At 39.0% G+C, this 72,089-nt stretch overlaps 1 protein-coding gene across 3 annotated transcripts; it reads right to left on the bottom strand.

Annotated features, from left to right (window-relative positions):
- Positions 1 to 12,687: 12,687 nt before the first annotated feature.
- LOC106095071 (phospholipase B1, membrane-associated) lies at positions 12,688 to 61,440 on the bottom strand. 3 transcript variants are annotated; one of them, XM_059371021.1, is made up of 7 exons: positions 61,289 to 61,440; positions 61,044 to 61,096; positions 14,168 to 14,368; positions 13,759 to 14,099; positions 13,245 to 13,698; positions 13,051 to 13,177; positions 12,688 to 12,942 (listed from the first exon to the last, which is right to left on the bottom strand). In XM_059371021.1, exons 3-7 carry the CDS (start codon positions 14,357 to 14,359, stop codon positions 12,794 to 12,796), a joined length of 1,263 nt encoding a protein of 420 aa, XP_059227004.1. In that variant the 5' UTR covers positions 14,360 to 14,368; positions 61,044 to 61,096; positions 61,289 to 61,440; the 3' UTR covers positions 12,688 to 12,793. The 3 variants fall into 3 exon arrangements, with proteins under 3 accessions (XP_059227004.1, XP_059227003.1, XP_013117767.2); XM_059371020.1 differs by having other exon boundaries at positions 61,044 to 61,440; XM_013262313.2 differs by lacking the exons at positions 61,044 to 61,096; positions 61,289 to 61,440 and having other exon boundaries at positions 14,168 to 14,422.
- Between the last annotated feature and the right edge of the window lie 10,649 nt (positions 61,441 to 72,089).

The following is a 72,089-nucleotide window of genomic DNA, read 5'->3' as shown; positions in this document are numbered from 1 at the left end:
TTTAGCAGGCAGCCTGCTGGTCTGAAATTGCAAGCATAGCAGTAAAATTAGCAACTGACAGTCAGCAGGCAGTGTCTGCTATTATCAGATCAGATTTTTTTTCTATGAGTGTGCTGATGGTCATTCTCATTCACTCAAACGCTATCGTGACATTGCAAAGACGTTTTTTCTGAGAGACTTCCTCAAATGCAACGACAGTACTGGGGACACAAAAAATCCTCCACGCAGATATTTGAGTTTGGATGCGCAGGATTAGTTGTTGGCACACAAATGGGCCCTTAAATGTGTGCGGACAAGTGGTTCTCTGTGGTATGAATATATTGTAGTTGGGAGCGCATTGGATAAACGTTAACCTCTTCTAAGGTTTCCCTTTCTCGTATTTTTCTCCAACACTTCCTTCTTCTGCCGTATCACAGTGAGCAAAACATGGTCTCCGATTTCAATAAAAATGTATGCATGGCAGTATTTTTATTTCGCAATATCCTTGTCTTAGATACATCTAAGCAGGAAAGAAGCCGACAACTGTCTCCTCAATAATTTGAATAATTCAAAGCGTTCGAATGTTCTTCTCAATTAATATGCCAGCTAAATATTTGATACCTTATAAATTATGTACTTATCTTCTATCTTGATCAAAAACAAGGTGCAATCGATTTAATAAGACATTTAATAGCACATCGATAGATGCAAATCCATTTGAATAGAAGAAAACTAATTAGAATGCTAGTAAATCATCCCACATACAAATGTACATTTAATAACCCGGTCTACATGAACAAGCTATTAATTTGCACGTGATTGATATATAAATTAGTGACTTGTGTAGCACATATCGTATATATTGGGTTGCCCAAAAAGTAATTGCGGATTTTTTAAAAGAAAGTAAATGCATTTTTAATAAAACTTAGAATGAACTTTAATCAAATATACTTTTTTTACACTTTTTTTCTAAAGCAAGCTAAAAGAAACAGCTGATAACTGACAGAAGAAAGAATGCAATTACAGAGTCACAAGCTGTGAAAAAATTTGTCAACGCCGACTATATGAAAAATCCGCAATTACTTTTTGGGCAACCCAATACATTATGACATTATGCCATAGAGTTATTTTTATTTGCATTTACTGAATTCAATTGAGTTTGAGACAACTTTTTGTTGAGTATTGGATAAACCCATATATGTTTTTTTTTTATTTTTGCTGAGTCAAACGCCAGCACGTGAATGAGCAAAATCCATATTCAGTATATTTAAAGAAATTATCAAAGCTTTCTCTTAAAATTTGTTCAGATTCAAAATAAAGTCACATAAATACCAAAAATGAAAGCTGCATAATCGCAGGGCTTTGTTAAAAAATATTGACCAAGGTTAGGTTGAAAAGAGGACGTGGATACTAATCCGCCCTATGCCACTATGGACATACACCTTAGCCAGTAATCGGCTTGTTATGCGCTCTAAAGCGTGCTAAGTTCGGCCGGGCCGAACCCTATATACCCTCCACCATGGATCGCATTTGTCAATTTCTTTTCCCGGTATCTCTTCTTCGGCAAAAAAAGGTTATAAGAAAAGGTTTGCTCTGCTATTACAGCGATATGAAGATATGGTCCGGTTTGGACCACAATTAAATTATATGTTGGAGAACTGTGTAAAATGTCAGCCAATTCGAATAAGAATTGCGCCCTTTGGGGGCTCAAGAAGTAAAATAGAGAGATCGATTTATATGGGAGCTGTATCGGGCTATAGACCGATTCAGACCATAATAAACACGTATGTTGATGGTCATGAGGGAATTCGTCGTACAAAATTTCAGGCAAATCGGATAATAATTGCGACTTCTAGAGACTCAAGAAGTCAAGATCCCAGATCGGTTGATATGGCTGCTATATCAGGTTATGAACCGATTTGACACAGTTGTTGAAAGCAAGAATAAAATACGTCATGCAAAATTTCAGCCAAATTGGATAAGAATTGCGCCCTCTAGAGGCTCAAGAAGTCAAGACCCAAGATCGATTTATATGGCAGCTATATCAGGTTATACACCGATTTGAACCATACTTGGCACAGTTATTTGATATCATAAAAAAATACTACGTGCAAAATTTCATTCTAATCGGATAAGAATTGCGCACTCTAGAGGCTCAAGAAGTCAAGACCCAAGATCGGTTTATATGGCAGCTATATCAGGTTATACACCGACTTGAAACATACTTGGCACAGTTGCTGGATATCATAATAAAACACGTTGTGCAAAATTTCATTCCAATCGGATAAGAATTGCGCACTCTGGAGGCTCAAGAAGTCAAGACCCAAGATCGGTTTATGTGGCAGCTATATCAGGTTATACACCGATTTGAACCATACTTGGCACAGTTATTGGATATCATAATAAAACACGTCGTGCAAAATTTCATTTCAATAGGATAAGAATTGCCACTCTGGAGGCTCAAGAAGTCAAGACCCATGATCGGTTTATATGACAGCTATATCAGGTTATAAACCGATTTGAAACATACTTGGCACAGTTGCTGGATATCATAATAAAATACTACGTGCAAAATTTCATTCCAATCGGATAAGAATTGCGCACTCTAGAGGCTCAAGAAGTCAAGACCCAAGATCGGTTTATATGGCAGCTATATCAGGTTATAAACCGATTTGAAACATACTTGGCACAGTTGCTGGATATCATAATAAAACACGTTGTGCAAAATTTCATTCCAATCGGATAAGAATTGCGCACTCTGGAGGCTCAAGAAGTCAAGACCCAAGATCGGTTTATATGGCAGCTATATCAGGTTATACACCGATTTGAACCATACTTGGCACAGTTGTTGGATATCATAAAAAAACACGTTGTGCAAAAATTCATTCCAATAGGATAAGAATTGCCACTCTGGAGGCTCAAGAAGTCAAGACCCAAGATCGGTTTATATGGCAGCTATATCAGGTTATGAACCGACTTGAACCATACTTGGCACAGTTGTTGGATATCATAACAAAATACGTCGTGCAAAATTCCATTACAATCGGATTAGAATTGCGCACTCTGGAGGCTCAAGAAGTCAAGACCCAAGATCGGTTTATATGGCAGCTATATCAGGTTATACACCGATTTGAACCATACTTGGCACAGTTGTTGGATATCATAACAAAACACGTCGTGCAAAATTTCATTCCAATCGGATAAGAATTGCGCACTCTAGAGGCTCAAGAAGTTAAGACCCTAGATCGGTTTATATGACAGCTATATCAAAACATGGACCGATAGGCCCATTTACAATACCAACCGACCTATACTAATAAAAAGTATTTGTGCAAAATTTCAAGCGGCTAGCTTTACTCCTTCGGAAGTTAGCGTGCTTTCGACAGACAGACGGACGGACGGACGGACGAACATGGCTGTATCGACATAAAATGTCGCGACGATCAAGAATATATATACTTTATGGGGTCTCAGACGAATATTACGAGTAGTTACAAACAGAATGACGAAATGAGTATACCTCCCATCCTATGGTGAAGGGTATAAAAAGGAAATTTTAATTTAGGAACTCCGTGCTACTTACGAAGTCCTTAATTGTTGACCATACCATTCCCCCAAGCTGGTTCATGTCTGGTTTTGTGGCCCCGCCTAAGTACCGGTGTCTTTTAGCTGCGAAAGCCGGGCAATGACATCTATCCCCCAAATTTATCTGCTATCACTTGTTGCACCGATGTTGCAAAAGTGAGCTCGTAGTGCTATGTGTCCCGTTATGATACCAAAAGCTATACTCATCACTTTTTATACCCTCCACCATAGGATGGGGGTATACTAATTTCGTCATTCTGTTTGTAACACCTCGAAATATGCGTCTAAGACCCCATAAAGTTTATATATTCTTGATCGTCATGTCATTTTAAGTCGATCTAGCCATGTCCGTCCGTCTGTCCGTCCGTCCATCTGTCTGTCGAAAGCACGCTAACTTTCGAAAGAATAAAGCAGCCGCTTGAAATTTTGCACAAATACTTTTTATTAGTGTAAGTCGGTTGGTATTGTAAATGGGCTAAATCGGTCCATGTTTTGATAAAGCTGCCATATAAACCAATCTTGGGTCTTGACTTCTTGAGCCTCTAGAGGGCACAATTCTCGTCCGATTTAGCTTAAATTTTGCACGTAGTGTTTTGGTAGCACTTCCAACTGCTACGCTATGTATGTATATTCTTATCCGATTTTACTGAAATTCTGCACGTAGTGTTTTGGAATCACTTCCAACAACTGTGTTAAGTATGATTTAAATCGGTCCATAATCTGGTATAGCTTTCATATAAACCGATCTTGGGTATTGATTTCTTGACCCAATAGAGAGCACAATTCTCGTCCGATTTTACTGAAATTTTGCACGTAGTGTTTTGGAATCACTTCCAACAACTGTGTTAAGTATGATTTAAATCGGCCCATAATCTGGTATAGCTGTCCTATAAACCGATCTTGTATCTTGACTTCTTGAGCCAATAGAGCGCGCTATTCTCATCCGATTTGGCCGAAATTTGGCATGGGGTATTTTGTTATGACTTCCTATAACTGTGCTAAGTATGGCGTAAATCGGTAAAGAACTTGATATAGCTGCCATATAAACCGATCTGGGATCTTGACTTCTTGATCCTCTAGAGGGCGTAATTCTCATTCTATTTGGCTGAAATTTTGTACAACGGCTTCTCTCATGCCCTTCAATATACGTGCCTAAAATGTTCTGAATCGATCAATAGCTTGATACCGCTCCTATATAAACCTCCCGATTTTGCTTCTTGAGCCTCTACAAGGCGCAATTCTTATCCGAATGAACTGAAATATTACACAATGACTTACACAATGTTCAGCATTCATTTATGGTCCGAATCGGACTGTAACTTGATATAGCTCCAATAGCATAACAGTTCTTATTCAATATTCTTTGTTTGTCTAAAATGAGATACCGCGCATAGAACTCGACAACTGCGATCAATGGTGGAGGACGTATAAGATTCGGCCCCGTCGAACTTAGCATGCTCTTACTTGTTTTTACTTCCCTTCAGTAATAGCCTCGTCGTCTCACAATCGCCGTCCTACCGACTGTTTTGATGTTCCCACGCCCTTTACTCGGACTGCGTCGACCCAAAAGGTTTCGTGTTAAACAAGATTATTGACGGCAGTCCTCTGGCCTTCACCGCCAAATCTTCTGCCGTTTAATTCCCCCTTACTTCGTTATGGCCCGGCACCCAAACGATGCGGATTTTCCCATCCTCAGGGAAGGCATTAATCTCCTTCTAAAACTGCAAGACTGCTCGTGACCTTAACGTCCTGGACGTTATTGCCCTTAAGCCCATTTTACTGTCCATAAAGATGTTCACACTCGACGTCCTCGTGTTAGCACCACACCATCTCACGCATTCCGTGATCGCCCGTATCTCCGCCCGCAGGACCATTGTTGTAGCAGTTTGTTGTGTTCTATCTTTCGTCTGTTTGATTCTGTTGAGTGTCCAGATCCAGGAACTCTGCGACTAAGATGGTGTGCTTTCAGAGGGATCTGGGCCTGAGTCGAGTGAGTCTGGCTGGGCAGTTAAAAAGGTGACGTGTGTCGTGTGGTCCCTGGCCGCAATTGGGGCATACATCTTGCACGTCGGCATCAACCCTTTCTCCGTAGGAATTTAGGCGGCTGCATCGGCCGGAACGTAATTGAGCCAGAACCACCTCAATCCATTCTCCCATTGCCGCAGTGGCTGCCTCACACTTAATATGTATGTCAATAGGTCGGATATCTAGAATAGTCGACAGCGCCCTAGTGGTCGTGGTCCATGTCGCTCCGCTTATGCCAAGACAACATGTTCTCTGAACCTGTTGTATGATCCTTATATTGTACTTTATCTCCATAGCAGTCCAATAAACTACTGAGGCGTAAGTAAGTATTGGTCTAATCACGCTCCTGTAGAGCCAGTGGACTATCCTCGGGTTCATGCCCCATTTCGAGCTTACGACCCGTCTACATAGTGCCCAACATCTGTGAGCGCTCCTAGCTGAGACACTTCCAATTATGTTTCCTATCCAAGATCACTCCTAAGTATTTGACCTTGTCAGATATCGAAATTGTTCTATTGAGGAACCGTGATGCTTCAAATTGGTTCACCTTTGTCTTCCTCGTGAACAGACATATTTCAGTCTTCTCTGGGTTAACATTGAGACCCCTGGGTATAGCCCAGTCATATGCCATATGCAAGACCTTTTCGGCCCTCTTGCATAGCTGGTTCGGATCCTTACCCCTAAGAAGTATTATAACATCGTCTGCATAGCAGACGGGTTCAAATACCTCCTCAGCCAGCATCCGTATTAGTTTATTTATGGTGGTCACCCAAAGTAGTGGCGCGCCCCTCGTGGCGTGCCCTGCGCCAATTTCTCCCTTATATTTATGTGATGGAGCCCGCAATTTATCCACCTGTTCCTTAGCATATGGTTTATCCAGTCTCTAAGGACCCGGTCCACCCGGTACTGGTCTAAGGATTAAATCAATATGTCGGTCCGCACATTGTTAAACGCCCCTCGATGTCAATGCATACCGCCAATGTGTACGTCTTAGCATCGAAGGATTCTTCTATTTTATGCACAACCTCGTGCAGGGAAGTCTCCACTGACCTTCCCTTGACATAGGCATGCTGTTTGTATTTGATCAGTTCGCTGGATGTCCTACTCTTTATCATGGTCTCCACAAATCGTTCCATGGTTTTGAGTAGAAAGGACGTAAAGCTTATAGGTTTATAGGCTTTTGGTGTCGCATAACTTGCCTTGCCGGGCTTGGGTATAAACCACACTTGCCTCCTGTCAGGATTTCGGAGTACATGCAAGTCCTAGGCACGCTGTGAAAATAGTGGCCAGATGAGGCGCTAAATAGTCGGCCACCTTTTGTAGTGTGTATTAATGGGCATAGTTATTGAAAATCTAAACAAAAGGTGATGTGGAGAATATTAGCCTTATTTTAGCCAAATGAGATGAGAACTACGGTTTATAGGACAGCTATATCAGGTTATAGGCCGATTTAAACCATATTTGGCACAGTTGTTGGAAGTCAAAATTTTAGCCAAATCGGATAAGAAGTATGCCCTCTAGAAGCTCAAGTTGTCTAATCGCGAGATTGGATAGCGAGCTTTCGACAGATAGACGAACGGACGGACCTGCAACACACGTGGCAATCAGGGTCTGAATCGGTACATAACCTGATGTAGCTCCTTATAAATCAATCTCCCGATTATACTTTCTGAGGCTCTAGAGGGCGTAATTATTATCCGATTTGTTTAAAATTTCGCACAATGGCATCTACTATGGTCTCCAACACCCAAGCCAAGTATGGCGCTAACCGACTGCTAATAACATAGCAATCCTTTTCCATTATCCCTTGATTGCATATAAAGAGATACCGGACAAAGAACTTTACAAATGCGATCCATGGTGAAGGGTATATATGATTAGGCTCGGCCGATCTTCGCACGCTTTTACTTGGTTTTTCTTCTTGGCGGTTTAGCTAGATGTCGATTTGCTCATCAATATTCAAGAGATATGTTGTTTTATTCAGTGAATGGTTTTTGAACTAAAGGGGGATTTTTAAGAGCTTTAGGAAAGTCTTTAAAAAAACACATAAAATTCAGAAAAATGCATGGAATCTTTATTTGAATTATTTGGCCGGTATCTCACAAAATACATGCTTCTATGTTGTCTTCTAATGCGTCAATTTTAACGGGCTTGTCTGATTAGACATGAGCTTAAACATAGCCCCACAAAAAATAGTCTAAAAGCGTTAAATCACACGATCTAAGCGGCCAATTGACCACTCCCGAACGTGAAATAAAATGTTCTCCAAACTCGCCTGTCAATAAGTCCATTGTTACGGGTGCTGTGTGACATGCGACATCGTCTTTTTGAAACCACATGTCATGCAAGTCAAACTCTTGCATTTTGAACAAAAACAAGTAAAAAGGCGTTAAGTTCGGCCGGGCCGAACTTTGGATACCCACCACCTCGGGTATATATGTGAACAACCTTTCGTCAAAATCCAGTGAAAAATGCATACCTTATGCCCCATAGCAGCTATACAGACATATCAAACGATTTAGACCAAATGCTTATAAGTACAAGTCATTGTTCAACCGAGAGATCTGTCTATATGGCAGCTATATCCAAATCTGGTTCGATCTGAGCCAAATTGAAGGCCAACATCGAAGAGCCCAACACACCTCACTGTCCCAAATTTCGGCGACATCGGACAATAAATGTGCTTTTTAGGGGCCCAAAACCTTAAATCGAGAGATCGTCTATATGGCAGCTATATCCAAATTTGGACCGATCTGGGCCAAATTGACGGAGGATGTCGAAGGGTCCTACGTAACTCACTGTCCCATATTTCAGCAAAATCGAATAATAAATGTGGCTTTTATGGGCTTAAGACCTTAAATCGGAGGATCGGTCTATATGGCAGCTATATCCAAATTTGAACCTATCTGGGCCAAAATGACGAAAGATGTCGAAGGGCTCAACACAACTCACTGTCCTAAATTTCAGCAAAATCGAATAATAAATGTGGCTTTTATGGGCTTAAGACCTTATATCGGAGGATCGGTCTATATGGCAGCTATATCCAAATTTGGACCGATCTGGGCCAAATTGACTGAGGATGTCAAAGGGTCTAACACAACTCGCTGTCCAAAATTTCAGCAAAGTCGGATAATAAATCTGGCTTTTATGGGCCTAAGACCCTAAATCGGAGGATCGTTCTATATGGCAGCTATATGCAAATCTGGACCGATCTGGGCCAAAATGACGGAGGATGTCGAAGGGCCTAACACAACTCGCTATCCCAAATTTCAGCAAAATCGGATAATAAATGCGGCTTTAATGGGCCTAAGACCCTAAATCGGAGGATCGGTCTATATGGCAGCTATATCCAAATTTGGACCTATCTGGGCCAAATTGACGGAGGATGTCGAAGGGCCCAACGTAACTCACTATCCCACATTTCAGCAAAATCGGATAATAAATGTGGCTTTAATGGGCCTAAGACCCTAAATCTGAGGATCGGTCTATATGGCAGCTATATCCAAATCTGGACCGATCTGGGCCAAATTGACGAAAGATGTCGAATGGTCCTACACAACTCAATGTCCCAAATTTCAGCAAAATCGGATAATAAATGCGGTTTTAATGGGCCTAAGACCCTAAATCTGAGGATCGGTCTATATGGCAGCTATATCCAAATCTGGACCGATCAGGGCCAAATTGACGAAGGATGTCGAATGGTCCTACACAACTCACTTTCCCAAATTTCAGCAAAATCGGATAATAAATGTGGCTTTAATGGGCCTAAGACCCTAAATCGGAGGATCGGTCTATATGACAGCTATATCCAAATCTGGACCGATCTAGGCCAAATTGACGAAGGATGTCGAATGGTTCTACACAACTCACTGACCCAAATTTCAGCAAAATGGGATAATAAATGCGGCTTTAATGGGCCTAAGACCCTAAATCAGAGGATCGGTCTATATGGCAGCTATATCCAAATTTGGACCGATCTGAGCCAAATTAACGAAGGATGTCGAAGGGCCTAACGCAACTCACTGTCCCAAATTTCAGCAAAATCGGATAATAAATGAGGCTATTATGGGCCTAAGACCCTAAATCGGCGGATCGGTCTATATGGAGGCTATATCTAGATATAGTCCGATATAGCCCATCTTCGTACTTAACCTGCTTATGGACAAAAAAAGAGTCTGTGCAAAATTTCAGCTTAATATCTCTTTTTTTAAAGGCTGTAGCGTGATTTCAACAGACAGACGGACAGACGGATGGACATGTCTAGATCGTCTTAGATTTTTACGCTGATCAAGAGTATATATATACTTTATAGGGTCGGAAATGGATATTTCGATGTGTTGCAAACGGAATGACAAAATGAATATACCCCCATCCTTCGGTGGTGGGTATAAAAAATGTTGTGTTGTGTTGTTGATTCGCATCATCTTTGAAGAAGTACGGTCCAATGATGCCACCAGCCCATAAATCGCACCAAACTGTGACTCTTTCTAAATGCACTGGTAGCTCTTTCAATGCTTCTGGCTGATCTTAACTCCAAAACCGACAATTCTTCTTATTTGCGTATCCATTGAGCCACAAAGAGCTTCGTCTCTAAAATGGAAGAAGCGCGCAATGAACTTTCTTAACAGAGCACGCATTTTGATAATAAAATTCAATAATTTGCAAGGATTGATCGTTTGTAAAACGATTCATGGTTAAATTATAGGCCAAACTGAAGAGGTGCGACAGTGAAACAATACGCGAAACTCGCATGAGCTGTTTAAGCCGGTGTTGCCAAAAATCACCCTTTATGAACTTACCTCAATTATCACATTGTTAGCTGCTTAAGCACATTGGAGTAAAATTATTGTTTTTATACCCTCCACCATAAGATGGGGGGTATACTAATTTCGTCATTCTGTTTGTAACTACTCGAAATATTCGTCTGAGACCCCATAAAGTATATATATTCCTGATCGTCGCGTCATTTTATGTCGATCTAGCCATGTCCGTCCGTCTGTCCGTCCGTCCGTCTGTGCGTCCGTCCGTCCGTTCGTCTGTCTGTCGAAAGCACGCTATCTTCCGAAGGAGTAAAGCTAGCCGCTTGAAATTTTGCACAAATACTTCTTATTAGTGTAGGTCGGTTTGTATTGTAAATGGGCCATATCGGTCTATGTTTTGATATAGCTGCCATATACACCGATCTTGGGTCTTGACTTCTTGAGCCTCTAGAGTGCGCAGTTCTTACCCGATTGGAATGAAATTTCGCATGACGTGTTTTGTTATGATATCCAACAACTGTGCCAAGTATAGTTCAAATCGGTAAATAACCTGATATAGCTGCCATATAAACCGATCTTGGGTCTTGAATTCTTGAGCCTCTAGAGTGCGCAATTCTTATCCGCTTGGAATGAAATTTTGCACGACGTATTTTGTTATGATATACAATAACTGTGCCAAGTATGGTTCAAACCGGTTCATAACCTGATATAGCTGCCATATAAACCGATCTTGGGTCTTGACTTCTTGAACCTCTAGAGTGCGCAATTCTTATCCGATTGGAATGAAATTTTGCACGACGTGTTTTGTTATGATATCCAACAACTGTGCCAAGTATTGTTGAAATCGGTTAATAACCTGATATAGCTGCCATATAAACCGATCTTGGGTCTTGATTTCTTGAGCCTCTAGAGTGCGCAATTCTTATCCGATTGGAATGAAATTTTGCACGACGTGTTTTGCTATGATATCCAATAACTGTGCCAAGTATGGTTCAAATCGGTTCATAACCTGATATAGCTGCCATATAAACCAATTTTGGGTCTTTACTTCTTCAGCCTCTAGAGTGCGCAATTCTTATCCGATTTGAATGCATTTTCGCACGAAGTGTTTTGTTATGATATCCAACAACTGTGCCAAGTATGGTTCAAATCGGTTCATAACCTGATATAGCTGTCATATAAACAGATCTGGGGACTTGACTTCTTGAGCTTCTAGAGGGCGCAATTCCTATCCGATTTGGTTGAAAATTTTCATGAAATATTTTATTTTTACTTTCAACAACTGTGTCAAATAAAGTTCAAATCAGTTCATAACCAGATATAGCTGCCATATAAACCGATCTGGGATCTTGACTTCTTGAGCCTCTAGAGGTCGCAATTATTATCCGATTTGCCTGAAATTTTGTACGACGGATTTCTCATGACCATCAACATACGTGTTTATTATGGTCTGAATCGGTCTATAGCCCGATACAGCTCCCATATAAATCAATCTCTCTTTTTTACTTCTTGAGCCCCCAAAGGGCGCAATTCTTATTCGAATTGGCTGAAATTTTATACCAGACCATATCTTGATATCGCTCTAATAGCAGAGCAAATCTTTTCTTATATCCTGTTTTGCCTAAGAAGAGATGCCGGGAAAGAACTCGACAAATGTGATCCATGGTGGAGGGTATATAAGATTCGGCCCGGCCGAACTTAGCACGCTTTTACTTGTTTTTTTTTTGCATTTCAGTTTCTTGGGTAGAATGCCTTAAATAAGAATTCCAAATCTTTCTGTTATATGTATAAAAAATTAATTATTCTGTACATTCAGTGAAATCACGTTAATAGCTTTTCTAAGGAAATACCTAAGATTTTGTTGCATGTTTAAATACATTTCCATAAATTAAAACTAATTGACGCTACTCATCTACACAATTTAGCCATTCAAGTTAATTGAAATAATTGCCCAAGACGCTTCTATCACTTGCTATTCAACGAATGCTGTTAACATTGACTAACTTATATGGTATTTAATAGAACCACACTCATTTGTTCTAATAGACCTATACGAGCAGTTGTAACATTTTTCTACAAATATTTACAGTAAACTTCATTGTTACTTCATGGTTACTGAATATTATATATCTATGTATCGTTAGACAACAAGGTTTTGTGTAGATCAGGCAATGGAAATGAAATTTTAAGGCACATCACAGTCGTCAAGTTAAGTTTTTTTATACTCATCACCAGTCACTCTGTATTCCATCATCAATCGAAATCCTTAGATCAAGGAAAATTTTTCAATTTCAGTATCTTTTTGTTCACTTTATATAAATAATTAATTTTCAAAGGATTTAAATACTTAAATTTATTTTCATTACTTTTAGTACAATATAAATAAATGTATCACAGTTTAGAAAAAAGTATTAAAAAGTTGTAAATGGCAATGATGAAAAAAGTTAAACTTTAAAATCGCTACGACTATTGACTCGAGTCATAATATAGGGATGCTCTTCAGTGGGGCAGAGGAAATTGGTGTAGATGTCTTTGGAAAATGCAGACTTATTGTGGGGCATTTCAAATAAATTGTTCCAATAACTATGGGCACCTGTTAAAAAAGCAACAAAAAAAAAACATTATAATATTAAAATAAAATTTTTATATATTACAAATAAAAAATGTTACAAAGAAATATATATATTTTTTTTTTACTTACAAGCTGCATGAGCCTTTTGACTGACATGGAAGCAATCCTCGGAAGTATAAGTAGTATCGGTATTGCCATTGGGCAAGGTGGGAAAAATAAATTTCTTGGTGAAATGTTGTACGTTAATGGTGAAAGTCTAGAAGAGTTAAAAAAAAAAAATCTTATCAAATTATTCCTTAAGACTTTCCGGCTATCTTCCTTACCTCTGTATTGAATTCATCTCTTTGGGCTATTTCAATGTCTCGTTGAGCCCATTTATCCATTAATTTGCCCATGTACTCATGCTGCTTTCTACTCTTATTAATTATACAAGGACACTCAAAGGGCAGTGTTAAGGCACATTGTGGCGGCAAACCTTTCAGTTTAGTTAGCAGCAAAAGATTCGGAGCTGGCACAACATTAACCATAAGCCTTGGTATATTGTCCCTCAAGAAGCGAAAGGTTTTCACCATATTTTGTTCATGATAATCAATGGCCTTCATTGGATCCGGCAGATAACAGACATCAGAACAAAAATCATTATTGCCAATCAATAGACTTAGAAATTTCCAATGATGTGTCATATTCACTTTGGCATCATGTGTCATGCGCTTGTATAATACTTTGGCCATATAGGGCATATCACGAGACATTGCACCCAATTCGGCAACATTGAATCTAAATAGAAGTTTCATAAGCAACAACGACTTTTGATGTAATGTCATATGAAATACTAACTTGGAAGACCGATCTCTGCCTAAACCATCTTTTAATGCATAGCCATATAGATTGGGATTATATTCCTTCAATAGATTGGGTAATGTCAGATACTGCCGCCAATTACTTTGGCCCCCAATGGACCAAGACATGCCACGATTCTCCTGAAATGTATGTAGCACATTGTTGGCTACGATACCATTGCCTGCAGTCAACGAGTCTCCCATTCCGGCTATTATATCAATGTCACCAGGTCTCAAACGATGTACTGAGGTTGGAGGTTCCGGACTGCGTTTGCCTGGGCCATTTAAATCACAAAAATCCTTTGCTATTCTGGAGCGTTTCATCGAACTTTGAGATTTCTGTAATGAAAGCATTTTACAATGAGAACATTTTTGAGAAATTTTTTAATAATGGTCTGTCTGCTAACCCCTCTTCTTTGATGTAATGCCACATTTCTGGCATCATCTCCAGATCGTCCTGTCACATCAAGAAAAATTACACGCAATGATCTCACCAAATCGCCTAAAGTATCATCAAGGGCAGTGCGTTGAATCTGTATATTGTTCTGGCAAAATACCAGGGGTAACAAGAGAATCGTAGAAAGATTCCGCAAAAACATGATTTTTAGCTAAAATATCAAAAAAAAAAAAACAAATTGAATTTATTTTTGGTATGAATTGGAAATGTACAAAATTATAGGTCAGGAGCAGTGTTGCCACCCAAGAAAATTATTTTCCATTGAAATTTAAACAAGTAAGAAGGCGTTAAGTTCGGCCGGGCCGAACTTTGGATACCCACCACCTCGGGTATATATGTGAACCACATTTCGTCAAAATCCAGTGAAAAATGCATACCTTAAGCCCCATAGCAGCTCTATAGATATCATCCGATTTAGACCAAATGCTTATAAATACAAGTCATTGTTCAACCGAGAGATCGGTCTATATGGCAGCTATATCCAAATCTGGACCGATCTGAGCCAAATTGAAGACAAATATCGAAGGGCCCAACACAAGTCATTGTCCCAAATTTCGGCGAAATCGGACAATAAATGCGCTTTTTATGAGCCCAAAACTTTAAATCGAGAGATCGGTCTATATGGCAGCTATATCCAAATCTGAACCGATCAGGGCCAAATAGAAGAAAGATATCGAAGGGCCTAAGGCAAATCACTGTCCCAAATTTCAGCAAAATCGGATAATAAATGTGGCTTTTATGGACCTAAGACCATAAATCGGAGGATCGGTCTATATGGCAGCTATATCCAAATTTAGACCGATCTGGGCCAAATTGACGAAGGATTTCGAAGGGCTCAACGCAACTCACTGTCCCAAATTTCAGCAAAATCGGATAATAAATGTGGCTTTTATGGGCCTAAGACCATAAATCGGAGTATCGGTCTATATGGCAGCTATATCCAAATTTGGACCGATCTGAACCAAATTGACGAGGGATGTCGAAGGGCTCAACGCAACTCACTGTCCCAAATTTCAGCAAAATCGAATAATAAATGTGGCTTTTATGGACCTAAGACCATAAATCGGAGGATCGGTCTATATGGCAGCTATATCCAAATTTAGAACGATCTGGGCCAAATTGACGAAGGATGTCGAAGGGCTTAACGCAACTCACTGTCCCAAGTTTCAGCAAAATCGGATAATAAATGTGGCTTTTATGGGCCTAAGACCATAAATCGGAGGATCGGTCTATATGGCAGCTATATCCAAATCTGAACCGATCTGGGCCAAATTGACGAAGAATGTTGAAGGGCCTAACACAACTCACTGTGCCAAATTTCATCCAAATCGGATATAAAGTGTGGCTTTTATGGGCCTAAGACCCTAAATCTGAGGATCGGTCTATATGGCAGCTATATCCAAATTTGGACCGATCTGAGCCAAATTGACGAAGGATGTCGAAGGGCCCAACGCAACTCACTGTCGCAAATTTCAGCAAAATCGGATAATAAATGTGGCTTTTATGGGCCTAAGACCCTAAATCGGCGGATCGGTCTATATGGGGGCTATATCAAGATATAGTCCGATATAGCCCATCTTCGAACTTAACCTGCTTATGGACAAAAAAAGAATCTGTGCAAAATTTCAGCTCAATATCTCAATTTTTAAAGACTGTAGCGTGATTTCAACAGACAGACGGACAGACGGACAGACGGACAGACGGACGGACATGTCTAGATCGTCTTAGATTTTCACGCTGATCAAGATTATATATACTTTATAGGGTCGGAAATGGATATTTCGATGTGTTGCAAACGGAATGACAAAATGAATATACCCCCATCCTTCGGTGGTGGGTATAAAAAGCAACCAAAACCTACCAACTCCATTTTGTCATTCTATTTTCAACACATCAAATTATACATTTTCAGCCCAACAAAGTATATCTGCCAAATCGTCGTTATATGCATAGACGATCAAAACATGTCCTCCGTCTGTTTGTGCAAATCACTCTACAAAAATTTAAGTTTTTAGAATCCATAGAAGGTTCATCCAGAGATCAGGTTATATGGGAGCTATATCAGGTTTGAAGAAAAGAAAAGAATCTCTCCGGACCATTCAATACCAAACGAGGTTTCAGACAAGGAGACAGTTTATCGTGTGATCTCTTTAATATCCTGCTGGAGAAGATTATACGAAATGCAGATGTGAATAGATATGACACACTAATCACAAGAGAACTCATGCTACTCGCCTATGCCGACGATATCGGTGTCGAAAGTAGTAACTGCAGTCTTTGAAAGAATCGAAGGAAAATCATTGAAAATGAGTTTGGCAGTAAATGGAGATAAAATTAATGGATGGTATTAAATCCCTAAACGCCTTGTATAACCGATCAGATAAAGAAAATGGAGAGAGTTGGGAAACACAACTTTGAGATAGTCAGCAACTTTATCTACCTCGGCACCACCGTAACCGAAACGAATGACACCTAGCTAAGAATAATACTGGTAAACTGATGCTACTTTGGATTAAGTAGGCAGTTTAAAACTAGGCCACCTTTTGACAGACGAAAGCAGACGAGGCAGTGCTTGGAGTGTTTGAGAGAAAGATTCTTCGTAAAATATGTGGACCAGTTTGCTTTAATAGAGAATATAATAGATGTCGTATCACCCACGAGCTGTATGACGACGATAGTATAGTTTCACGTATCAAAATAGGTGATGTTGTTAGAATGGATGAAAAAGCTCCAGCAAAGAAGTCTCTTGAGGGAAAACACTGTGGTACACGTAAACCGGGCCGACCAAAAGCCAGATGGAAAGATCTAGTGGTGGAGATACCTCGAAACTTGGTGTCATGGATAATAGAAAGAGTGCAAAAGATCGAAGTGCTTGGAAGGCTATTCTGAGTTCGGCTAATGGGATAAACGTTCTGTCATGGCCAATTAAAATAAAAAAAAAATACAAGTAAAAGCATGCTAAGTTCGGCCGGGCCGAATCTTATATACCCTCCACCATGGATCGCATTTGTCGAGTTCTTTTCCCGGCATCTCTTCTTAGGCAAAAAAGGGTATAAAAAAAGATTTGCTCTGCTATTAGAGCGATATCAAGATAGGGTCCTGTTTGGACCACAATCAAATTATATGTTAAAGACCTGTGTAAAATGCCAGCCAATTCGAATAAGAATTGCGCCCTTTGGGGGCTCAAGAAGTACAATAGAGAGATCGATTTATATGGGAGCTGTATCGGGCTATAGACCGATATAGACCATAATAAACATGTATGTTGATGGTCAAGATAGGATCCGTCGTACAAAATTTCAGGCAAATCGGATAATAATTGCGACCTCTAGAGGCTTAAGAAGTCAAGACCCAAGATCGGTTTATATGGCAGCTATATCAGGTTATGAAACGATTTGAACCTTCTTTGACACAGTTGTTGAAAGTAAGAATAAAAAAATACTTCATGCAAAATTTCAGCCAAATCGGATAAGAATTGCGCCCTCTAGAAGCTCAAGAAGTCAAGTCCCCAGATCTGTTTACATCACAGCTTCATCAGGTTGAGAACCGATTTGAACCATACTTGGCACAGTTGTTGGATATCATAACAAAATACTTCGTGCAAAAATTCATTCTTTAAAATCGGATAAGAACTGCGCCCTCTAGGGGCTCAAGAAGTCAAGACCCAAGATCGGTTTATATGACAACTATATCAGGTTATGGACCGATTTGAACCATACTTGGCACAGTTGTTGGATATCATAACAAAATACTACGTGCAAATTTCATTCAAATCGTATAAGAATTGCGCACACTAGAGGCTCAAGAAATCAAGACACAAGATCGGTTTATATGGCAGCTATATCAGGTTATGAACCGATTTGAACCATTCTTGGCACAGTTGTTGGATATGATAACAAAACACGTCGTGCAAAAATTCATTCAAATCGGATAAGAATTGCGCCCTCTAGAGACTCAAGAAGTCAAGACCCAAGATCGGTTTATATATCAAAACATGGGCCGATATGGCCCATTTACAATCCCAACCGACCTACACTAATAAAAAGTTTTTGGGCAAAATTTCAAGCGGCTAGCTTTATTTCATCGAAAATTAGCGTGCTTTCGACAGACAGACAGGCGGACGGACAGACGGATGGACATGGCTAGATCGACATAAAATGTCACGACGATTAAGAATATATATACTTTATAGGGTCTCAGACGAATATTTCGAGTAGTTACAAACAGAATGACGAAATTAGTATACCCCCATCCTTCGGTGGAGGGTATAAAAAACTTATCAGGTTGTAGACCAATTTGGATCATTCAGACCACAGCTGTTGTAACAGAACACTACATGCTAAGTTTCAGCCACATCGGGTAACAACTGCGCGCCTCAAGATGTCAAATAAAAAGATTGGTTTATCTGGAAGCTAAATCAGGTTATAGACAGATTTGTGCCGTAATTGAAGTCATAACCAAACACCATGTGCAAAATTTTAGTCACATCAGGCCAATATTGTGGCTTTCAGGAGCTCAATCACTGCAATGAGGTAGTTCTATATGGGAGCTATATCAGATTATATACCGATATAGACCATACAGGGCACGAGCATTGGATATCGTAACAGAACAATACGTTCAGATTTTCCGCCCAATCAGATAGCAATTCAGTCTTGGTGTGTAAGAATGAGATTAACGCCTTCTCTGAGGATGGCACGACCGACATTGTTTGGGCAACGAAGGCGTACACGAATTAGCCGTAGGGGGCAGAATACTACCATCAGTAATCTAGGTGAATGTGAAACCTATCGAAATATCGATATAAGGCCGCATAAAGTACTACTTATTCTTTATTCCCAGGACATTTTAAGTCCATCTAGCCAAGTCCGTCCGTTTGTCTGTCTGCCTGTCGAAATCATGGTAACTTTCGAGCTAGGCGCTTAAAATTTTGCACAACTACGTTCTATTAGTAAAGGTCGGTTGGGTCGGTTGGTTCATGCTTTCATATAGCTTCCATATAAACCCATCTCCCGTTTATATTTCTTGAGCCTCTAGAGGGCGCAATTCTTATTCGATTTGACTGAAATTCTGTCTTAATCGGTCTGAGACCTAATATAGCTCTCATATAAGCCGATCCCCCGATTGCACTTCTTGATCGCCTGTCTGATTTGGCTGACATTTTGCACAGCGATTTCTGCTATGACCTTCAAAATACGTGAAAAATAGCCATAACCTGATATGGATCCCATATAAACTGATCTCCCGATATAACTTCTTAAACATCTATAGGCCTAAATTTTTATCGAATTGGCTAATGACCATGGTCTTCAACATCCAAGCCAAGTATGGCTCGAATCGGTCCAACCTGATATAGCTCCAATTGCATAACAATTTTTATACCCACCACCATAGGATGGGAGTATACTAATCTAGTCATTCCGTTTGTAACACCACGAAATATTGATGTGGGACCCCATAAAGTACATATATTCTGGATCGTCACTACATTCTGAGTCGATTTGGCCAATTCTATCCGTCCGTCTGTTAAAATCACGATAGCGGTCGAACGCGTGAAATTTTGCACAGCTACTTGGTAATGTAGGTCGTTGGGGATTGCAAATGGACCATATCGGTTCATATACACCGAACCCCCAATTTGACTTCTTGAGCCTTATTGACATTGTCATAAATTTCTGGATGCCATAGTGGGTGGGAAAAGCATTAGCCGGAAGTCGATTCCACATACGAACGGTTCGGGCCAAATAAGAATTCTCTCTGTCTCTCTGCATTGTCCGATCCGATGGCCAATTAATAACAAATAGGTGTGAGTTCCTGAAATGTCTAGTATTGCTGACAAACAACCATACATCAGGAATACGATGACGAATATCAGATGAACACACACCATGAAAGTATCGATAGAACAGCGCCAAACAACCCACATTGCGACGATGCTCAAGGGAGGTAATGGAGTTGGATACCCTACTGTCCCCACTCAACGCCATCGCTCTCCTCTGTACACGGTCCAGTAGCTCCAGGGATGATTTTGAAGCTCCAGCCCATACATGTGAGTTGTACTCCATTTTTAGCTTTATGAAAGTGGTATAGATGTTAAGAAGATCAGAGGGAGCGAAGTAATTCTTACACCGTTTAAGGAAGCCTAAGCACTTTGTATTTTCATGTCCAGAACATTAAGAGCTTCTGGTTGCTCAACATCTATACCGTTGATAGACAGAAATGATCGTAATGAGTCAGCGAATCGTTTGTGTGACAACAAACAGCACTGAGTCTTCCCACTCAGAAATGTCCAGCAAATCCTGAAAGAGTGTATCGTCCTACTAGGCCTATGGTCGATTGATCTTTGATGAAAATAAGAAAAATAGAAGGAGAAAGAACAAAGCCCTGGGGTACACCTGCGGTCAATTTATGCTCATTGAATGAGAACCCATCTATAACGACTCGTATAAAGCGATCTCGGAGAAAGCTCGAAATAAATCGAACAAAGCCATTGCCGACACCAAATGCGACAAGCTTTGATAGTAGTGCATCGTGCCAGACCTTAGCAAATGCCTATCCAGAGCCACAACCTTACTCTCACCAAACTGGTGGATTGAGTGACCCCAACGTTCCGACAAAAATACCATGAGGCGATTTATGCGGAAGCCATACAGTAGGTCGCTAAGAAGGCCGTTCAATTTCAAATACCTCACAAGATTGTGATTAGCCATGCTCTCCAAAACTTTGGAGAGAGCGAAGCATATCGCAATTAGCCGGTAATTCGCAGGGTTGTTAGCCTCACCCTTCTAGGGTATTGGGCGGGGATTTATTTACGTCGAGACTCTCAAGAACCCTTTTAACTCCACGAGTTCCAAAAAATCTGCCGTTTGAGAACGGGTTGAGGTAACTTTTTGAAATGTTAAGTTCTAAAGTTAGTCTTATCGAATATGAGACATTATCAAACAATGTATCTGCCTTAGAAATTCTCTTTGGGTTTTCTTGTACCTTGCAGCCATTTGTCTGTTGCTCTTATGATTTTTGTTGCTCCAGTATTTTTGTATCTAGGGCGATCTTAAAAAATTTTCCCTTTCTGAGTTAGCCTTCCACACTCGGCCGAGTAGCTCATTATATTGACTGCTCTTTGCTCAGTCAAACGAAAAAAGGAAAACGAGTAAAAGCGTGCTAAGTTCCGCCGGGCCGAATATTTGAAACCCACCACCATAGATTCTGCTCAAAATGTATACAAACTAAATTAAGTTTAGAAGGGCATAATTTTATTCTACATACCAAACTTCTGTCAAACCTGCGAAAATTAAAGTTTCTAGGAGCCGAACAAGAATAATCGAGAGAATGGTTTATATGGGAGCTATATCAAGTTATTGACTGATTTGGACCGTACTTGGCACAGTTGTTGGAAAATTGCGGCCAGTAAGGGCTCAAAAAATAAATGTATATGGGAGCTATATCCGGCTCCCCGATTTGAACCATTCTTGACACAGTTGTTGGAAGTCATAAGGGAACACTATGTGCAAAATTTAAGCCAAATCGGATGAAATTTGTCGCTTCCAGGGGCTCAAGAGGTCAAATCGGGAGATCGGTTTATATGGGAGCTATATTAGGCTATAGACCGATTTAGACCGTACATGACACAGATGTTGAAGGTCATAACAAAACACTACATGCAAAATCGGACGAATTTTTTGGCTTCCAGGGGCTCAAGAAGTCAAATCGGGAGATCGGTTTATATGGCCCATTTGCAATCGCTAACGACCTACATCAATATTAAGTATTTGTGCAAAATTTCAAGCGGCTAGCTTTACGCGTTCGTCCGCTATCGTGATTTCGGCAGACGGACGGACATGACTAGATTGAATCAGAATGTCGAGACGAGGTATTATAAACGGAATGACTAGGTTAGTATACCCCCATCCTTACACTATACATCCCCCATATAAAAATGTTGTGTGTGAGAATGTGTCTATACCAGTGCAGAGCAAACAATTGCAAGTATTTGCCAGCCCATGGGCTTGCTTGGGATTATTTTCTTGTGCACTTATACAGTACTATGCAATTGTGTGAGTATTTTAACTATCACTAGGTTATATGTTCAAATGCTCAGCATTTCTCTCTAGTAGACAGCAATAATTTTTTATCCAGTAAACGAATAATCGTTGCCGGCTAACCAAAAACGTTTATAATTGAAGTGCTTTTGGTTTTAGAGCAAAAGGAAGCTCCTTTTATTGTAGGAGAAACTGCTAACGGGTTCACAATAAACAAAGTTAATCACGTTCAATAATAGGTAGGTAACAATGGATATGTTGAAGCGAAACGTTACGTTATATGTTAGCGAAACTTCGTAATGAAAGTATTTCTTGTGTGTCTTAAAAATGTCCCAAGCGTTTTATTTTTTGGCGTGTTGGACGACTACCCCATGGGGGAAGAAGTTGTCACTCGTATGCATTCGTAGCCGGTTATTAGGAAAATTATGTCTGAGTCGAGAATCCTTTAGGGGATAAAAAGTGTTGACTATTTTAAGTTGCCAGGCCCGAATGATGTATCACCAGTTGAATTACAAGCTGATTCCGAAAGACTGGTACCTTGGCTTAGAGAGAAATAGTCTATTTGGAACAGCATGTCATACATACCTGTGGGAACAGATTGCAACCATACTAAGCACAGTTGTTGGAAATCAAAACAAAAACACCTCATGCAAAATGTCAGCCAAATCGGATAAGAATTGCGTCCGGTAGTGGCTCAAGAAGTCAAGATCCAAGATCGGTTTACATGGCAGCTATATCAAAACATGCACCGATATGACCCATTTACAATCCCAACTGACCTACACTAATAAAAAGTATTTGTGCAAAATTTCAAGCGGCCAGCTGTACTCCTTCGAAAGTTAACTCCTTTCGACAGTCAGACGGGCGGATAAGGCTAGATCGACTTAAATACAATTCACAGAATAAAAATTTACTTGTATTTATAATTTAAAATTCTGGGTCTCATGGGTGTATCTGGATTTCAAATTTATCCCACATTGTTGGTATGCACAGTTTTTTTATACCCACCACCGAAGGATGGGGGTATATTCATTTTGTCATTCCGTTTGCAACACATCGAAATATCCATTTCCGACCCTATAAAGTATATATATTCTTGATCAGCGTAAAAATCTACGACGATCTAGACATGTCCGTCCGTCTGTCCGTCTGTCTGTTGAAATCACGCTATAGCCTTTAAAAATAGAGATATTGAGCTGAAACTTTGCACAGATTCTTTTTTTGTCTATAAGCAGGTTAAGTTCGAAAATGGGCTATATCGGACTATATCTTGATATAGCCCCCATATAGACTGATCGGCCGATTTAGGGTCTTAGGCCCATAAAAGCTACATTTATTATCCGATTTTGGTGAAATTTGGGACAGTGAGTTGTGTTTAGCCCTTCGACATCCTCCGTCAATTTGGCTCAGATCAGTCTAGATTTGGATATAGCTGCCATATAGACCGATCTCTCGATTTAAGGTCTTAGGCCCATAAAAGCCACATTTATTATCCGATTTTGCTGAAATTTAGGACAGTGAGTTGTCTTAGGTCCTTCGACATCCTCCATTAATTTGGCTCAGATCGGTCCAGATTTGGATATAGCTGCCATATAGACCGATTCTCCAATTTAGGGTTTTAGACCCATAAAAGCCACATTTATTTTCCGATTTTACTGAAATTTCCAACAGAGAGTTGTGTTAGGCCCTTCGACATCCTCCGTCAATTTGGCTCAGATCAGTCTAGATTTGGATATAGCTGCCATATAGACCGATCTCTCGATTTAAGGTCTTAGGCCCATAAAAGCCACATTTATTATCCGATTTTGCTGAAATTTAGGACAGTGAGTTGTCTTAGGTCCTTCGATATCCTCCGTCAATATGGCTCAGATCGGTTCAGATTTGGATATAGCTGCCATATAGACCGATCTTCAAATTTAGGGTCTTAGGCCCATAAAAGCCACATTTATTATCCAATTTTGCTATAATTTGAGACAGTGAGTTGTGTTAGGCCCTACAACGTTCTTCGTCAATTTGGCTCAGATCGGTTCATATTCGGATATAGCTTTCATATAGACCGATCCTCCGATTTAGGGTCATAGGCACATAAAAGCTATATTTATTATCCGATTTTGCTGAAATTTGAGACATTGCGTTGTCTTAGGCCCTCCGACGTCCTCCGTGAATTTGGCTCATATCGGTCCAGATTTGGATATAGCTACCATATAGACCGATCCTCCGATTTGGGGTCTTAGACCCATAAAACACGCATTTATAGTCCGATGTCGCCGAAATTTGGGACAGTGAGTTAAGCTAAGCCCCTTGACATACTTCTGCATTATCGCACTGATCGGTCTAGATTTGGATATAGCTGCCATATAGACCGATCTCTCGGTTTTAGGTTTTGGGGCCATAAAAAGCGCATTTATTGTCCGATGTTGCCGAAACTTGAGACAAAGAGTTAAGTTAAGCCCCTCCACATATTTCTGCTATGGGACATAAGGTATGAGTTTTGCACCGGATTTTGACGGAAGGTGGTTTACATATATACCCGAGGTGGTGGGTATCCAAAGTTCGGCCCGGCCGAACTTAACGCCTTTTTACTTGTTTTTTTTTTTTCAATCAACCAACATGCAGGGGATGATCCCTATATATGCAGTGCATTGTGTTGGAGATGGTAGTTAATGAAAGGAGGAGGAGTAGTGTTTATTGGCACTTGCTTTGAATTTATGGATGTCGTAGGTAGCGGGAAAAACATCCGCCGGAATTCGATTCCACATTCGAATCGTCCTTGCGAAAAAAGAATTATCTCGGTAGTGCATGGTCCGATCAGCTGGCCAATCGATTACAAAATGCAGCCGCACATGCACTTAGCCCAAAATGTTTTTTTTATACCCTCCACCATAGGATGGGGGTATACTAATTTCGTCATTCTGTTTGTAACACATGACTGTGATCGTCATGACATTTTAAGTCGTCCGGACAGACGGACGGACATGGCCGTCTGTCCGTCCTTTCGTAGGAGTAAAGCTGGCTGCTTGAAATTTTGCACAAATACTTCTTATTAGTGTAGGTCGGTTGGGATTGTAAATGGGCCATATCGGTCCGTGTTTTGATATAGCTGCCATATAAACCGATCTTGGATCTTGACCTCTTTAGCCACTAGAAAGCGCAATTCTTATCCGATTTGGCTGAATTTCAATAGAAATTTTGCGTTAGGTGTTTTGTTATGGCTTCCACTAACTGTGCTAAGTATGGTTGAAATCGGTCTATAACCTGATATAGCTGTCACATAAACCGATCTGGGGTCTTGGCTTCTAGAGCCTCTAGAGGGCGTAATTCCTGTGCGACTCGGCTGAAATTTTGCATGACTTGTTTCGTTGTGACCTCCAATAACTGTGCTAAATAAGCGATCCATGTTTTGATATAGCTGTCATATAAACCGATCTCTCTATTTTACTTCTTGAGCCCCTAAAGAGCGCATCTCTTATTTGAATTGGCAGAAATTTTACACAATGAGTTCTACTATGTTCTCCAATATTCAATTCAATTATGGTCCAAATCAGGCCATAACTTGATATATCTCCAATAGCATTGCAATTCCTTTCTTTTATCCTTTATTTGCCCAAAAAGAGATGCCAGGAAAAAAACTCGATAAATGCGATCCATGGTGCAGGGTATATAAGATTCGGCTTTTGCTTGATTTTTTTTTTTTTTTTTGAATAACTATCCTATAGCTCTTTAAAAATCACACTTTATCGTCAACATTTTCATCGAAATTGAAATTTGGTTTTCTTAAAAAAATTACAAGAAACCATTCCGAGAAGTGAATTTTCTAAGAAATTTTTCTGTAACTCTCAGAAAAATTTCTAAAACTGTTATTCTCATAGATTTTTTGTAACATTTATCATAGGAAATTTCTCCAAAGGTCTGAATTTCATAGAAAACTACAGAAAATGTTATCAAAAATTATTTTTTGGCGAACATAACAATGATATACTTATCTAAAAATCTGTGTTGTGTATTGAATTGAAAGGCAAAAGTCGGACGGTGCCGACTTTATATGACCCCACACCTAAACTATAGGTACAAAGTGGGAGCTATATCAAATTCTGAACCAATTTTGATGAACTTTGGCGGATGTTTTCGAATGGGTTAATAAACAATCAAATTTCGAGCAAATATGTTCAAACTGGAAAAATGCGGTGGACAAATGAAAACATTATTGCAAATAAGTCAAAATCTGACGAACATATATTGGGTTGCCCAAAAAGTAATCGCGGATTTTTTAAAAGAAAGTAAATGCATTTTTAATAAAACATAGAATGAACTTTAATCAAATATACATTTTTTACACTTTTTTTCTAAAGCAAACTAAAAGTAACAGCTGATAACTGACAGAAGAAAGAATGCAATTACAGAGTCACAAGGTGTGAAAAAATTTCTCAACGCCGACTATATGAAAAATCCGCAATTACTTTTTGGGCAACCCAATATATGGGAGCTACATCTAAATCTGAACCGATTTTGGCCAAACTTCTTAGATATTATGGTAGGCATCGATGAAAGAGTTGTGCACAATTTTGGCAATATTATCTGAACCGATTTCTATGAAATTCACCCGTAATATTAAAAGACATAAGAAAGACATCCTTCCTTCCAAATTTGAAGAGAATTGGTTAATAAATGAGCAATTTATTGCAATATTAGTCCAAATCTGACGAACATATATATGGGAGATATATCTAAATCTGAACCGATTTCTAGCAAACTTCTTAGACATTGTGGTAGTCGTTGGGGAAATCGCTGTACAAAATTTTGACAAGACTGATCAATAAATGCGCTTGCATTGGCTCTAGGAGTGAAGATCGGGCGATATATATATATGAGAGCTATATGTAAATCTGAACCTATTTCTATGAGATTAACCAGTAATGACGAGAGTCATACTGCCAAATTTCGAGAGAATTGGTTAACAAATGACAATTTTATTGCATTATTACTGAAAATCGGATGAACATATATATGGGAGCTAAATCTAAATCTGAACCGATTTGGACAAAACTTTATAGATATAGTAGAAGTCGACGAGGAAAGCGTTGTGCAAAGTTTTGGGAAGATTGGTCAATAAATGCGCTAGCCGTTGCTCTAGGGGTGAACATCGGGCGATATATCTATATATGAGAGATATATCTAAATTTGAACCGATTTCAACGAAATTCACCGGCAATGTCGAGAGTCATAAGAAAATCTTTTCTGCCAAATTTCTAAAAAATCGGTTAACAAATGACCATTTTATTGCATTATTACTGCAAATCGGACGAACATATATATGGGAGCTATATCTAAATCTCAACCGATTTTTCCCAAATTCCCGATTTTTCTCACTTAGACGTTTTCGTCCATTGTAATACCACAGGAGCAGAAGAAAGAAGATGCCTTCTAGTTCCTGCCTTTGAATCATCCATGTCGCTTTAAAAAGCTCAATAATTTGTGAATGTTCACATTCGCTAACTCAGACAGGTTCTCAAAGAAATGACAATCTAAAGTGGAATTCCTTTTGACTGCTAGTACAGGGCACACACACAGAAGGTGTCCTATAGTCTCTTCTTCCTCAACGTCCTCACAGCTTCGGTAAAAGTCGTTGCTGGCAACTTTCAGTCTGTCAGCATGTTTTCCATTTAGACAGTGACCTGTCATGACGGACACAAGGACTGAGACATCCATTCTAGCCAGTGACGGCAAAGCGGTGGACCTCTCAAGTCTAGATTAGGCCACAGAGGTTTGGAATGCTCACAACCCCCTCTTTATGACCATCTATCATTCGTTGTTCGTCGGGTATGGTTCTGAAAACTTGGCTTACTTGTCGCTAGAGACATACGCACAGATTCCAGTATCCCTGAAATGTGTAGGGTAGTTCCTAGTCTCACAAGCTCGTCCGCTATTTATGTCAGTTGTCGTTATGACATTATATCTTAGCCATTCCACCACTTCCTTAATTGCAAGGATCTTGATACACACTCCAGTGGTTGGGTAACCTTTTCGATATGACCTGTTCTAGATCTTACGAGTATACCCCAAAGCCCACCTGGTCATCTAGTTTGGAACCATCCATACAGAAGTCTAGGTAACTTCTGTTGCCAGATATATCGTAGTTCCAATCGGTTCTTTAAGGAATTGTCATACAGTACTTTTTATGAAAAAGCGGCTGAGGTAGAGTGTAATCCACACTGCCTGGAACATCGGATATTGTATCAAGGATAACACAATGCCGTAGCCGCTGCATGACCAAAGAGAAAGCTCCCTTAGCCTCACGGCAATGATCGCATCAATTTGTTCAGCCACAATGTTCAGGGGCATTAGATGTAGCATTAAATTAAGTGCATCAGATGATGTCGTCCTCAGTGCGGCTGTAATGCACAAACAAGCTATCCTTTGAACCCGGTTCAGTATTGAACAGTAGGTGGACTTTTGAAGCGCCATCCACCAGACCACAACACAATATAGCATTGGAAGTTATAACTTACGTTTTTGTTAAACATTTTAGCCATATCGGTTGAAAATTCAGGCTTCTAAGGGCTTAAGAAGTCAAATCGGGAGATCGGTTTATATGAGGCCGTGTCTGTGTATAGACCGATTCGGTCCGTACTTGTGATGAATGTAAAAATTCGTAACTCATGTCTTTGTTCCAAATTTTAGCCAAATCGAATGAATATTTAGGCTTCTAGGGGCTCAAGAAGTCAAATCGGGGGATCGGTTTATATGGGGGCTATAGCCAAATCTGAACCGATACGGCTCATTTGCAATCCCCAACGACCTACATCAATATAAAGTATCTGTACAAAATGTCAAGCGGCTAGAATTACGCGTTCGCCGCTACCATGGTTTCGACTTTGCACAGATTCTTTTTTTGTAAGGTCTTAGGACCATAAAACCACATTTATTATCCGATTTTACTTAAATTTGCGACAGTGAGTTGTGTTGGGCTCTACATTCCTCTTCAGTTTGGCCCAGATCGATCCAGATTTGGGTATAGTTGCGATATCGACTGATCCGCCGATTTAAGGTCTTGGGCCGATAAAAGACGCATTTATTGTCTGATTTTGCCCAAAATTTGGGACAGTGTTAGGTCCATCAACATTCTTCTTGAATTTGTCCCAGATCGGTGCAGATCTGGATATAGCTGCCATATAGACCGATCTCTCAATTTAAGGCGCATTTATTGTGCGATTTCGCTGAAATTTGGGACAGTGAGTTGTGTTAGGCCCCTTGACATCTATCTGCAATTTGGCTTAGATCGGTCCATATTTGAATATAGCTGCCATAAAGACCGATCTCTCGATTTGAGGTTTTGGACCTATAAAAGGCGTATTTTTTGTTCGATGTCGCCAAAATTTGGGACAGCGAGTTGTGTTAGGTGCATCAACATTCTTCTTCAATTTGTCCCAGATCGGTGCAGATCTGGATATAGCTGCCATATATACCTATCTCTCAATTTAAGGTCTTGGAGCCATAAAAGGCACATTTATTGTGCGATTTCGCTGAAATTTTGGACTGTGAGTTGTATTAGGCTTTCGACATCCGTGTTGTATATGGTTCAGATCGGTCTATAATTGGATATAGCTACCAAAAAGTCCTATATGGAGGCATAAATTATGCATTTTCACCGGATTATGACGAAAGTTGGTTTACTTACATATCCGAGGTGGTGGGTATCCAAAGTTCGGCCCGGCCAAACTTAACGCCTTTTTACTTGTTTGATATCCGGAGGTGGAACAGATCCTCATTCTTACTCCAAATTTTCAAAAATGTCAGATCTCGTAAGTGCACCAATTTAAGTAAAATTTGGTTAACATGGTTATGGTAACCCAAAAACAAATAATCTGGTGAAAATTTTATCAAAAATTATTTTTCTTCGTACATAAGAATGACATTGAACATTCCATTAAGGAGCCGGGGTAAACTTCTCACATATCAATGAGTGCAGCCTCATTCAAGTTTAAGCTCTATGATATGGGACCTCCTTTTCTTGGGGCAAGTACGAAATGCGTGCTGCGGTGCGACACCTTTTTGGGGAGAAGTTTTTACATGGCATAGTACCTCACAAATGTCGCTAACATTAACCACCGCTGAAATTTTTTTTCCGATGTTCTCGCCAGGACTCGAACCCAGTGTTATAGGCGAACATGCAAATTATGTTTTTTTTTTTCTTTTTATACCCACCACCGAAGGATGGGGGTATATTCATTTTGTCATTCCGTTTGCAACACATCGAAATATCCATTTCCGACCCTATAAAGTATATATATTCGTGATCAGCGTAAAAATCTAAGACGATCTAGATCTAGTAAAAATAATGTCCGTCCGTCTGTCTGTTGAAATCACGCTACAGTCTTTAAAAATAGAGATATTGAGCTGAAATTTTGCACAGAATCTTTTTTTGAACATAAGCTGATTAAGTTCGAAGATGGGTTATATCGGACTATATATTGATATATCCCCCATATAGACCGATCCGCCGATTTAGGGTCTTAGGCCCATATAAGCCACATTTATTATCCGATTTTGCTGAAATTTGAGACAGTGAGTTGCGTTGGGCCCTTCGACATCCTCCGTCAATTTGGCCCAGATCGATCCAAATTTGGATATAGCTGCCATATAGACCGATCCTCCGATTTAGGGTCTTTGGCCCATAAAAGCTACATTTCTTATGCGATTTTGCTGAAATTTGGGACAGTAAATGACGTTGGGCCCGTCGACATCCTCCATCAATTTGGCCCAGATCGGTCCAAATTTGGATATAGCTGCCATATAGACCGATCCTCCGATTTAGGGTCTTTGGCCCATAAAAGCCACATTTATTATCCGATTTTGCTGAAATTTGGGACAGTGAGTTGCGTTGGGCCCTTCGACAGCCTTCGTCAATTTGGCCCAGATCGGCCCAAATTTGGATATAGCTGCCATATAGACCGATCCTCCGATTTAGGGTCTTAGGCCAATAAAGGCCACATTTATTATCCGATTTTGCTGAAACTTGGGACAGTGAGTTGCGTTAGGCCCTTCGACAGCCTTCGTCAATTTGGCCCAGATCGGCCCCAATTTGGATATAGCTGCCATATAGACCGATCCTCCGATTTAGGGTCTTAGACCCATAATTGCCACATTTATTATCCGATTTTGCTGAAATTTGGGACAGTGAGTTGCGTTGGGCCCTTCGACATTCTTCGTCAATTTGGTCCAAATTTGGATATAGCTGCCATATAGACCGATCCTCCGATTTAGGGTCTTAGACCCATAATTGCCACATTTATTATCCGATTTTGCTGAAATTTGGGTCAGTGAGTTGTCTTAGGCCCTTCGACATCTTTCTTCAATTTGGCCCAGATCGGTTGAGATTTGGATATAGCTGCCATATAGACCGATCTCTGGATTTAAGGTTTTGGGCCCATAAAAAGCGCATTTATTGTCCGATGTCGTGTGAGTTGTGTTGGGCTCTTTGATGTTTGTCTTCAACTTGGCTCAGATTGAACCAGATTTGGAAATAGCTGCCATATAGACCGATCTCTCGCATTTAATGTCCGATGTCGCCGAATTTCGGGACAGTGAGGTGTGTTGGGCTCTTCGATGTTTGTCTTCAACTTGAACCAGATTTGGAAATAGCTGCCATATAGACCGATCTCTCGGTTGTACTTATAAGCATTTGGTCTAAATCGTTTGATTTGTCTATATAGCTGCTATGGGACATAAGGTATGCATTTTTCACTGGATTTTGACGAATGGTTGTTCACATATATACCCGAGGTGGTGGGTATCCAAAGTTCGGCCCGGCCGAACTAAACGCCTTTTTACTTGTTTTCATTGAATTCCTAAGTCAAATGTTTCTCAAATTACGCCATTTAATAACCATAAAAAGCCATACAAAAGCTAATTAAATATTTACATATGAAGGCATATGCCATTACGCATTGATAATTATGCTCATTCGAATTGAATTCTATTGAACAAAATTGCATTGAGTTATCGAGGAGCAGAATGTTCTGATTGACTTTAACAAATGTTTTTTTTATCAACATTTCTTTCTTTCAACTTCTGCCCCAAGGATGGCCAGCAAATGTTTTGCCCAAATTAAAATTTTATCTGAAGGTTTTAGAGGAAATTTTTTTTTTAAATGTGAATCGTTGATGCTTGGTTTGTTTTAAACTGTGTCAAGCATATGAATGTTTTTATCAAACTTTGCCATCTGTAAAGTTTCAATCAGGTTTAGCAATTTTTATGGATCTCATATGAATCATCCATAATTTTTGTTTTCATTTCAAAATTTTGCTTCTATGGAACATTTTAGATCCAAGAGAATATTTTGAAAACACATTGTTTTACTATAGCAAAACAAAACTGTTAAATATAAAAAAAAAAAACAAATACAAATATTTACATTTAGTGTTATCCATAGACTTAGGAAACAAACTTGTTATACCATTGAAAGCATGCTTGTGTCTTTAGTCTTTTGTTTACGACTAATTAATTCGCATTTATTTAAATAATTTAAGAGGCCATCTGGAAAGGTTACTATTTTTTTGAACCAACACATAAGACGTATGTAGTTTGAAGTACTACTCACATTCTAGAATGCTAAAAAAATTAAAATAGATCACTTAATATGTTTAAGTATAAAAGGTAGTCCAATCTAAATAACTAGTTTCCCAAAAAAACAAGTACACACATTCGTATACAAAAATATAGCACTATTTCTAGAGCAAACTAAATTATCAACCAGCCAAATGATACGGAGAGAATAGAAATTGGACGAGTTGCTTTGCTATTAGCCATTAATCAAAGAGAGTTTTAATTGGTCTTTGCCTCTTCTAATCAATAACTACAATAGACATAAAAGTGTTGATACGAATTGATACCCATGAACTAGGGTTAACGTTGAGAAATTCCGAAAAGAGGCAAACAGGAAGATTTTTTTTACGAAAAAGGTAACCAAAAACTAATTTTTTTTTGCAAAAAGATTATCACGAAACATTTTATTTTCGACAAGTAAAGCGTGCTTAGTTCGGCCGGGCCGAATCTTGGGAACCCACCACCATGGATTCTGCTAAAAATTTATACAAAAAACAAGTAAAAAGGTGTTAAGTTCGGCCGGGCCGAACTTTGGATACCCACCACCTCGGATATATATGTGAACCAACTTTTCTCAAAATCCGGTGCAAAATTCATACCTTATGCCCCATAGCAGCTATATATCCAAATCTGGACCGTTCTGAGCCAAATTGACGGAGGATGTTGAAGGGCCTAATACAACTCACTGTCCAAAATTTTCTCAAAATCGGATAATAAATGTGGCTTTTATGGGCCTAAGACCCTAAATTGGAGGATCAGTCTATATGACAGCTATATCCAAATCTGAACCGATCTGAGCCGTATTAACGGAGGACGTCGAAGGGCCTAAGACAACTCACTGTCCCCAATTTCAGCAAAATCGGATAATAAATGTGGCCTTTATTGGCTTAAGACCCTAAATCGGCGGATCGGTCTATATGGGAGCTATATCAAGATATAGTCCGATATAGCCCATCTTCAAACTTAACCTGCCTTTGGATAAAAAAAGAATCTGTGCAAAATTTCAGCTCAATATCTCTATTTTTGAAGACTGTAGCGTGATTTCAACAGACAGACAGACGGACGGACATGTCTAGATCGTCTTAGATTTTTACGCTGATCAAGAATATATATACTTTATAGGGCCCCCATCCGTCGGTGGTGGGTATAAAAAAATTTCGTTGAAGAGCATAATTTTATTCTCATACCACACGTCTTCCAAACCAGAAAATATTAAAGCTTTTACGAACCGAACAAGGATGATCGAGAGACGCGGTTTCTATGGGAGCTGTATGAGGTTATAGACTGATTTGGACCGTACTTGGCACAGTTGTTGGAAGTCGCGACAGAACACAGCACAAAAATGTCAGCCAAATCGAACAAAAGTTGCGGCTTGTAAGGGCTCAAGAAGTCAAATCGGGAGATCGGTTTATATGGGAGCTATATAAGGTTATAGACTGATTTGAACAGTACTTGGCACAGTTGTTGGAAGTCATAACAAAACACTACATGCTAAATTTCAACCAAATCAGACAAAGATTGTGATTTGCATGGGCTCAAGAAGTCAAATCGGGAGATCGGTTTATATGGAAGCTATATCAGGTTATAGATCCATTTGGATCGTACTAAACACAGTTGTTGCAAGTCATAACAAAACACTACATGCAAAATTACAGCCAATTTGGACAAAAACTGCTGCTTGTAAGGGCTCTGGAGCCAAATGGGGAGATCGGTTTATATGGGAGCTACATCAAATTATCAACCGATTTGGACCGTACTTAGCACAGTTGTTGGAAGTCATAACGGAACACTACGTACAAAATTACAGCCAATTCGGACAAAAATTGCAGACTATATAGCCCATTTATTGGTTTGCCCAAAAAGTAATTGCGGATTTTTCATATAGTCGGCGTTGACAAATTTTTTCACAGCTTGTGACTCTGTAATTGCATTCTTTCTTCTGTCAGTTATCAGCTGTTACTTTTAGCTTGCTTTAGAAAAAAGTGCGCGAAATTTTGTTTACAAAGAAGTATTAAAAATATAATAAAATAATTTTTCATCTGTTTTAGCGCTTTATTGTTGGATTTGTTATTCCAGCCTAGACGAATGTATTTTCGTTCTTGTTTCTATTTTCAAAATGGAAAAAAACAAAACAACAAAAACCCTTTAAAGAGTCTCAACAATATGGTGTGCGTTTAAATGTATAGAACAGGCCACAACGATCGCTATTTTGGCCATGCCAGGGCCTCATCAGGTTGAAGTGCCACTAAAAGATTACATGCTTCCACCTGCTCACTGGTTAGTGAGCAGTGCAACTGCAAAAGCATGACTTGCGAGAGAAACGTTGGGCGTAGTTAGAGCTCAGTAAGAAAAAATTAAAATCCAATAGCCAACATCTCCTCAAAATGCCATCTAACATCAGCAACACAAGTTTTTGGCTTTGTATGTGTTGCCGATGTCTTTCTGAGGAGGTCCAACAGCCAACAGGATTTTAATTTTTTCTTACTGCGCTATAAGAAGGCATTGTTTAACAAGACCCAACGTTTCTTTCGAGAGGCATGCTTCTGCTCTTGCACAGTTCACTAATTAGTGAGTAGATGGGAGCATGTAATCTTTCAGTTGTATTACAACCTGATGAGGCCCTGGCAAGGACGAAATGGCGATTGTTGTGGCCTGCCCTATACATCTAAAGGCACACCACATTTCGAGACTCTTTCAAGGTCATTGCTCTATGCTGGAATTACAAATCCATTACCATATAATTTTTCTTTTCAAGTTTTTGCCCGTTAGGTGAGGTTTAATTGGTTGTCTGCCATCAGACTCACTTCGACGTTTTCATCCATTGTGACACCACAGGAACAGGAGAAGGAAGATGCTTTCTAGTTCCTACCTTGAAACCATCCAGATCGCTTTAAAAAGCCCAATAAGTTGCGAATGTTCACATCCGCTAAGTCAGACAGGTTCTCAAAGAAATGAGAACCTAAAGTGGAACTCCTTCTGACTGCCAGTGCGACACACACACACAGAAGGTGTTCTATAGTCTCTTCTCCTTCGATGTCCTCATAGCTTCTGCAAAGCCGTTACTGACAACCTTCAGTATGTCGGCATGTTTTCCGATTAGATATTAGGCTGTCATGCCGGACACAATGACTGAGACGTCTGTTCTAGCCAGTGACATCAAAGCGGGAGATAAAGCCACATAGTTTTGGAATGCTCATAGCCCCCTCTTTGTGGCCATCTATCATTCCGTTCCCTGCGGGCCAGATCCTGAAAACTTAGGAACATACCCACAGATTCCAGTTCCCCTGGAATGTGTAAGGTATTAAGGTTCCTAGTCTTGCAAACTCGTTTGCTTTACAATTCCCTGGGATGTATCTGTAGCCCGCCACCCAGAACAGGTGAATTTTGAACTGTTCAGTTAACTCGTTGAGAGATCTGCGACAGTCAAGAGCGGGTTTTCAATTGAGAAATACATTCTCCAGCGATTTAATGGCTTCCTGGCTTTGTGGGATGATCGTTATGACATTATATCTTAGCCATTCCCTAGCCATACACACTCCAATGATCAGATAACCTTTTTGATATAACCAATCCAAGTTCTTCAGAGTACACCCCAAAGCCCACCTGGTCGTCTAGTTTGGAACCATCCGCATAAAAGTCTATTACCAGGGATATGTACAGTACTTTTTATTATTTTGTGCAGATCGGTTGACAATTTTAGTTTCTACGGCCATTTAAGTGCAAATCGGATGATACATATGTATAGCAGCTATATCTAAATCTGAACCGATTTTGATGAAATCTTGCAGATAGATTAAAATCAGTAACAAAACAGTCCGCGCCAAATTTTGTGCAGATCGGTTGAAAATTGCAGCTACTACGGTCATTTAAGTTCAAATCGGGCGATACAAATATATGGGGGCTATATCTAAATCTGAATCGATTTTTACCAAAATCAATAGCGTTCGTTCTTGGGCGGCCAAAAAAGGGGCATGTGCAAAGTTTCGTAATGATTGGACAACAAATACGACCTGCACTTTGATTACAAGAATACATGGACTCACAGCCGTACATGTCTAAATCGAATTAGAAAGTGATTCTAAGTCGTTCGGTATACTAATAAATGGGTCGAGCTCTTCTTCTTCTTCTTAGAGTTGCCAGCAAATGCACTATAAGTTTGTGCCTGTACCACAGTGGTGTTGTAGGGTATAATTACAGAAAGTTGCCCAAAAAGTAATTGCGGATTTTTCATATAGTCGGCGTGGACAATTTTTTTCACAGCTTGTGACTCTGTAATTGCATTTTTTTCTTCTGTCAGTAATCAGCTGTTACTTTTAGTTTGCTTTAGAAAAAAAGTGTAAAAAAAGTATATTTGATTAAAGTTCATTCTAAGTTTTATTAAAAATGCATTTACTTTCTTTTAAAAAATCCGCAATTACTTTTTGGGCAACTCAATAATTATGCAGGTAGTCAACGGTCCAGTGCCGAGAATCTACCCCAACCAGTAGGGAAGCAATATCTGCAGGTCCCAACCTCATGTTACGCACAACAAACAAACACTGGGCAAACACCCAACTTGAACTTGAAAAAACAACAATGACTTGCCCGCATGCGAGGCTAGCTATGAAGGACTCTCGAGATGGACTTGCGAGGTACAAGGTAGAGGGTAAGCGGAAAGTACAAAAGACGAAAGAGCTGAAACAAGGAAAAGGCTACAAACGCTCTTTACGTTATCTGAGGAAGATGGAGGGCCAAGAAACATCCACCCTGACGATCCGTGACAATCGTTTGATGTGCAAACATGGTATCCACATCAGCAAGTACAAGTCTATGATGAATACTACTGGAACGGGAACCGGTACAAACGCTACGGACAAAACTAAGACCGCAAATGGAAGCACCACGCGCATAACACCAGGCCCAGAAAAGGGCATAATTGTTAAGCCGAGGCCTTTCCTTGCTACTGCCGCCAAAGCCAGTAAGGGTGGGCAGGATGTGTGTCCTCCCGGCAAGGGTATCTCACTCAAAGGACGGGCCCAATTCAGGGAATAAGCGGCAACGATCTGGCGATGCCGATGATGGTAAACGGGCCAAGAAATTGGCCAATATGTCATCAGCACCTCAACTATAAGTGGCTATCCTGAACCGGAACAATGCTGGGGGCCGTCGATCCTAGGAAAGATAGCTGATGATTGAAGAGAAGATTCTCCGTTCTCTATCGGAAGCTATTGGAAAGACGAGGATGACTCCTTCGCGGCTTTCGATGACACCAAGTGGCAGAATGATGCGGAAATTGGAAAGCAAACAAATCTCCGTCTCGAAACGAAAATTGTAAAATTAAAATAATCTTCGCCCCAGGCAAAAAAAGTTGAAAATGAAAATTCATCCGGACCAGGCCGGGGTTCGAACCCGAACATTCGGAGCAACAGCGAAAGCCGTTGCCTAGCATTCGAAGCCATCAATGCAAATGGGAGTAGTGTAATTGTGTAGACAAATCTGCCACTCACAGTCACATGTATTGGGAAAAGGAACAGCTAGCAGACAGGGTTGTCGAGTGGCAGTAATGTGGTATTTATATCATAAAGGAGTTTTCGCAATAAATACGATATAAGTAAAATATACCAACGTATGGCCCTTGAAGCCTTCACACCTAATAAGGTCGATGACTTATTCTAACCAAATGACGAAACACGTCCCATTGTGGTTGGTGTGTGTGATGATCTCTGGCTTTCCTTTTCCATAGCAAAAAAATCGCCGATCATTTAGGTCGTCTCGAAAGAGAAACAAACGGGAAAGCATTAGATTTTCTTTCGACGTGCACCAACATGATGATAGAGCAGGTCCCGCTGGACGTCACCGTGGGTATAGATTCCCTCTCCTATATTGGAGGATGAAGCAAAACTTAGACTGGTTAAAGGGCAGAACAAACATTTTTTAGCAGAGGACTGGACAATTGTAAGGGGACAAGCGAGGTATAAAGTTAAAGGCAAGGACCTCTATATGAGGGTTGATGAAGAATCATTGTCACTCCTGCTCTCATAGAAAAAAGTTATCTGAAAATAGCAAACAATGTCTGTTGAATATTATTAGTAAATTTTGTTGCTATTGTAGCAGAAGTTCTGCTATTACAGCAATAGTACTGCAATTTCAGAGTAGCAGGCTTACTGCTGAAAAGTCTGTTGCTTTCAGAAATTGCTGCTTAATTATGGAGGGGATGTTAGAAGAAAAAAGTAGAAGTGTGCCGAATCTTTGGAACCCAGCACCATGGATTCTGCTAAAATAAGCGAGTAATATCTAGTTATAGGACCGTATTGGACCGTACTAGGGAGAGTTGTTGATAGTCATAACAGAACACTATATGCAAAATTTCATTCAAATCGAATAAAAATCGCAGCTTGTAAGGGCTCACGAAGTCAAATCGGGAGATCGGGCGATCGGTTTATATGGGAGCTATATCAGGTTATAGTATCAGGTTATAGCCAAGTCTGTACTTGGCACAGTTGTTGGGCGTCATAACAGAACATCATGTACAAAATTTGAGCCAAATCGGATGAAACTTGCGGCTTCCAGGGGTCCAAGAAGTCAAATCGGGAGATCGGTTTATATGGGAGCTATATTCAAATCTGATCTGATAATGCAATAAAAAGGTAATTTGTTAACCGATTCACTCGAAATTTGGCAGAACTGTCGACATTATTGGTGAATTTTATAAAAAATGGTTCAGATTTAGATATTGCTCTCATATATACAATATATATAGCCCGATTTTCACTCCTAGAGCCATTGCAAGCGCATTTATTGATCAATCTTCCCAAAATTGTGTACAACACCTTCCTCGACGACTAGCACAATATCTGAGAAGATTGCTTGAAATTGGTTCAGATTTGGATATAGTTCCCATATATATGTTCGTCCGATTTGCAGAAATAATGCAATCAAATGGTCATTTCTTTACGAAATTTGGCAGGAAGGATTTTTTTATGACTCTCGACATTACTGGTAAATTTCATAGAAATCGATTCAGATTAAGATATATCTCTCATATATTTTTATGGCCCGATTTTCACTCCTAGAACCATTGCAGGCGCATTTATTAACCAATCTTCCTAAAACTTTGTACAACGCCTTGCTCGATGACTACCACATTATCTCAGAAGTTTGCTCGAAATCGGTTCAGAATTAGACATAGCTCCTATATACGTTCGCCAGATTTTGGGCAATTTGCAATAATGTTGTCATTTGTCAACCGTAGTTATTACAGTTTGAACATATTTGCTCGAATTTTAACGGGGACTGTTTAATAACACATCTGAAAACCAGGTAAGAATTACATGGGTTGCCTAAAGTTAATGCAGATTAACCTGCACCACTACTAAGCAGCCTCAGATGAGTTGCTGAGCTCAATGGGGAAAGGTGGTTCTGATGTGGACCCAGTTCAGGAACCGTGGTTATGAGGTTACCAGGGTTGTGGACACAGATCACATTATCTAAATATCTCCCCCCGCATCCCTCCACAGGTAGGATTAGAAACTATATCTTAGACAGTAAGGATTTGAACCTAACTCTAATTTCTCGTTTCAGCGATAACGACTTAACGGTAGTGGTTAACCAATACTGGTAGCGCGCAAACCAATACTGGTCCTACCCTCCATGTACCTACCATACGACGAAGACAACCCTGGATAGATATGTCCACGATATGATGTTGACATGTATTTCCTGTCATGAAGGATTTCGAGGAAATAAGGGGGAGGACGAATGCGCCAGGAGGGATTCGTCTGCGCCGGGCGATCCAGTCAATGGTCTTGCCTACGTGCTATTTGTCGAGTTACTGAACATAGAAGATGAGATGGCCAGAGCGGCGTCGCACTATGGCGCAGAGTGAGGAAACAGGTGGCAAAGATCAAAATTTTCATGTGCGCCTACGAAATTTTGAAAGACCCTATCTTATGTAAAACATTCCAACGATTTCAAAACTGCTACCCACAAAAATTTCAGATTTTTGTTTTTCGATTTTTTTCGTTTAATTTCAATCGGAGGCCACATGCTAACTTCTGCGCTACGGTGGCCTCCGATTTCAAATGTTATATCTCGAAAACTAGTTAAGGGATTGTCATTTTTTATTTTGTGTAAGGAAGGATATACTTAATAAGTGTAGAATTATCAAAAAATAATAATGATTTCTTTGGGCTTCTCCAGGTAAAAAGTAAAAATTGTTCACTATTTTTCAACTTTGATGGAAATGCCGAAATTTGATACCAAAATCCTCCTACAGACATAAGATGGAGAAAAAGCCACCTAAAAGTTATCAGGTACGCACTTCATTTACAGACCAATACAAAAAGGTGCCTGTTGCTGAATACGATACTCGCATAGTGCCAAATTAACATAATCCAAGGGTTAGTTTAGGAATGAAAGTGGGGCTACAAGTACTGATAACATGGAGTTGAACAATTCAAAATTATTTGACCTGTTTAGAAAGTCAACTACGCAAAAAATTTTTGCCGAAGCTGCATACACTAAACTGACCCAAATTTCAGAAAAATCGGATAATAAATGCGGCTTTAATGGGCCTAAGACCCTTAATCTGAGGATCGGTCTATATGGCAGCTATATCCAAATCTGGACCGATCTGGGCCAAAATGACGAAAGATGTCGAAGGGCTCAACACAACTCACTGTCCTAAATTTCAGCAAAATCTAATAACAAATGTGGCCTTTATGGGCCTAAGACCCCAAATCGGAAGATCGGTCCATATGTCAGCTATATCCAAATTTGGACCGATCTGGGCTAAATTGACGAAGGATGTCGAAGGGTCTAACACAACTCACTGTCCTAAATTTCAGCAAAATCGGATAATAAATGTGGCTTTTATGGGCCTAAGACCCTAAATCGGAGGATCGGTCTATATGGCAGTTATATCCAAATTTGGACCGATCTGAGCCAAATTGACGGAGGATGTCGAAGGGCCCAACGTAACTCACTGTCCCAAATTTCAGTAAAATCGGATAATAAATGTGGCTTTTATGGACCTAAGACCCCAAATCGGAGGATCGGTCTATATGTCAGCTATATCCAAATTTGGACCGATCTGGGCTAAATTGACGAAGGATGTCAAAGGGTCTAACACAACTCACTGTCCAAAATTTCAGCAAAATCGGATATTAAATGAGGCTATTATGGGCCTAAGACCCTGAATCGGCGGATCGGTCTATATGGGGGCTATATCCAAATTCGGACCGATCTGGGCTAAATTGACGAAGGATGTCGAAGGGTCTAACACAACTCACTGTCCACAATTTCAGCAAAATCGGATAATAAATGAGGCTATTATGGACCTAAGACCCTGAATTGGCGGATCGGTCTATATGGAGGCTATATCAAGATATAGTCCGATATAGCCCATCTTCGAACTTAACCTGCTTATGGACAAAAACAGAGACTGTGCAAAATTTTAGCTCAATATCTCTTTTTTTAAAGACTGTAGCGTGATTTCAACAGACAGACGGACGGACATGTCTAGATCATCTTAGATTTTTACGCTGATCAAGAATATATATACTTTATAGGGTCGGAAATGGATATTTCGATGTGTTGCAAACGGAATGACAAAATGAATATACCCCCATCCTTCGGTGGTGGGTATAAAAACGAGTATGGAGGATTGTTCAGTTTACACAAGAAAGAGGAGACTTACAGATGCCACCATTAAATTGACCACGCCGCAATTATCGGAAGCGCTGTCTATCAAATATACAAAGGACAAATAAAAAGTTAGATCGCAGTTTACAAAATCTGTGGCTGATGCAAGCCCAAAGCGTTTTAAAAAAGCCTTGGCCTTGTTTATGGACCTAGAACTTTCCAAAGACAAATTTGTCTTACTAAGGACATCGTTAATCCAACATGGGGTTGAAATTTTACCCACATATAGGCATATTACGCAAGCCAAATAGGATTCACGACCACTGCATACGGAATTTATGGAAATCTCTGCGAAAACCAGCGAAAACGGCTGCTGGAGAGTCTTCCTGAAAATGAGGCGACGACTCTTCCCGAAAAACCTTACATTGATCAGTAAATGGGGTTGCGATGGGGTTGCATTTATAAGCAAAGGATATCTTTCGATGAAACAATATCAGACGCAAATATGTTTATGGCATCTGTTGTTCCACTGCAAAAATCCTTCATCCGTGCATTATTGCTTGGAACAATAATGTTTCAATTTGCAAAGGAATCTGGAAAACTCATAAGTGCAACGGTGAAGGATATTGAACAACAAATAAGCAAGATTGAGCCCACAGTGTTGAACATTGGAGAAGGGAAATATATTGAATGCAGCTACGAGTTCCATCTGAGCATAGTTGTCGGAAACGTCGTTAACGAACTGACAGAAACAACCTCAACCTCGTCATGTCCAATTTGCAAAAAGAGAGGAGAACTACGAATATGGAATGTCACCTTTGCATGCGAGGATACAGGGATGGAGTTCTTCCTAAAATTGACGAGGAAATTGAAAAGGAAGAAAACTTCGATGATCATACATCAAGTAAGCATAAGAAAATATCAGAACAAGCAAATACAGCATGATTGTTTAAAACAACTTAGACTAAAAGTACACTATCCCAAGTACGGATGCGGAAACTCAAACGATGGAAACACTTCTAGTAGATTTTTTGAAAATGATGAGGCAGTAACTATTGGTTTGCTCAAAAAGTAATTGCGGATTTTTCATATAGTCGGCGTTGACAAATTTTTTCACAGCTTGTGACTCTGTAATTGCATTCTTTCTTCTGTCAGTTATCAGATGTTACTTTTAGCTTGCTTTAGAAAAAACGTGTAAAAAAAGTATATTTGATTAAAGTTTATTCTAAGTTTTATTAAAAATGCATTTACTTTCTTTTAAAAAAATCCGCAATTACTTTTTGGGCAACCCAATACAATAGAATCACTGGAATTGGCTATCAAATCGTAAAAATATTAGGAACAATTTTAAATGCCTTAAACTGCAAGGAAAGCATCAATTCTACAAAATATGACGAATATGCATCAAAAACTGCAACACTTTTAGCGGAAAAGTATCCACAGCAGAAATTGACCCCAACAGTCCATAAAATATTGGTACATGGCAAATATGTAATTGACTATTAATCGTTGCCAATTGGAGAGATTTCTGCACAGGAGCCTCTTAACAAATTCTATAACAAATTAAGACTGCAGAATACGTTTAAAGCATTATGGGTGAGGCAAAATGAGGACCTATACAACATTTTGGCAGCATCTTCCGATCCACTTATTTCTTCAAAGCGGCATGTGAAGACAGGAAAAAAAGTTTAGTTTAGTAATCTTTTAGACATAGATTCATATACGAGTTCTGATGAAATTTAGAAGAAAATTTTTTTTTTGTTAATTTGTTTTTAATTTTTTTTTTTAGTTAATAATTTTAAAACATTAAAGCTTGAACAAGTAAAAGCGTGCTAAGTTCGGCCAGGCCGAATCTTATATACCCTCCACCATTTATCGCATTTGTCCAGTTCTTTTCCCGGCATCTCTTCTTAGGCAAAAAAAAAGGATATAAGAAAAGATTTGCTCTGCTATTAGAGCGATATCAAGATATGGTCCGGTTTGGACCACAATTAAATTATATTTTGGAGACCTGTGTAAAATGCCAGCCAATTCGAATAAGAATTGCGCCCTTTGTGAGCTCAAAAAGTAAAAATAGAGAGATCGATTTATATGGGAGCTGTATGGGCTATGGACCGATTCAGACCATAATAAACACGTATGTTGATGGTCATGAAAGAATCCGTCGTACAAAATTTCAGGCAAATCGGATAATAATTGCGACCTCTAGAGGCTCAAGAAGTCAAGATCCCAGATCGGTTTATATGGCAGCTATATCAGATTATGAACCGACTTGTACTTTATTTGACATAGTTGTTGAAAGTAACAATAAAAACATTTTGCGAAATTTCAGCCAAATTGGATAAGAATTGCGCCCTCTAGAGGCTCAAGAAGTCAAGACCCAAGATCGGTTTATATGACAGCTATATGAGGTTATGCACCGATTTGAACCATATTTGGCAAAGTTGTTGGATGTCATAACAAAACACGTCGTGCCAAAATTCAGTCAAATCGGATAAGAATTGCGCACTCTAGAGGCTCAAGAAGTCAAGACCCAAGATCGGTTTATATGACAGCTATATCAGGTTATGAACCGATTTAAACCATACTTGACACAGTTGTTGGATATAATAACGAAACACGTCGTGCAAAATTTCATTCCAATCGGATAAGAATTGCGCACTCTAGAGGCTCAAGAAGTCAAGACCCTAGATCGGTTTATATGGCAGCTATATCAGGTTATGGACCGATTTGAACCATACTTGGCACAGTTGTTGGATATAATTACAAAACATGCCGTGCAAAATTTCATTTCAATCGGATAAGAATTGCGCACTCTAGAGGCTCAAGAAGTCAAGACCCTAGATCGGTTTATATGGCAGCTATATCAAAACATGGACCGATATGGCCCATTTACAATACCAACCGACCTACACTAATAAGAAGTATTTGTGCAAAATTTCAAGCGGCTAGCTTTATTCCTTCGGAAGTAAGCGTGCTTTCGACAGACAGACGGACGGACGGACGGACAGACGGACGGACATGGCTAGATTGACATAAAATTTCACGACGATCAAGAATATATATACTTTATGAGGTCTCAGACGAATATTTCGAGTAGTTACAATCAGAATGACGAAATTAGTATACCCCCCATCTTATGGTGGAGGGTATAAAAATGTACACAAATATTTTTATACCCACCAACGTAGGATAGGGGGTATATTCATTTAATCATTCCGTTTGCAACACATCGAAATATCAATTTCCGACCGTACAAAGTGTATATATTTCCGATCGTCGTAAAATTCTAAGACGATTTAACGATGTCCGTGTGTCTGTCCGCCTGTCTGTTGTAATCACTCTACAGCCTTCAAAAATTGACATATTGAGCCGAAATTTGACACAGACACAGTCTTATTGATGCACGCTGGTTAAGTTCTTAAACGGGCCAAATCGGACCATATTTGGATATAGCTGCTATATAGACCGATCTGCCGAAAAGGGTCTAATGCCCATAAATAATTTATTTTTTATCCGATCTCGCTGAAATTTTAAGCTTCCCGATAACTGACTTAAAAATGGTTCAGATCGGACCATATAGACCGATCTCCCGATAAAAGGTCTGAAGCCCATAAAAGCTTTATTTTTTAACCGTTGTTTTGAGCCTTCGATATCCCACTTTAATATGGTTCAGATCGGATTATATTAAGATATAGCTGCCATGTAGACCGATCTCTCGATAAAGGGTCTGAATTTGACTGAATTTAAAACAGTGAGTAGTTTTAGGCCTTTTAACATAGGACCCAAATATGGTTCAGATCGATAAAAGGGTCTGCGGATAAAGGGTCTGAAGCCTATAAACGCTTTATTTATTACCCAATTTCGCAGAAACTTGAATCAGTGAGTTGTCCTAAGCCAGCCGCCATCTGACCCAAATATATTGAATATCGCAATGTATTTAGATATAACTTTTATATAGACCGATATGCCGATTAAGGGTCTAAAGTTCATAAAAGTTTTATTTATTACCCGATTTCGTCGAAATTTAAAATAGTGAGTTGGTTTAAGCCTCCCCACATCCGACCCATATATGAATCAGATCAGAATATATAGATATAGCTGTCATATAGACCGATCATCCAATTTAGGATCTTAATCCCATAAAAAGTAGAATTTTGCCACGAAAAAACTGAAATTGTACCACTGTGTGAACGGGACGGGATGGTTCCGACGCAGGGTGCCATAAGATCCGGCGAGGGATTGGCGTCTCACCGCCCGCTCTTATTCCCCATTCGTGTACAACCTCTGGATATGATCCGAGGTTTCACATCTTCTTTCTCTTCTCTTTCTTTCTAGGGTATCACAATGGGCCAAACCGGCCTCCGAATGAACTCACCTATGGTGGGCAACCCATTCAACCTCACCTAACCTACCTAAAGTTTCTCCCTTTTGTTTTTGTTTAATTAAAACAAAGCAATTAACTGTTAACTCAAGACTACAGTTAACAATGATTTAACATTTTTAAATTGTTGTAATTTATACCAACAGCTAAAATTGTTGTCTGATGAAATAATCACACATATCGACAGGTAGCATTAATTAGCATATACAAGTGTTTAGGTAAATGATTTCAAATAACAGATAAACGTTTTGCAATAATCATCACTGAACAATTTTATAAAAAAAAAAAAAAAACAAGTAAAAAGACGTTAAGTTCGGCCGGGCCGAACTTTGGATACCCACCACCTCGGGTATATATATAAACTACCTGTCGTCAGAATCCGGTGAAAAATGCATAATTAATGCCCCCATAGCAGCATTATCGAAATATGGTTCGATTTGGAACAAATTGGACATGGACATTGAGTGGTCTAATAAGTACAAGTCATTGTTCAATTCTGCAGATCATAATGTTGGTCTTCCTGGTAGCCATATCCAAATATAGACCGATCTCAACCATATACAACACGGATGTCGAAAAGCCTAACATAAGTCCCTGTGTAAAATGTGAGCGAAATCGGATTATAAATGTGCCTTTTTTGGGGCCAAGACTTTAAATCGACAGATCGGTCTATATGGCAGCTATACTCAAATCTGAACCGATCTAGACCAAATTGCCGAAAGATGTCGAAGAGCGTAACACGACTCACTGTCCCAAATTTCGGCAAAATCGTGATTTCAACAGACAGACGGACGGATATGGCTAGATCGTCTTAGATTTTTACGCTGATCAAGAATATATATACTTTATAGGGTCGGAAACGGATATTTCGATGTGTTGCAAACGGAATGACAAAATGAATATACCCCCATCCTTCGGTGTTGGATATAAAAAGAAAAAGTCACGAGAGATCTCTGAATAGAATACCATTCTTAAAGAATAATAGCTTTCATACATCTATAAAGAAAACATTTGTTATCTCACTAATTAAAGTTTCTATTTTCTTTAATTAATACTTTCAAGAGTAGCTGTAATAATCCCTGACTGTTAGGTGTAAATTAATAAATTCTATTGAAATGGCTTAACATAGCATTTTCAGTGTGAACAAGTGCCACCCACTGTTTGCAAAACTTGGTTTTTCATATACAACAAAATCAGATATGCCATGAAAAACCTAAGCATATATTCACATATCCATAAGGTTATTTTAATAATAATAATAAATATTTTTCATTATTTTCAAGTTAACACTGTAGTGTTAATTTTCATTTCAATTATTACAAATATTAAATTAAAAAAATTATAGTTAAAAAATGCTATCGACACATTGCAAGCATTGTAAATAATGATGTATGTGAGTACTACGATTATTGTTAACAATAATGGTACTCAAATTTTGTGCGGTAACTTTTATTTGGCTCGATCACTAATAATGACCAATAAAGAAGATGCCAACAAGTCTAAAAAATTAACTATTATCATCTCTTAGAGTATTATTAAAGACCAATAGACCCCTGAAGGATTCTATGGCTTTCACAACGAGCTGTGGGATAGAATCGAAAAAATAGTAAAAAATCTGCCCTTTGAGAAGGGGTAGAGATATCCCTTTGAAATGGCTAGAGCCAGGCATCCGGAGCGGGTAGCTTTTCTCCGCTCCACTCCCGATCCGGTAAACATTTTTCAGATCCGCTCTGTTATTTTTTTTCGCTCCGCTCGGCTCCACGCTCCTTTACTTTTAAATTGACTTTTTATTTTAAAATTTTCTTCTTAAATACACCTGCCCTATGAAATGATATATTAATTTTGTCATTACGTTTACAACATCAAGCAATATTCAACTCCGATTATATGTATTCTTGATCGCCGTCTATATCGGGCTATGTCCTTTTATAGCCTCCATATAAACCAATCTCCTGAATTGATTTCTTGAGTCTCTAGATGGCTGACATTTTGCAAACCAATTTCTTTTATGACCTGTAGCATTTTTGCAAAGTATGGTCTCAATCTGTCCATAACTATTTATAGCCCCCACATAAGCCGATCTCCCGGTTGTTCTTCTTGAGCCCCTAAAGGGCGCAATTTTTATCCGATTTGCATAATTACTCCTACAAACTCCAACTCCCGTGTAATCCGACCTCCCGATTTTACATCTTAATCGGGGCTCAAATATAATTTGATATGACTGAAATTTTGCATAATGATTTCTCCATTTCTCCCGATTGTTCTTCTTGAGAACTTTCCGATTTGCATAATTACTCCAACGACCTCCAACTCCCGTATAATCCGACCTCCCGATTTTACTTCATAATCGCGGAGTAATTTTGCATAATGATTTCTTGTATAACCTCCAATATCCACGTATGGTCCGTATCTATCCAGCAAACCAAATGTCTGATGTCAGACAAATCTGAACAAATTCTGAAGTCTTCCGACAAGATCTTACCGAATTCGTTGCGAATTCTGATTGACATTCTGAGGGAATTTTTTCCGACGGTTCTGAAAGAATTCTGATTACTTTCGTATGGTTTTTTTTTTGAAATTTTCTTCCGACAGTTCGGAAGGAAATCTGAACGATTTCTGGACTGTTTGTCTGGAGGGATTTTTTATTATTCATATTATTATATCTGACCGTCTTTTCATATGGGTCTTTTTTGAATTTTTCTTCCGACAATTCGGAATGAATTCTAAAGGATATCTGCACTGTCTGTCGGAAGGAGTTTTTTCCGACAAATTCTGAACGATTTCTGATGGGGTTTTTTTGAAGTTTTTGTTCCGACAGTTCGAAAGGATTTCTGCACTGTATGTCGAAAGCAATTTTTGTTTCGACAGTTCTGAAAGAATTCCAAACGATTTCTGACCGTCTTTTCGTATGAGGTTTTTTCTTAATTTTTATTCCAACAGTTCGGAAGGATTTCTAAACTATTTGTCTGAAGGACGATGCTATGTCTAAAACTGTCTGAAACTCTTGTCGAATTTTTTTTTTAATTTTTCTTCGGACAGTTCGGAATGAATTCTGAACGAAGTCTGAACTCCGTGTTTGATGTTTGTATAGGAAGGGCGGGCAACATGCTACGATCCAAGATCATCATTGCAGCTGTTGCATCTTTGGAGTCCATCTTGAGTCAATACCTGAAAGACTTTTTTTACGTAATAGGTAGTACCTGTTCCGGGATATTTTTCTCTGCTCAACGCTTACATATCTTTATTTGTTTACCATTATGTGGTCAATGAAAAAATCAATTCAGTTTGTTGATTGAGCTATGTACAAAGTTTCGGAAGGTTCATCCGATTTCAATAGGAAATTACTTCAGGCTTTACGAAGTTTCGGAAGGATCATCCGATTTCTATACGAAATTACTTCCGAAATTGTACAGAATTCTTTATGAATTTAAGGAACGATCATCCGATTTCTATACGAAATTACTTCCGAAATCGTTCAGAATTCTTTACGAAATTTCCAAAGGTACGTCCGATTTCAATATGAAAATACTTCCGAAAATTTTCAGAATTATTTTCGAAGTTTCGGAAGGAACATCCGATTTCTTTACGAAATTACATCCGAAATCGTTCAGAATTCTTTACGAAGTTTGGGAAGGAACATTCGATTTCATTACGCAATTACTTCCGAAATCGTTCAGAATTCTTTACGAAGTTTCGGTAAGAAATTTCCTTTTCCGAATTTCCCAAGGTTTTTTTTAGATTTCGTTGCGATTTCTCTCCGAAACTTCCAAATAACTTTCGTAAAGATTTTGTTACGATTTAGGATCCGAAGCAGGATCAACAGTTATTAAAGAAATATATATGCCAATTTTCGTGACAATCGGTTGACAAATGACAACATTATTGCAATTCTATTGCTATATCTAAACCAATTTCGACCTTACTTCTTGGATGTTGTTGCAGTTATCTATAGCGTTGTGCAAAATTTTGGGAAGATTGATCAATAAATGGGAGATGTATCCAAATCTGAACCGATTTCTATGAAACTCACCACTAATGATGACAGTCGTAAGAAAACCCCTCATGTCAAATTTTGAGAGAATCGGTTGACAATTGACAACATTATTGCAAATTACCCAAAGTCTGACGACCATATATATGACAGCCATATCTAAAACAGAACCGGTTTCGACCAAACTTCTCGGATATCGTGGTAGTCGTCAAGCGTTGTGCAAAATTTTGGTAAAATTGGTCAATAAATGTGCTTGCAGTAGCTCTAGAGGTGAAAATCGGGCGACAAACATATATGGCAGATACATCTAAATCTGAACCGATTTTAATGAAATTCACCAGTAATGTCGAGAGTCTTAGGAAAATCCCTTCCGCCAAATTTCGAGAGAGTCAGTTAATAAATGACTATATTATTGCATTATTACTGCAAATCGGACGAATATATATATGGGAGATATATCCAAATCTGAACCATTTTCTATGAAATTCACCAGAAGTATTGGATGAAAATTGTATGTATATAAATTAACATGGACAGACAGACGGGCAGAGCTAAATCGAATCAGAAAGTGATTCTGAGTTGATCATATCATATCATATCAATGGTATACTTATAAATGGACCTAGCTCTCTTTCTTGTGGATGTTACAAACAAAGGCGCTAAGTTATAATACCCTGTACCGCATTTGTGGTGTATAAAAACAAGTAAAAACGCATTAAGTTCGGCCGTGCCGAATTTTGGATCCCCACCACCATGGATACATTTATTATGCTATTTTATTATAAACCTATACTATATCCAAATTAATGTTCAAGTATTGGACGATTTGGATCATATTTGGTTCAGTTACCGAGAAGTGTATACAAGTCGCAGTTTAAAACTTTAAGGAATTCAGATTTTAAATGAGAATTTCATGGTTTAAGATCCCAGATCTGTAGATCGGTCCATATGGCAGCTATATTCAAATATGGTCTGATTAAGACCATACGTGGTTCGGATATCGAGCGACCTAGTACAACTCCACGTTACAAATGTTTATCAAAGTATGGTCCGATCTGGACTAAATTTGGTTCGGTCAACGGGAAATCTAGTCCAACTTACAGCGAAATATACAATTACGGCTTTTTATAGGCTTAAGGCCATAAATCGATCTATATGGAAGCTGTATCCAAATTTGGTACGATCTGGACTAGCGCAACTCACTGTTTCAAAGTTCAGCGAAATCGGGTAACAAATCGGCCTTTTATAGACTTAAAAATCTAATTGGGCAGATCGGTATATAATACAGCTATATCTAAATATGGTCCAATCTGGACATGTTCATATCGGGCAACGAGAGGACTAGTGTCACTCACTGTTCCAAATTTAAGCGAAATCGGGTAACAAATGGGGCTTTTAAGGGTTTAATACCCTTAATTGGCAGATCGGTCTATATGGTAGCTATATCTTAATATAGTTCGATCTGCACCAAATTCTTGCGGATGTCACAGTTCTAAATCTCAGCAAAATCGGGTGATAAATGCACCCATAAATCGGTAGTTGGGTCTATATGACAGCTATATCTAATTATGGTTCGATATGAACCATTTTCGTTTCGGACATCGGGGGCCTTAGTACAACTCGCGGTTTATAATTTCAACGAAATCGGATAATAAATGCGGCTTTTATGGGCTTAAGACCCTTAACTGGCAGATTAGTCTATATGGCAACTTATCTTAATATGATGTGATTTTGCTCGTTCAAGAACTGAATACGAATCTGTGCCAAGCTTTAGTTTAATATCTCATTTTTTTAAAGGCTGTGTCTTGGTCTATATGGCACCTATTCTCTTCTTATATATAAAATTGAATTCGTGTTTGTTTGTTGTGTGTCGGTTTGTTTGTTTGTTCCGTATAAACTTAAAAACGGCTAAACCAATTACCTTGCAATTTTCACAGATTGTGTAGGTTGGTCTGAAAGGAAACATAGGCTATGTAATTTTTTGGATAACGGAAGGAGGGCGGACCCTCCCCCTTACCCAAAAGTAGTACCCAAAAATAAAAGTGACCCGATCGGGACAATGTGGGACTCAAGTGAAAGGTATTCAAGAATAGACTACGAATTTCATATTAAAAATTGGGTCCAAGAAACGTGGGCCCCCCAACCCCAAAACCCTCTAAAATAGGGTTTTGGACGATCATGACAATATGGGACACATATGAAAGGTATTCAAGAGTAGATTGCGAATATGGTCAAGAAGAAGAAATAGGCTTTATAATTTGTTGATTTCGGAAGGGGGCGGACCCTCCCCCTTTACCCCAAAAGCACCACCCAAAATCAAAAGCGGACCGATCGGGACAATATGGGTATCAAATAAAAGGTATTGGAAAATAGAATACGAATATGATATTAAAATTTGGGTCTTATTACCCATCGGGCCGTCCCAACCCTTAAATTCCCCCAAACAGACATATTGAGCGTTCATGTCAATAAAGGCCTCAAATGAAAGGTATTCGGGAGTAGATTACGAATCTGGCATACAAAATCAGATCGAAGTAGAGGGGGTCACCCTACCACCCAAAAACGCCTTGAAAAGGGCATCACGACGATCATCAGAATCAAAAATGGCTGAACCGATTTTCTTAAAATTTTCACAGAATATGTATGTTTGTCTGTAAGGGAATATAGGCTATATAATTTTTAGATATCGGATGGGGGCGGTCCCTCCCCTACCTCAACAACGCCATCCAAAACCAAAAGTGGACTGATAGGCACAATATGGGTATCAAATGAAAGTTATTGGAGACTAGAAAACGAGTATCATAGTAAAATTTGGGTCCAAGTACCCAGCGGGCCTCCCCAACCCAAAAACTCCTCTAAACAGATATATTCAACGTTCATGTTAATATGGGCTTCAAATGAAAATATTCGACAGTAGATTACAAATATGGCATAAAAAATTAGGTCCAAGTAATGGGAGGTCGTCCCACCCTCAAATATCCCCAAATGGGCATATTAGCCGAACATGTCTATATAGGACTGAAATGAAAGGTATTTGGGAGTATATTACAAATATGACAAGTCTAAGTGGGGCTTTTCTTTCCAAAAATAAGACAAATAGTTTAATTGACCCATTATGACAATATGGGACTCAAATGAAAGGTATTTGAGAGTAGAAAACGAATTTGATTTATCCAATTTTGGAGCCAAGTGTTTGGGAGTACGCCCTAAAGCACCCCCTAAACTGTACTTCATTTCCGATTATATTATCGGTATTAGGAGTAAAGAACGAATTTGATATCTATTTTCAGGGCAAAGTGCCGGTGGCCGCCCCAGCCCCAAAACGCCCTCCAGACATTTCATATTTACTGACCATGGCATTATAGGGCTCACATTAAATGGATTTGGAAGTGCAGCACGAATTTGATATCCATATTTGAGTCGAAATGTCTGAGTGCCATTCCTCCCCTAAAAAGCACTTCTCATTACCCTAATTTTCGAAACCACCAGATCTCGGAGATTGGTAATGCCATTCGTTCGAATTTTTTTTTTTTTTTTTGCACTCTCACAGTCAAAGCAAAACATGGTTTCTATTGTTGAGGTCGAGTGCCTCGGGCGCCGTCCAAAACCCGCCAAATGGGTATATATATATCAATCACGACAATATAGAACTAAAAAAAAAAGGTGCCTGAGAGAAAACAAGTAAAAAGGCGTTAAGTTCGGCCGGGCCGAACTTTGGATACTCACCACCTCGGGTATATATGTAGACCACCTTTCATCAAAATTCGGTGAAAATTTCATACCTTATACTCATATACCTCATACCGATCTGAACTATATACGACACGATGTCGAAAAGCCGAACATAAGTCACTGTATCAAATTTCAGAGAAATCGGATTATAAATGCGCCTTTTATGGGGTTATCAAGACTTTAAATCGAGATATCGATCTACATGGCAGCTATATCCAAATCTGGACCGATTTGGGCCAAGTTGCATAAACATGTTGAAAAGCCTAACACAAAGCACTGTCCCAAATTTCGGCGAAATCGGACAATAAATGTCTCTTTTATGGGCCCTAAACCTTAAATCGAGAGATCGGTCTATATGGCAGCTATATGCAAATCTGGACCGATCTGGGCAAAATCGAAGAAGGACGTGGAAGAGCCTAACCAAACTCACTGTGTCAAATTTCAGCGACATCGGACAATAAATGCGTCTTTTATCGCCCCAACACCTAAAACCTAGATATCGGTTAATATGGCAGCTATATCCAAATCTGGACCGATCTGTGCGATATTGCAGAAGTATGTCAAGGGGCTTAACTAAACTCACTATTCCAAATTTCGGCGACATCACACAATAAATGAGCCCAAAACCATATATCAAGAAATCGGTCTATATGGCAGCTATATCTAAATCTGAACCGATCTGAACCAAATTGAAGAAATATGTCAAAGGACCTAACACAACTCACTGTCCCAAATTTCAGCAAAATCGGATAATGAATGTGGCTTTTATGGGCCTTACACCATAAATCGGAGGATCGATCTATATGGCAGCTATATCCAAATATGGACCGATTTGAGCCAAATTAACGAAGGATGTCGATGGGCCTAATACAACTCACTGTCCCGAATTTCATCAAAATCGGATAATAAATGTGGCTTTTGTGGGCCTAAGACCCTTAACCGGAGGATCGGTCTATATGGCAGCTATATCCAAATCTGAACCGATCTGGGCCAATTTAACGAAGGAAGTCGAAGGGCCTAAGACAACTCACTTTCCCAAATTTCAGCGAAATCGGATTATAAATGTGGCTTTTATGGGCCTAAGACCCTAAATCGGCGGATCGGTCTATATGGGGGCTATATCAAGATATAGTCCGATATAGCCCATCTTCGAACTTAACCTGCTTATGGACAAAAAAAGAATCTGTGCAAAATTTCAGCTCAATATCTCTATTTTTAAAGACTGTAGCGTGATTTCAACTGACAGACGGACAGACGGACGGACATGTCTAGATCGTCTTAGATTTTTACGCTGATCAAGAATATATATACTTTATAGGATCGGAAATGGATATTTCGATGTGTTGCAAACGGAATGACAAAATGAATATACCCCCATCCTTCGGTGGTGGGTATAAAAACGAATTTGATATCCAATTGAAGAGCCATGTGTTTGGGGAAGTGCCCCACCCGAAAACACCTCACTATTATATAAAAGTTATTTGATGATTAAATTGATTGATTTTCGGGATATTGAGACTCATTTTTGGGACAAAGTCCCTGGGGTCAATCCCACCCTCAAACATAATTTATTTACCGATCATGCCATTATGGGGCTCATATAAAATGTATTTGCAAGTAGACCACGAAGCGTATATTTACAATAAGGGCCAAGTGTCTGACTAAACCGGAAATATTAACCAATACGATAATATAGGACTCAAAAGAAAGGTATTTGGGAGTGGAGTAAAAATTTGCCCAGAACCGAGAAGGTGCACACTTCTCTCAAATCAATGAAAGCTTTCCGATTCAAGTTTAAACTCAATGATAAGGGACTTTTTTTTATAGCCGAGTCCGAATGAATTCTTTACATGACCATGCATGGCAAAAGTCGACAGCATTAAGAGAGGATCAGCACCGCTTTAAATTTTGTCTGATATCATAGCCAGGATGTGAACGCAGGCGTTCATCGTTACAGGCGGACATAGGCTACAGTGTCACGAATTCGATATACACATTCAAGGCGATCAGAGAAGCTGTGGTCATTCAACACTTCTCAGTCGCATATTCTTTTAAGCCCACAAAAGCCGCATTTATTACCCGTTGTTAGTAACGAATACGGACCATATCGGATCATGTTTTGATACAGCTGTCATGTCATATAGAACGGTTTGTCGACTTTGGTCTTTAGCTCATAAAATTCAAATTTTTTACTTGATTTCGATGAAATTTGGAATAGTTAGTTGGACTAGGCCTCTCATTGTCCGTACTGATAATGGTCGAGATCGGACCATATTTTGATATAGCTGCCATTAAGACCGATCTGCCAATGTAGGGTCTTAAGGCTCGTTTTGAGATGTACTAGGCCCTTCGATATCCCAACCCATATTCGGTCATTATTTGACCGTATTTAGATATAGATCTTTTGATTAATCCCATATATAGAGAATTTATTGCCCGATTTCGCAGAAATTTTAATTTCTACACCCAAAATAAATATGATCCAGATCGGCCTTCGACTATTTGGATATAACTAAAATAGACATTTATATAATGCAAATACAAAGTGGTGGGTATCCCAAGTTCAACACGGCTGAAATGAATACGAAATATTGATCTAGCCCCTATAAAGAAAATATATGAATTCAGGCCAAATTGACATCACAAGTCATACCAAGTACTCATATAAACCAAACTTGCGATTTGACTTCTGAAGCGCCTGGAAGACTTATTTTAACCATTTCAGAAGAACTTCAATTAGGCCAAAAGTGTTTGGCGTTTTGTTTCGCCAATTTGGTTGCAGTTTATGCCCTACACCACCTCTGTGGTACAGGGTATTATAAATTTTGTAACACCCAGAGAGAAGAGAGATAGACCAATTGATAAATATACCGATCGACTCAGAATCACTTTCTGATTCGTTTTGGCTATGCCCGTCTGTCTGTCTATCTGTCTGTCCATGTTAATTTGTGTACAAAGTACAGGTCGCACTTTTCCTCCGATCGTCTTAAAATTTGGTACAAACATGTACCAAGATACGAAACCTATTGAAATTGGAAACAAGTAAAGACGTGCTAAGTTCGGTCGGGCCGAATCTTGGGAACCCACCACCATGAATTCTATTAAAAATTTATGCAAAATAAATTTAGTTGCAAGGCATAATTTAATTCTACATACCAAACTTCTGTCAAATCAGCAAAAATTAAAGCATCTAGAAGCCGAACAACGATGATCAAGAGACCGGTTTACATACGTTTAGGCGTATAGGCGATAGACTGATTTGGACCGTATTTGGCACAGTTGTTGGAAGTCGTGACAGAACACCGCATGAAAAATGTCAGCCAAATCGGACAAAAATTGCGGCTTGTAACGGCTCAAGAAGTCAAATCGGGAGATCGGTTTATATGGGAGCTATATCGGGTTATAGACAGATTTTGACCGTACTTGGCACAGTTGTTGAAAGTCATAACAAAACACTACATGCTCAATTTCAGCCAAATCGGACAAAAATTGCGGCTTGTAAGAGCTCAAGAAGTCAAATCGGAAGATCGGTTTATATGGAAGCTATATCATGTTATAGACCGTACTTGGCACAGTTGTTGAAAGTCATAACAAAATATTACATGCATAATTTCAGCCAAATCGAACAAAAATTGCGGCCTCCAGGGACTCAAGAAGTCAAATCGGGAGGTCGGTTTATAGGGGAGCTATATCTTAGTCTGAACCGATATGACCCAATTGCAATCCCCAACGACCTGCATCAATACTAAGTATCTGTGCAAAGCGGCTAGCTTTACGCGTTCGACCGCAATCGTGATTTCGACAGACGGATGGATGGACGGACATGACTAGATCGACTCAGAACGTCGAGGCGATCAAGAATATATATACTTCATGTGGTCTTAGATGAATATTTCGAGGTGTTGCAAACGGAATGACTAGATTAGTATACCCCCATCCTATGGTTGTGGGTATAAAAATCGGTTCAGATTTGCATACAGCTCCTATATATATATGTTCGTCCGATTTGGACTAATAGTGCAATAATGTGGTCATTTGTTAACCGATTCTCTCTAAATTGGCAGAAGGGATTTTCTCTTGACTCTCGACATAACTGGCGAATGTCATAGAAATCGGTTCAGATTTAGATTTCCTATTTTCACTTCTAGAGCCACTGCAAGCGCATTTTTTAACCAATATTGCCAAAATTTTGTACAACACTTTGCTCCACGACTACCACAATATCTAAGAAGTTTGCTCGAAATCGGTTCAGCTTTAGATATACCTCCCATATATATGTTCGTTCGATTACGACTAATATTGCAATAATGTGGTAATTTTTTAACCGTTTCTCTAGAAATTTGGCGATAAGGATTTTCTCTTGACTCTCGACATTACTGATGAGTGCTCTAAATCGGTTCAGATATAGATATAGCTCCCATATATGTATATGTTCGCCAGGTTTTGGGTAATTTGCAATAATGTTGTCATTTGATTTGTTTGAACATATTTGCTCGAAATGTGATACAGTTTGTTTTCAGATTGTGGGTCAGATAAAGATATAGCTCACACTTTTTATACCCTCCACCATAAGATGGGGGGTATACTAATTTCGTCATTCTGTTTGTAACTACTCGAAATATTCGTCTGAGACCCCATAAAGTATATATATTCTTGATCGTCGCGAGATTTTATGTCGATCTAGCCATGTCCGTCCGTCTGTCCGTCCGTCCGTCCGTCCGTCTGTCTGTCGAAAGCACGCTAACTTCCGAAGGAGTAAAGCTAGTCGCTTGAAATTTTGCACAAATACTTCTTATTAGTGTAGGTCGGTTGGTATTGTAAATGGGCCATATCGGTACATGTTTTGATATAGCTGCCATATAAACCGATCTTGGGTCTTGACTTCTTGAGCCTCTAGCGTGCGCAATTCTTATCCGATTGGGATGAAATTTTGCACGACGTGTTTTGTTATGATATCCAACAACTGTGCCAAGTATGGTTCAAATCGGTCCATAACCTGATATAGCTGCCATATAAACCGATCTTGGGTCTTGACTTCTTGAGCCTCTAGAAGGCGCAATTCTTATCCGATTGGAATGAAATTTTGCACGACGTGCTTTGTCATGATATCCAACAACTGTGCCAAGTATGGTTCCAATCGGTTTATAACCTGATATAGCTTCCATATAAACTGATCTTGGGTCTTGACTTCTTGAGCCTCTAGAGTGTGCAATTCTTGTCCGATTGGAATGAAATTTTGCACAACGTGTTTTGTTATAATATCCAACAACTGTGCTAAGTATGGTTCAAATCGGTCTATAACCTGATATAGCTGTCATATAAACCGATCTGGGATCTTGACTTCTTGAGCCTCTAGAGGGCGCAATTCTTATCCGATTGGAATGAAATTTCGCACGACGTGCTTTGTCATAATATCCAACATCTATGCCAAGAATGGTTCAAATCGGTTCATAACCTGATTTAGCTGTCATATAAACCGATTTTGGATCTTGACTTCTTGAGCCTCTAGAGGGCGCAATTCTTATCCGATTTGAATGAATTTTGTCACGACGTGTTTTGTTATGATATCCAACAACTGTGGCAAGTATGGTTCAAATCGGTTCATAACCTGATATAGCTGTCATAGAAACCGAACTGGGATCTTGACTTCTTGAGCCTTTAAAGGTCGCAATTATTATCCGATTTCCCTGAAATTTTGTACGACGGATTCTCTCATGACCATCAACATACGTGTTTATTATGGTCTGAATCGGTCTATAGCCCGATACAGCTCCCATATAAATCGATCTCTCCATTTTACTTCTTGAGCCCCCAAAGGGCGCAGTTCTTATTCGAATTGGCTGACATTTTACACAGGCCTCCAACATATAATTTAATTGTGGTCCAAACCGGACCATATCTTGATATCGCTCTAATAGCAGAGGAAATCTTTTCTTATATCCTTTTTTTCCAAAGAAGAGATGCCCGGAAAAGAACTCGACAAATGCGATCCATGGTGGAGGGTATATAAGATTCGGCCCGGCCGAACTTAGCACGCTTTTACTTGTTACTTATATGATAGGTGTAGCGTATTATGTAGTTGGCACGGCACGACTTTTGCTGCTCCTTACTGTTTATTACCAAAAATATGCACAAATTGAAAAAAAAAAATTCAAAAATTTTTTTTTAACTTTTCTACTAACATTTAAAACTTAAATTCAATAAATTTACATACAAACTAAAAATATTATATCGTCCCAAAATTTACCAATTTTGTCAAAAAAAAAATTATTATTTAGAATTTTTTTTTTAATATTTTTCCACAATTATTAGATCTAAAATATTTTTTTAATTTTTTTTTTTATATAACACACAATTTTTTTTCTATTTTTCTTTGTAAAGTTTGAATTAAAATAATTTTGTAGTTTATTAAAAAATGTTCATTAAACGAAACGAAAAACTTTAATAATTTAATTACCCTATATATTCACTTGGTTGAGTTGATGAAACTTTTTAAAATCGGCGAATTCTCTGAAATTTTAATTATTGTTATGAACCTTTTAAAACCCTAATCTCACGTTATTCAATATCACATTTACACTTTTCTAGACCAATATTAACAATAATATTATAAAACCAATTTTTTCCAATTCACAACACAATTTTTTTTTTTTAATTTTAAAAACACATGAGATTTTATTTTATATTCAGATTTTTTTTTACATATTTTCAGCATAATTTTTTTGTAATTATGCAAACATTTTGATTGGAGACAAATTTTAGTCGATGGTTCAAAATCACTTCATCCGTTAAATTTTTGCAAACGTGTCCGTCCTCCGCTCAACGAGCATTGACTGACTAAACATAAAACGTTTTAGAATCGCCACCAGAATAGCCGCTAACAAGAATACGAGAAAATATTCTGATTGTGATTATTTTTATATCAAAGCTTCGTTGTGCACACCCATACAATTGTGCTTGATACAAATTTGTCTCAAGCTGTTGATGTTGTTCTTGTTTTTTCTCGTTTAGAATCTGTTTGTATGTATGCGATGGAAAGGGGGGTTCTTTAGATGTTTTACGTTCCTTAATGTGGTTGCGTTAAATTTCTTATAAAATCATAAACAGGGATATGAAGATATTGAGGTAGATTAACCTGTATTTGGCGTTATTTTTATACCCACCACCATAAGATGGGGGCATACTAATCTAATCATTCCGTTTTCCGTTTGTAACACCTCGAGATATTGATCTGCGACCCCAGAAGGTATATATAATCTGGAACGTCTCGACTTTCTGAGTCAATCTTGTCCGTGTCCGTCCGTCTGTCAAATTCACAATAGCGATCGAACGCGTAAAGTCATCCGCTTAACATTTTGCGCAGGCACTTCTTATTGATGTAAATCGTTGGTGATTACCAATGGGTCATATGGTTGAGGTGGTTGTTAAAATAGGCGTACTACCATGTAGAGAAAAAAACTTTGTTTCCATTAAACCTATTTTATAAAATTCGATATAAAAAAATGAATTTCGTATTCAGAAAAAAAAATTTTAGAGTAGAGTTTTGCCTTTTTTTTTAAATTTAATTAATTGAGACACTTATTACTGAGCAGCAGTACTTATTGATTTATTGCATCATAAAGAAAATGATGTCGGTAGACTAGAGGATCATGAGTTCAATTCTCTGAGGCACCAAATTATTAAAATTTGTTTTAAAGGGTAATAGTACAGAGTGACAGAGGAAAGCCCGAGAGCAGCAGTTAAACAAACGAAACAAAGCAGCGCGAGCCGAACAAAGAAAACAAAAACACCACCACCAGCCGAAGCAAAGCACACTCGTTTGCTGGTTAGATGGTTTTTTGCCTTGCTTATGGATATATTGTTGTTGTTGTCATATGTTGGCTTGCCAAGAGTGCCTTTGAACAACAAATTTGTACTTTGGGTCGTTGATATTCAAAATAAACTGTTGCAGGAAAATTAACAACTTTCGTAGTTGTTTTTTCGACCAAAGTTGTTGTTTTTCAAAATTATTTTTATCTGTGTATGACTTCCAACATTCATGCCAAGTACCATCCTAGCCGGTCTATAAACAGATGTAGACCACATATAAACCGATCCACCGATTTGACTTCTTAAGGTCCTAGAAGCCTCAATTGTCATCCGATTTGGGAGACTTGTGTTAAGACTTCCAACAACCAGGCCAAGTACGATTAACGGTGTTGATTTCTTGAACCCCTAGAAACCTAAATTTTCACCTGATTTAGATGAAATTTGACCTAAAACCTATCTCAAAACTTACAACATCAGTGCCAAGTTTTATCCGAATCGGTCAATATAAAACACACTACACACATTTTTGAATTGTAGAACACTTTGTAGGTTTTAGTCTGGTTTGGTAGGATTTTTCTTAAATTTTGGTAGGAAATAGTTTTCTTGAGTGGCAACACTGATCGAAATATTGATCTACGACCCCAAAAGGTATATATATTCTTGATCGCCTTGACATTCCAAGTCGATCTAGCCATGTCCGTCCGTCAGTCAATCCATCCGTCCGTCTTCGTGTCCATTAATCTGAGAAAATCACGAAAGCGGTCGAACGCGTAAAATTAGCCTCTCGAAATTTTGCACAGATACTTCCTATTGATGTAGTTCGTTGGAGATTTGCCAATTGGCTATATCAGTTCAGATTTGGATATAGCTCCCATATCAATTTATCTCTTGATATGATATCTTGGGCTCTTGAGCAATTGTTATCCGGTTGGGCTGAAACTTCGCACGTTATGACTTTCAACAAGTGTACCAAGGTCCAAGTCGGTCCAAATCAATCATGAACCTAATATAGCTCCTATATTAACCGAACCCCTTATTTGACATCTAGACCCTCTAGAAGCCGCAATTGTATTTTGATTTTGCACGTGATAAGTATGGAACAAATCGGTCTATAACCTTATATAAACTCGAACTCGCCTCTTAATAAGACCATTGTTACGCGTGCTGTGTGGCATGTGGCACCGCCTTGTTGAAACCACATGTCATGTAAGTCAAGCTCTTGCATTTTGGGCAAAAAAAATTTTGGATATCTTCTCACGGTAGCGCTCACTATTCACAATTATGTTACGATTCGCATCATCCTTGAAGAAGTACGGTCCAATGATGCCACCAGCCCATAAACCGCACCCAACTGTCTCTTTTTATTGGTGGATCGTGCAATGCATTAATAGCTAAAAAATCACCCTTTATATGGATTAGCTTAAAACCACGCGAAAAATATTTTTCTTACCTTTTATGTGTAACTTATGATTCCCCAGTGCCATTTCTTTGGGAGGGGTTGTGCACCTTCCACTCCGGGCCGGAATGTCAGGTTCACACTCTACTGAGAAAAATCTTTCATTTGAAGCCCACATTGTCATGATCGGTCAATTCTCCTATCTGCGCTGGTTTTAGATGTTAGAGCGTCACCCACATACTTGGACACAAATTTTAATTTCATATTCGTTATCTACTCCCAAATACCTTTTATTTGAACCCCATATTGGTTTGATCGCCCAATATTCCCATTTAGGTTGGGTTTAAGGGTGGGGCGGCACCAAATTACTTAGATCTCATTTTTAGTGTCATTTTCCTAGTCGACTCCCGAATACCTTTTATTTGAATACCATATTGACATGATCGCCTAATATGCCGATTTGAGGCGGTTCTGAGCTAAGGGCAGCCCCCTGTATACCCGGACCCAAAATTAAATATCACATTCGTACTCTACTCCCGAATACCTTTCATTTGAGCCCCATATTGTCCCGATCGGTCAACTTTTGTTTTTGGGCAAGTGCTTTTGGACGGTTTTGGGCTTAAGGCGGCCCCTTATATAGTTGGACCCAATTTTTAGTGTCATGTTCGTATTCCACCCCGATACCGAATAACTGTGAGCACCACACGAGCTGGAACTTTGAGCTCCGACTTTTGTGGTGTTAATCGTTATCACAGGAAGCTTAGCTGAAAGCTAAAGGGCGCATCCGCGGGTTTCGAATAGTGTAAAGCTTCGTATTAAGCGGAGTAGCTGCAAATGCAGCCGCGGGCACTCAGCGATTTCGAGAGGTGAGTATCAGTTGGCACTGACTCGTACTTAAGTACCGAGTGCAAATGATACTCGAAATGACAAGGGGAGTTATTGGGGCCTTCAAATAACCAATGGCCAACATCTGCGTCTGTTCCCAGGTTAGGGACGGCTGGGGGCGAGCGTCGGATCTTGGAGCAAGCGGCTCGAGGGATACCTGTGCTATCTCACATAACCCTCGCGGTTGGGGCGCTGGGCCAGTAGCCTGCCCCCGGAAAATTATAAAGATTACTCTGAGAAACAAAAGAATAGTACAAACGGACTTCTCTAACGTTGACGACACACGTAAACGAAAAAAGGACCATTCTCTCTGCAGATCTGCAACTGGAAAGTCTGGACTCTTTATAAAGAGGGTGCAGTATATGCACCGGAAGATCTATTAGAAAAGCACAAGGCATATATAACCGCCTTAGAGGTAGTGCAATAAACCGGGAATGGCGTCACAACAACACCAAACGGTGACAAACTATACCACCTGAATTTGGTTGTGAATTTATGGTTAGTGGGAGACTGAAACACCTTGTCCCCAGCTTTACTCCGATGGATGAGGGACTAGCCACAATCGGCATAAAAGCCAAATTTTTCGAGATCAGCCCCACGTAACACAAGGACCAGCAGACCAAGGGTATTTTGTACGAGCGCCTAGAAAGACAATACGACCGCTGCCCTGTCCATGATATTAAAATCGTTCTGGGAGATTTTAATACGAAGATAGGGAGGGAAAATGTGATTGGTTCAACAGTTGGAAAATTTGTCTCCACAAGTTGAGGTCCGGAAAAAAATATGGTAGTTAGCAGCACCCTTTGAGTAGCAACAAAATTAGCAAACATTATCGAAAGCTATGAAGTTTTTGAAATTCTGGGAGGGGGGCTGAAACTTTTCTGGGGTGGGGGGGGGTGCTTAATCCACCCCCAGGAGCCTTTCTACGCTTATGCCCATGGTATGATTAAGAGTGTCGAAATACTACTGAAGCCAAGAATGCAACATACAGAGCAACCCTCAAATCAGTAGGTATGCACCAGATGGAGAAAAGGTGTCGGGAGAAAAGAAGAGAGGAAACACGTCTATTACGCAGAAAGAAAATGGAAATGGAAAGACGTGGGTGTGAGCGAATTGAGATGTACAGGAATCAGAATGAAGTCCGGAAATGTTACCAAAGAATCAAACATCCAACGAATGGCGTTGGTGCAGGCAGATAATGTGCTTGGAGTATGAAAAGGACATTTTTTTCATCTGGCGGCGAAGAGGATACCGCAAAACTAATCCCTGATGATGCTATAGAATATTTACCTCCTAATCAGAACGAGTTGCAAATTACAGTGACTCGACTGAAGAACAAGAAGACAGCAGGAGCCGATGTAAAGAATCAGAATAAAGTTCGGAAGTTTTACCAAAGAATTAAACATCAAACCGGAAAGAAAAATTTTTCCAGCTGCTAGTGTCCAACGACGGCGGTGAAGAGGATACCGCAGAACCAATCCCTGATGATGGTATAGAATGTTTACCACGTAGTCAGAATGAGGTCCAAGCAAGCAGTGACAAGACTGAAGAACAACAAGGCAGCAGGAGCTGGAACCGTAGCCCAGATATTCGCACTAAGCCTAATCCTGGAAAGGACTCGAGAAGGACAGTTCATCTCTTTCCATCTCTTCGTTTACTACAAAGCCGTTTCTTTCGGCAGACGAAGATTACACTATGCAAGACACTGTGTTGTTATATGGTTCCGAGGCAGGGTACTTGTAAAACCTAACGAGGCGGTACTTGGAGTGTTTGAGAGAAAGATTCTTCGTAAGATTTATGGGCCAGTTTGCATTGATGCAAAGTATCGGCTTCGTACTGTATGAGCTATATGACGACGTTGGTATAGTTAAACGTATCAAAATACAATGGTTGCATTGGCTAGGTCATGTTGTCAGAAGGAATGAAGAAGCTTCAGCGAAGAAGTCTTTTGAAGGTGATCACGGTGGTACATGCAAACCGGGATAACCAGAGCCCGATAGAAAGATCAAGTGGTGAAAAGTATGTCGAAACTTGGTGTCAGAGAGTTTAGAAATAACGAAAAGATCGAGGGCCTTGAAACTCTACTCCAAAGGCCTAAACGTCGGGTTGAAAAATCCAACTCTGCAAACAAATATTAAAAAAGCAACTCGCAAAAATTAGACAATTTTTAACTTTGACCACCAAAAACACTACTTCAAGTGTGGCAACACCAAATGACGCTCGATTTCAAGCGTCAAAGTTGAAAATTTTTTGACTTTTCCATGTTGCTTTGGTGCAGAGTTGCATTTTTACAACGCGACGCTTAAAACCAAAGCTCAACGCGCTCATTCTGTTTTGGCCTTAAGTACGGCTAACTGGACAAATATTCTGTCATAGCCAATTAAAGCAAAGAATGCGTACTCCACTCCCGAATACCATTCATTATACCCACCACCATAGGGTAGGGGTATATCATTTAGTAATTCCGTTTGCAACACAGCGAAATATGCGTTTCCGACCCTACAAAGTCTATTTATTTCGGATCGTCGTAAAATTCTAAAACGATTTAACAATGTCCGTGTGTTTGCCCGTCCGTCAATTATTAACACTCTACAGTCTTTAAAAATCGGTGTAGGTGCCATGTAGACCGATATGCCGCTTTAAGGTCTTTTGCCCGTAACAGGCGCATTCATTATCTAATATCGTTGAAATTTGAAACAGTATTCAGATATAGCTGCCATATAGAGCGATCTGGCGATTAAGGGTGTTGCGACAATAAAAGCTGCATTTATAACCCGATTTCGCTGAAACTTGAAACAGAGAGCTGTTTTAAGCCTATCGTCATCACACCTGAATATGGTTTGGATTGGACTATATTTAGATATATCTGCCATATAAACCGATATGCTGATTTAAGGTCTTAAACCCATAAAAACAGCAATTATTACCCGATTTCGCTTAAAATTTTAATAGTGAGTTGACTAAAGCCTTCCGATATCCGACTCAAATATGATTCAGATCGGTCTATATTCAGATGTAGCTGCCATATAGAGCGATCTGTCGATTAACGGTCTTGAGAGCATAAAAGCGGGCTAAGAACTTGACAAGTGCGGTCCATGATAGAAGGTTTAAAGGATTCGTCCCGTCCGAACTTAGCACGTTTTTACTTGTTATATTTATATACAGAGTAGCTGGACAGGGCCCGCTCCGCTGCGCCTTCTTTCACTCTCTTATTTTATCTGAGTCCTATACTGGCACGGTCAGGAAAAAAGTCTTGTTTGGGGGTGCTGGTATGGCCTTTCAGATGTTTCGCCCCAATGTGGAGATCATTATTTCTATATAAACAACATTTTTAAACTATTTATTTCCCTATTTACATCATTTTAGAGTAGTTACGGTACTTGCTGAAAAAAAAAATTAACCTATGGAATAATGACTAAAACATTTTCCATTGTCCTCGTTGGCGTAGCGTTTCACTTTTATTAAAAAAATTTGCCATGTCATTTTATATGACCCACCTTAATATAACACACACCTCTTTCTTGGCCCAAGCATGGAGATAGACAAAGAAGAGTAACGTTAAGAACGTTAAATGCTTATCAATTTCAACAAATTGGCCATAGCTTGATTGTATGTCTCACAACGATTTCAAGCCGAAAGCTAGCAACAGAACCAAACCGGCAGCGACCACTAAACGTGATTTGCCAAAGAAGAAGGAAAAAATGTAAAATTATGTACATATCATAGTGCCATACAATTGGATTGCTATCCATAGAAAGCTCATTGAAAAATCGCATCATGATGACAAGTGAAGTTTATTGTGGTTGCTGTGGGTTTGGGGCAAATTAGCATATGGAAATGAAATGATTAAATATTTCATTATAGTGCGATGCGTGTGTTTGTGTGGAAAAAAAAATGATTAACAAAAAAAGGCAGACTATGCGTAATCTAGTATGAGAACAAGTTGATATGGGAATGCATACGACACTACAGTCAACGTCAACTATGACGTAGTTATTGATTTTATTTTTTGTATCTTTTTTTTTTATTAAATTTTATTGCAGACAGTTTTATGACGAGAGGTTTGACTTGGTTTGAAATGAAGCGAAAAAGGCAATATGTCATATAAACAAATAAAATGCAAATTTCTAGAATGTGGCTAAGATTTTTGTATTTTATGGTTGTATTTTTCTAATCTTTATTGGGACAGGTTATCAAAACATTATACTTAAATAGTTGTTATATATGATATAAGTTCTAGATCATATTTTATGACAACTTCGAAGAAAAATTAAAAACGATACATTTCTTAATCCCAAAGAGAAAAATTTATCTAAAATGAAAACTTAAAATGGAGTCGTAATAAATTTTATTCAAATGTTATTTCTTAAATTTGGACCAAAACAATTATTCCACACAATTTAATCAAAATTTTATTTCTTTAGAAAATTTTTTTCAAATTTTCTTTATTTGGGAAGTTTTGTCTAAATTTTATATTTTTTAATAATATCAAACTTATGTTTCTACAAAAAATTTGGACAAAAAATGGAGTCGTAATAAATTTTATTCAAATGTTATTTCTTAAATTTGGACCAAAAAATTTATTCCACACATTTTAATCAAAATTTTATTTCTTTAGAAAATTTTGTTCAAATTTTCTTTATTTGGGAAGTTTTGTCTAAATTTTATATTTTTTAATAATATCAAACTTAGGTTTCTACAAAAAAATTGTAAAGTTTTTTAATAGTATCAAACTTTATTTCTGTAAAAAATTTTATCAACATTATAAAGTTTTATTTTTATAACAAAATTTGGAGTCTTGTCTTTTTTTACCAAACTTATATCTCTTTAAAAAGTTTTGTCAACATTTTACTTTTATAGAAAAAATTGTCAACATTTTATTTCTTTGGAAATACAATCATATATTGTCTGGCTGCAGACCGTAAAATAAATACAGACAAGTAAAAGCAGGCTAAGTTCGGCCGTGCCGAATCTTATATACCCTCCACCATAGATTGCATTTGTCAAGTTCTTTGTCCGATATCTCTTTAAAGGCAAACAAAAGATAATGGATAAGAATTGCTATGCTATTGGAGCTATACCAAACTATGAACATATTGTTGTAGACCAAAGTCGGGTAATTATTACGTCCTCTAGAGTCTTAAGAAGAACAAGTAAAAGCGTGCTAAGTTCGGCCGGGCCGAATCTTATATACCCTCCACCATGGATCGCATATATCGAGTTCTTTTCCCGGCATCTCTTCTTAGGCAAAAAAAGGATATAAGAAAAGATTTGCTCTGCTATTAGAGCGATATCAAGATATGGTCCGGTTTGGACCACAATTAAATTATATGTTGGAGACCTATGTAAAATGTCAGCCAATTCGAATAAGAATTGCGCCCTTTGTGGGCTCAAGAAGTAAAATAGAGAGATCGATTTATATGGGAGCTGTATCGGGCTATAGACCGATTCAGACCATAATAAACACGTATGTTAATGGTCATGAGAGAATCCGTCGAACAAAATTTCAGGCAAATCGGATAATAATTGCGACCTCTAAAGGCTCAAGAAGTCAAGATCCCAGATCGGTTTATATGGCAGCTATATCAGGTTATGCACCGATTTGAACCGTATTTGGCACAGTTGTTGGATATCATAACAAAATACTACGTGCCAAAATTCATTCAAATTGGATAAGAATTGCGCACTCTAGAGGCTCAAGAAGTCAAGACCCAAGATCGGTTTATATAACAGCTATATCAGGTTATGGACCGATTTGAACCATACTTGGCACAGTTGTTGCATATCGTAACAAAACACGTCGTGCAAAATTTCATTCCAATCGGATAAGAATTGCGCACTCTAGAGGCTCAAGAAGTCAAGACCCCAGATCGGTGTACATGGCAGCTATATCAGGTTATGGAGCGATTTGAACCATACTTGGCACAGTTGTTGGATATAATAATAAAACACGTCGTGCAAAATTTCATTCCAATCGGATAAGAATTGCGCACTCTAGAGGCTCAAGAAGTCAAGACCCAAGATCGGTTTATATGGCAGCTATATCAGGTTATGGACCGATTTGAACCATACTTATCACAGTTGTTGGATATCATAACAAAACACTTCGTGCAAAATTTCATCCAAATCGGATAAGAATTGCGCACTCTAGAGGCTCAAGAAGTCAAGACCCAAGATCGGTTTATATGGCAGCTATATCAAAACATGGACCGATATGGCCCATTTACAATACCAACTGACCTACACTAATAAGAAGTATTTGTGCAAAATTTCAAGCGTCTAGCTTTACTCCTTCGGAAGTTAGCGTGCTTTCGACAGACAGACGGACGGACGGACGGACGGAAAGACGGACGGACATGGCTAGATCGACATAAAATTTCACGACGATCAAGAATATATATACTTTATGGGGTCTCAGACGAATATTTCGAGTAGTTACAAACAGAATGACGAAATTAGTATACCCCCCATCTTATGGTGGAAGGTATAAAAATCGGGAGAGCTGTTTATAAGGAAGCTATATCACGTTATGGACCTATTCAGGCCATATTTGGCAAGTATGTTGAAGGTCATAGAAGAAGTCGTTGTACAAAATCTTAGCTTCTGGAGGCTCAAATAGTATAATCAAGAGATCGGTTTATATGGGAGCCATATCAGGACTGATTTAGCCCATACTTGACACAGTTGTTGAAAGTCAAATCAAACCATTTCGTGCAAAATTTCAGAAAAATCGGATAATAATTGCTCCTTCTGGTGGTTCAAGATCCGAGATCAGTTTATATGGGAGCTATATCAGGTTATTAACCGATTTGGACCATTCTTAGCACAGTTGTTGGAAGTCAAAACAAAACACTTCGTGCAAAACATATTGATGTCATACTTGGTTTGGCTGTGAAGACCAAAGTAGAAGTCATTGTGCAAAATTTCAGCCAAATCAGATAATAATTGCGCTCTCTAGCGGCTCAAGAAGTAAAATCGGGAGAGCTGTTTATAAGGAAGCTATTGTATATCAGGTTATGGACCCATTTAGACCATATTTGGCAAGTATGTTGAAGGTCATAGAAGAAGTCTTTGTACAAAATCTCAGCCAAATCGGATATGCGCCCTCTGGCGGCTAAAAAAAAATATAATCAAGAGATCGGTTTATATGGGAGCTATATCAAGTTAGGGACTGATTTAGACCATTCTGGGTACAGTGATGGAAAGTCAAATCAAACCATTTCGTGCAAATTTTCAGCCAAATCGTATAATAATTGCGCCCTCCAGCGGATTAAGAAGTCAAGATCCGAGATCGGTTTATATGGGAGCTACACCAGGTTATTAACCGATTTGGACCATACTTGCGACAGTTGTTAGAGGTCATAACAAAACACCTCATGCGAAATTTCAGACAAATCGGATAAAAATTGCGCC

The sequence above is a fragment of the Stomoxys calcitrans genome, chromosome 1, assembly GCF_963082655.1.
Source record: "Stomoxys calcitrans chromosome 1, idStoCalc2.1, whole genome shotgun sequence".
Classification (NCBI taxonomy): Eukaryota; Metazoa; Arthropoda; class Insecta; order Diptera; family Muscidae; genus Stomoxys; species Stomoxys calcitrans.
Note: the sequence above shows the minus strand (reverse complement) of the source record. Positions and strands in the feature narration are given on the sequence as shown.

Bases quoted from the DNA above. Each gene is read 5' to 3' on its own strand.
- LOC106095071 (XM_059371020.1), bottom strand. From the start codon at position 14,359: ATGTTTTTGCGGAATCTTTCTACGATTCTCTTGTTACCCCTGGTATTT. The intron at 13,178-13,244 runs GTAAGGAAGATA...TAACTCTTCTAG, and splicing joins GAGATGAATTCAATACAGAG to ACTTTCACCATTAACGTACA. The intron at 12,943-13,050 runs GTAAGTAAAAAA...CTTTTTTAACAG, and splicing joins TCAAAAGGCTCATGCAGCTT to GTGCCCATAGTTATTGGAAC.